We start from the raw sequence: 59,050 nt of genomic DNA, 5'->3' as shown, positions 1-59,050 counted from the left end.
CTCCGTACGTAGAGTGGATGGTTGGGGGAAGCGGTGTGGGTCAGCCTGGAGGGTCTCATCCTCAACGGAGGCAGGATCATCTCAGCCACCGTCTGGTGGGAAGCAGCCATCTTCCCTTACAGACTGTGTGACATTCTGCACTAGGTTGTTAGGATGCTATGTTTTCGGACAGCATAGCCTGCCTACAATTTACCAAAGGACAAAACAGACTTGCAGAAGTCACGTGTTTGGACCACGAATGTAGACTGTGTAACTGACACACACATAAACGAAGGGGTCTCTGGGTATCCTCCAAGGCAGAGGCCCCTGCGTTAAACATTTACACACGACTGGGTGCTCTGAAGTGTGCCGAACGTTGTAGGTTTTCTTTATCACACAACTCTGTGAGAGCATTTTTAATCCAGTCCAGCACCTGCCTTGGACTCCCTTTGCATAAAGGATGGAGTAAATGTTGGGGGAAGGAACAGCTGGAGCCAGAAATGGACCCACCTCCACCCTTGGAGGGAAGATGTGGTCCCAACATCGATGGTGAAAACGACATCCCGGGCTCTGGACCTGCAAGAGGTACGGTCCCCTGACGGAGCAAACCGTGCCGCTGGGCTGTCACCTCGTGATGGGTTTGGCCCCTGACCAGGTCTTTCTGGGGGAAGATAAGGAGAACCCTTTGAAAAGGAGGAGAAAGCAGATAGTGGCACGAGAACAAAGCAGAAGAGCTGGCAGGAAAGGGGCGAGGACGCAGACAGCGCATCGGGGTAAAGCCGGGCAGCAGGTCCCGAAGAGTGTGTATCAGCTCCTTTAATTGTGGTTTGTCTGAGGAGATGAGGGCCTGGCCCCCCGCAGGGTGTTTGCTGAGTGGCCAGCAGGACGTCCTCCCCAGGGCGGGAGCTGGGGGGGGTGGACGACAGGCTGCTGCAAGGGCAGACTCTTGCTTTTGGTCCACGGGGGCTGCAAAGAGGAGAAGCAGGCCGTAGTGTTTGTGCAGGTTTTTAGCGTCCTGCCGCCGTGCATAGCACTTCCAGAGGGCAGCTATTGTCAAGGCTCTCGACTGAAATGTGAGTGTTTCTGGAATCCAGCGTGAGGCTCCCCGTGGAGGGGGTGTTGGAATGCAGACCCCCCCCCAGCTGGCTGAATTAGACTGGAGTGGAGCTGGGAGGGTGTTCTGAACCTGACTGCTCCCTGGGAAAGTGGGACCAGGCTGGCTGCATAAAAACCAGCGCAAGAATTTCTTAAACATGCAGATTCCTGGGCTGTGGGGCCAGACGGTCTGACCCAGTGGCTTTGGGAACCCATGGCCTGTGATATGTGTTAGTTTGTCCTCACGATTTTGTGGCTGGATTCAGCACTGTCTTGACAGACGTGCCTCAGGGGAAACTTGGGATCCTGACCCCGCAACACGCACTCCACCTGAGGGCTGTCCGCCTCCTGTCTGGGTTAGAGCTGCCGTGTCCAGGGTGGAGGCACAATGGGATCAAATCCCGAATCCCAGTGTCTGGTGAGAAGGGGAGAGGCTCTGGCGTGTTGCCAGGAGGATCTCTTTGCTGTGAGTGCTGAACCCAGATGTCCGTTCCTCACGACTGTTGGGCAGAATCTAGGCCATTCCCGGGTCCTTTCAAGGCTGAAGTTCAACCAGAAGCAATTGATTCCCTTCTCAACTTAGGCCTTCCTTTATCTGAACATTGATTATTTGGATACTGAGGACCAGAAGACAGATCAGAAGACACTGCCTCAGGTTTTATTAATATGTGTTTTTTTAAAATTAATTAATTAACTTATTTTTGGCTGCGTTGGGTCTTCGTTGCTGCGCACAGGCTTTCTCTAGCTGCGGCGAGTGGGGGCTACTGTTTTTTGCGGTGTGCGGGCTTCTCATTGCGGTGCGCGGGCTTCTCATTGCGGTGGCTTCTCTTGTTGCGGAGCACAGGCTCTAGGCGTGCAGGCTTCAGTAATTGTGGTGCGTGGGCTCAGTAGTTGTGGCTCGCGGGCTCTAGAGCACAGGCTCAGTAGTCGTGGCGAACGGATTTAGTTGCTCCGCGGCATGTGGGATCTTCCCGGACCAGGGCTCGAACCAGTGTGTCCCCTTCATTGGCAGGCGGATTCTTAACCACTGTGCCACTGGGGAAGTCCCTATTACTATGTTTTGGATAGAAACCAATCTCTTAGCTAATAAGCGGTGAATAAGGGTAACACGGATACAAAGAAATGATTACTTACTTAGAGCTTAGTGCTAACTACAATTTAAAATATCACATTAGTCCCGACTCCGTAAATTTAAAAGTTATGTTAGCAAACAAGCTAGAAATAAATTATTTTAGTGTCTGTCTAATAAATCACACCCAGAAACGATTTAGGTTGACAAGAACCTTCATGTTCCTGAGGTTGATTAAGGATGGAGTCTCTGAGGTCTGCAGTATTAGTTTTAAAATGATTCTTGGCCGTGGTTTCACAGTTAATTTAGAGGAACTAAATCGTGGTGAGTTCTTCCTGCTGCGCTCTGACATCTGAATGACTTCAAGGCATTCTGTCACTTCTCCAACTTTTCCCTCTGACAATGACCTGAAAAGGCCTTGGGCAGCCATGTCTGCTGTGGCATCAGCATTCACCTAAGTGTCCCTGGTGGCTGGGAGGTTGTTCCCTGGGCCTCGGGAAGCCACCTCAGGTCCCCACGGCAGGGCACAGGGCGAGCTTCCCACTGCCCTGCCCTGGAGCTGGAGAGAGAGGGCTGGTGATCAGGACCGCAGTGAATTCCACACACACACACACACACACTGGTGCTCGCTGTGTGAAGGGACACATTTGGGGGGCAGAGTGAGCAGGCTTGGCCCTGCTCTGTCCAGGAGCCCCCCCCCCCCAGGGGAGAAGCAAGGACCTTGGAGCACAAACACCACAGTGACCCTGGGGGAGGGTGTCTTGGGAGTGAAGACTTTGAACTAGTCTAGGAGGACGGGCTGGAGGAGGGAGCTCGTGCGATGCCGGGGGGAGGGGGGCGGTCAGGGGGGTGGGGGGGATATATGTGGGGAAATCAGGGACGGGGACGGAGAGCACAGAGACGCCAGTGAGAGAGACTGGGGAATAACGCTGACGTCGCACCTGCTCTTGGTTTATAGCAAACATGAGGATGAAAGAACATGAAACGCCACCATGAATACACAATCAGCAAAGTCTAGGCTGTGAGAAACTCTGGGAGACGAATGACCCAGATTCTAAGAAAAGAAAGTTGCAAGGAAATAAAAAGAGGTGGAGGGGAACCAGCAGCTTAAAGAGGCTTGAGAGACACGTTAACCGATGGCAGCATATGGATTTCAGCGATTCCGAGCCAACTGCTCTTTGAAAAGAAGGGGATTTTCACTTCTGGGAACACAGCTGATGTCGTTTCTCCTATTCTCCTGGCCAAGTACAACTAAAACCCCTGGAAATTATATAAAAGCAAACAGCTCTGAAAGCTGGTGAGAAGGAAGCAGACCAGGCAGGGCCCTCGGGCAGACCCTTCAGTGCGGTTTCTGTCGGAAAGGTGAGGCGAGGCAGGGCCTACGGGCATAGGGTTGGCTAGCGTGAAACATTTCAGCGACTGGTCTGGGGCCTGGCTCTGGGGTGATTAGGGCAGGTGGACAGTGGTCTGGCGTGTGAGAGCCCTGTGAGAGCCTGAGAGAGGGGGTGTGGGTGTGGGTTTTGGGTTGGTCGGTGGGCATATGAAAAGTGCACGTCACAGAAGAGTTGTTTGCTGTCTCTAGGAACTAGCCAGCCCTGGGAGGGGCCATCTCCCCAGTGTTAGTGAGGCCACAGATGCCAAGGCATCAGGATAAAGAGGCTTCATACACGGGCCATTAAAAACCTCAGCACATTTAAAATAGTTGAAATAATAGAGTGTGTTCTCTGATGGAACCAGTGGAATCAAAGTGGAGATCAATAATTATTAATCGATAATAAGTGGAAAGAAAGAAAACGGAAACATCTCTGAACACTTGGAAACTAAAACACAGCTCTAAATAAACCATGGGTCAATACATTGTATTGAATGAAAATAAAAAATCCAAGGGATCAAAATTTGCAAGACACACTACAGGAGTGCTGATAGGGTGTTACAGCACTGAATGCACACACGAGTGAAGAAGAGAAGACGCAAGTCAATAGACCACGCTCCCACTTCAAGAATCTAGAAAGAGTAGTGAAAAATAAGCCCAAAGCAAGACAATAATAAAGAGAGGAAATCAATTCAATTGAAAACAGAAAATGAATAGAGCAAACTGATGAAACAAAGGGCTGGTTCTTTGCAAAGATCAATAAAACTGATGAACTTCCAGCAAGACTGACAAAGGGAGAAAAAAAGAGAGAGAGAGAAGACACAAATGACCAGTATCAGGAATCAAACAGGGCACATCACTACAGACCCTGCAGGCATCAAAAGGATAATAAGGAGTACTATAAACAATTCTATACTTACAAAGCTTGCAAGTTAGATGAAATGGATCACTCCCTCAAGAAACACAAGCTATCACAATTCACCAAATATGAAATAGATAATTTTAAGATCCTTGTAACTATTAAGGATATTGAATTTGTTAAAGAGAAACTCAAGAAATGTCCAGACCCAGATAGTTTCACTGGGAAATTCCACCAAATGTTTAAAGAAGGATTATACCTGTTCTGCATGACTTATTCCAGAAGACAGAGGAGGCAAGACCATTCCCCAGTTCATTTTGTGGTGCTGGTATTACCCTGACACAAACCAGACAAAGACAATACAAAAAAAAAAAAAGAAAACTACAGACCAACATCCCCCATGAACGTAGATGTAAGAAGGCTTAATATTAACAAATGAAATTCAGTAATATATAAAGAGAATTACACACCATGGCCAAGTGAGGTTCATTTCAAGGATGCAAGGTTGTTTCTGTATGAAGATTAGTCAAGGTAATCCATCATATTAATGGGCTGAAGAAGAAAAATCACATGATCATATCATTTAATGCAACATTTTTTTCCCACAAAATTCAACACCTATTCATAATAAAAACCAGCAGAAAAATAGGAATAGAGGGGAACTTGCTCAACTTGATAAAGAGCATCTACAAAAACCCTGCAGTTAACATTGTACTTAGTGGTGAAAGATTGAACCCTTTCCCCTTAAGATCAGGAACAAGAATTTCTGCTTTTATCATTCCTATTCAACATAGTGCTTGAAGTTCTAGCCAGTGCTACATGGCAATAAAAAGAAATATAAGACACACAGATCATAAAGGAAGAGATAAAACTATCTCTATTTGCAGATGGTATGATTGTGCACAAAATCCCGCGGAAACTACAGAAATCTAGAACTTTTAAATGAATTCAGCAAGATCACAAGATACAAGCAAATAAGCCAACAAATATAACGGTTATTTCTATATACTGGCAATGAACATACGGGCAATGAAATTAAAATACGATACTATTCACAATCACTCAAAGGAAATGAAATACTTAGAAGTAAATCTTTTTACTTTTTACATAAAATGAAACTTTTCGTATTCGTATGCTGAAAACTATGCAATGTTGATGAAAGAAATCAAAGATGGAGTAAATAAACAGAGAGATATGCTGTGTATATGGATAAAAGATTTGACATAATAAAGATGTCAATTCTCTGCAAATTGATATACAAGTTTAATGCCATTTTTATCGAACACACAGCAAGATTTTTTTGTAGACATAGACAAGATTATTCTAAAATTTACATGGGAAGGGAAAGAAACTAGAGTGGCTGAAAAAATTTGAAAAAGGAGAATAAAGAGGGAAGAATCACTCGAGCATTCAAGACATCAATGAAGCACAGGAATCAGGACTGTGGTGCTGGTGGAGGGAGAGAACAGAGAACCCAGAGATAGCCCCACACAAACATGCCCAGTTGATTTTTTTAAAAATTTATTTTATATTTGGCTGCGTTGGGTTTTCGTTGCCGCGCGCGGGCTTTCTCTAGTTGCAGCGAGCAGGGGCTACTTTTCGTTGCGGTGCACGGGCTTCTCATTGCGTTGGCTTCTCTTGTTGCGGAGCACGGGCTCTAGGCGCATGGGCTTCAGTAGTCGTGGCTCGCGGGCTCTAGAGTACAGGCTCAGTAGTTGTGGCGCACGGGTTTAGTTGCTACGTGGCATGTGGGATCTTCCCGGACCAGGGCTCGAACCCGTGTCCCCTGCACTGGCAGGCGGATTCTTAACCACTGCGCTGCCAGGGAAGCCCTCCAGTTGATTTTTAACAAAGTGCCAAAGCCATTCAATGGAGGAAAGCAAGCCTTTCATCACATGGTGCTGGGGCAGCTGGATGTTGACAGGCAACAAGTGAACCTCAAGTCTCAGACCTTTTATAAAAATTAACACAAAATGGACCACAGACTTCAATGTAAAGCATAAAACTAGACAGCTTTTAGAAAAAGCATAGGAGAAAATCTTTGGAATCTAGGGCTAGGCAAAGAGTTCTTAGATTTGACACCAAAGCCACAACCCATAAAATTAAAAAAATGAGAAATTAGACTTCATTAAAATGAAAAGCTGTTGCTTTGCAAAAGACCCTGTTAAGAAGATGAAAAGAAAAGCCACAGAGTGAAAAATATTTACAAACCACTATCTGTGTCCAAGGACTTGTGTCTACAGTACATAAAGATCTCTCAAAACTCAACAGTAGAAAAACAAACAATCCAATTAGAGAATGAGCAAAAGAACTGAAGAGGACAGAAAGATGGCAAAGAAGCACATGAAAAGCTGGTCAAGTTCATTAGCTACTTGTGAAATGCACATGCAACACACCTATCAGAATGACAAAATGACGTGGGAAGCTATATTCAATGTCTTGTAATAACCTATAATGGAAAAGAATCTGAAAAAGAATATATGTATTACTGAATCACTTTTCTGTACACCTGAAACTGACACAACATTGTAACTCAACTATACTTCAATCTAAAAACCGGTTATTGAAAATAAAAAGAATGGCTAAAACGAAAAATAACACCACCACCAAATGCTGGTGAGGCTCAGGAAAGACCGGGTGACTTAGACGTTGCTGGTGGGGGTGTGCCATGATGCCGCTGCTCTGGAAAACACCGGCTGCTTTCAAAAATGAAACGTGCAACCACCATGCAGCCCAGCAGTGGGAGCAAACCCTTGGTGCGGCGACCCAAGTGAGTCTCCAGAGAATTACACTGAGAAAAAAATCCAGTCCCAGTGGTTGTGTACTGCACGATTCCGTTTATGTAACTTTCTTGAAATGACAGAATCAGAGAAATGGTGAGCAAATTAGTGGTTGCCAGGAGTGGGTGGGATCGGAATCGGAGGGTATCGGGTATGGGTATAAAAGGGCCCCACCAGGATCCTGGTGGTGATGGAAATGTTCTGTATCTGGACTGTGTCAGTGTTGTGTCCTGCTGAGATCTTGGACTGTAGTTTTTCGAGATGTTACCATCGGGGGAAACTGCCCAAAGCACACGAGACGTCTGTTTTATTTCTTCCACCTACATGTGTCTACAGTTATCTCAAAATAACAAGTTTAATTAAAAAAAGAAAAGAACATGAGCAGGACAATTGGGAAATTATGAACATGGACTAGCTATTTTAGTGTGATGGTGGCATTGTTTTTGTTTTAAAAGCTTAGCCTATGCTCTTTTTTTCTTAATATTTATTTATTGGCTGTGTCGGGTCTTAGTTGCGGTACGTGGGATCTTTGTTGCGGCATGCAGGATCTTTCCTCGTGGCATGCGGATTTCTCTCTAGTTGTGGTGCGAGGGCTCAGTAGTTGTGGCACTCGGCCTTCTCTCTAGTTGTGGCACGCGGGCTTAGTTGCTCTGTGGCATGTGGGATCTTAGTTCCCCGACCAGGGATTGAACCCATGTCCCTTGCATTGGAAGGCAGATTCTTAACCACTGGACCAGCAGGGAGGTCCCAGTCTGTACTCTTAAAGGACCCCTATTGAAATATCTGCAGAAGAAACGATCTGTCTGGGATTTGCTTTACAGTCATCCAGGCTGGGGGATAATCGGGCGAGACCCCCCGAATGTGAACGGGCACGGCCAGATGGTTGCTGGAGCTGGATGAGGGATGATGGGCATGTTGGCACTGTGGTCCCTGAGCACCAAGCTGTGGGAGCGGCAGTGAAGCCACCGATCCTGGGGACATTCAGCCTGCTTTGAATCCTGGCCCTGCTGCTGGTTAGCTGGGTAAACTTGGTCTGAGCCTCAGTGGCCTCCTCTGTAAAACGGGGATAATATCTCACAGGAAGAGTGCCGGGAGAGGAGAGGAAAGGTCTCCACCCGAGGGAGGGGCGAGGGAGAGAAGCCAGCGCAGGAGGCCCAAGGGTAGGGGACAGTGTCTCGGAATCCAGACAGAACACGGCCTCAGGGAGAGCTTTACGAGGATGACGCTGAGAAGAGGCCATTACGCTGGTGTCAGAACGTCACTGGTGCTTCTGGCGGCCTGGGCTGGTAGCGGGGCTGGGCCCAGATTAAGGTGCTGGGAGGTGACGGGTGAGCGAGGCCGGCAGTGTGGCCACCACCTCAGACCCGGAGGGGCGGCCGAGACACAGCTCCGGGGGCAGGAGCATTGAGGGCAGTGAAGGAGCGGAGGAGAGAGGGAAAATGGAGGAAGGGGGTGGCTGGGAGCCCTGGGAGCACGGCGGGCGGGACGAGCCTCTCCCACGCAGTGCGGCTGCCACCAAAGCCTTTTCATCCCCCCCATGTCCCCCCATCCTGTTATGGGCTTTGCTTGAGACCCATTCAACAGCCGTTTATCAGGAAGGGTTGTCACGGGACCATCAGGAATTATGGAGGCGGACTGGGTCTTCCCTGTGAAAAAACCGTGGTTTTGTTCTTAAAGGTTAGATCTTGGTTTTCATGGATCGCTACTAAAATACTTACGGATGAAAGGATATGTCTGGGATTTGCTTCGGACTCTGAAGAAAATGGGACTTCCTGTTTTGCGTTTCTGGGGAGAGGGTCTGGAACCCCGACACGCAGGTCCAGCCCTGGAGAATATTCGCGGTTCACCAGGTGTCCGTCCCTATGCGTAGCACGTGTGCTGACTGCACCCTTCACAGGGGTGGCCCTGGGGTGTGGCATCTCCAGGGTGATGGGTCCCCGGCTGGTGCACCAATACCCCCACTAAAGGCATCCGTGTCCCACCTGGAAAGCCCGGGAGGAAGCCCTCCCCTGTACCACCTGTGGGTGCAGAGCTGTGGACTGAAGGGCCCTTTCCCCTTGTCCGAGGGGCTGGAAGCTGACCCAGGGGACACCTTCCATGTCCTGGAGCAGCCGACCCCTCTCCAAGCTGAGGCCTGGGGGACTGCTAAAGCGACCCTGCCAGAGGGATGGGAAGAGGGGGCAGGGGTGCGCGGACACCAGCACTCCAGCCACGCGGCCTCCCCAGCAGCCTGCCCTGAGCCGCCCATCAGGTCGCCAGCGACGCAGTGGCCCAGAAGGAACAGAAGGCTTCAGCAAAGGGCTCATCTTTATTGAGGGAGCGCATTCCTGCGTCAGCCGTTCACGAGGACTGCAAATCAGCCCCTACGAAAAGCTTCCCGCTTCCATACAGTTCCGGCCATGCCCAGACCGCAGTGAAAATACATGGTACAGTGAACCCTTTCCACCCTAAGAGCCATGACAGGTCACACATTTGTCAGCAGACAAGGAAAAACAATACCTACAACGAGACAGAGGAAGCTTAAATATTAGACACTGAAGGCATGATTCTAAAATTAACATTGTGTGTCTTCCCAGGTAAGGAAGACCAGTCATTATAAAAATACTTTACATAAATTCAAAATCAGAACTAAAACATTCAATCCTATAAAAATATCTCTTCCTAATAAAAGTATCAATTTCTAGATAAATGTTTTATTGACAACAGTTACGTCCTTAAATTTTCAGGAAATACCGCCATGTCAGACGGTCCACTTAAACCCACATGTAAAAGTCACACCGAGGCCCGGCTGTAGAGCCGGGCCACACATTTGATTACATGGCACATTCATGGCCCAATTATTCTACAGAAAGCTAACTCGGGTGTCTATGAATGGTGAAAGCCGTTTGTAAGGACAGAGTCTCAGCTGAGAGCCAGGATGCCCGGTCGGCGCTGCCTTCTGGGGAAGGCCGCAGTTCCGCGACGCTACGTCAGCTGCGCGGTGCCTGGCCCCGTTTAACTAGGAAACCCCGTGATGGCGTTCTGCCCGCTCTCGGAAATCAGCTCATTCATCTCGTTCTGTTTACTCTCTTTGAGGGCGTGGTTGGGGGGGGTTCTTTGCGTCTGTGCTCGCTTGGATCTCCTGAAGCACACTTTGAGCAGCAGGTAGCACAGCTCGGCCACGTTGAGCAGCATGCAGATCACGGACGCGGAGATCATGAAGATGGTGAACACGGTCTTCTCCGTGGGCCTGGAGATGAAGCAGTCCACGAGGTTGGGGCAGGGGTCGATGCCGCACTTCAGCACCCAGGGCAGGTGGTACCCGTTGTACAGGAAGTAGAACACGTACATGAAGGCGGCCTCGAAGATGATTCGGAAGAAGATGCTGCTGCTGTAGGTCCACCACAGGGAGCCCTCGATCCGGATCTTCTGCCGTTTGATGTCTTCCAGATCCTTGAACTCGTTCCTCTTCTCCCCGCGCCTGAACCGGCGCGCGGCCTCCTGTCTGTAGTAGGCCACGTGCATGGCCACCAGCAGGGCCGGCGTGGACACGAAGATGAGCTGCAGCGCCCAGAGCCGGATGTGGGACACGGGGAAGAAGTGGTCGTAGCACACGTTCTTGCACCCGGGCTGCAGCGTGTTGCACACGAAGTCGGCCTGCTCATCGCCCCACACCTCCTGGGCGGCCACCACCAGGATCATGACGCGGAAGATGAAGATGACGGTGATCCACACCTTCCCGATGCTGGTGGAGTGTTTGTTCACGCCCCCGATGAACGTGTGCAGCGTGCCCCAGTCCATGCTGCCGCTTTATCCTGAACAGGCGAAAATGAGCACAGGGTAGTTAGTGGAACCTTCCTGCAATTTGTAAAGCTGCTGTAATGTTACAGACAGGAGCACGTCTCTCTTGAGCTCACCCCGCGAGCTGCTCGGAGGTGGTTTTCTGGGAGGGACAGCACCCACTCTGAAAGCACTCTCGCGTCTGGCGGGGGCTGACAAGCCTCTGGGTCCAGCTGAACTCGGATTATACGTTAGGTTGCTGCCTGACACTAGCCACTAACCCAGGACCTCAGGCAAACACATTCATTTCCAAGCTCCCTTTTAATCCCTGTTTCGCTTTGCCCAAGGGATCACAGATGTTCCTCAGTAGATTTTTTTTTTTTTTTTTTTTTTTTGCGGTACGCGGGCCTCTCACTGTCGTGGCCTCTCCCACTACGGAGCACAGGCTCCGGACGCGCAGGCCCAGCGGCCATGGCTCACGGGCCCAGCTGCTCCGCAGCATGTGGGATCTTCCCGGACCGGGACACGAACCCGTGTCCCCTGCATCGGCAGGCGGACCCTCAACCACTGCGCCACCAGGGAAGCCCCCTCAGTAGATTTTATTTGTTAAAGGGCTTATCCAAGAAAAAAAATCATTCACTGGAATGACACAATCTGTTTTACCCAATGGACTATGAAGAGGAAAAAAGGAAACCAAACACTTATTAGTTCACTTTGTACAATAAGCTTGTATTTACTTCTAGCTTGGACAACATGACCTGCCATAATCATGTGCTCTTAGGAAACCTAACGCCGTAAGCTACTCAAAGAGCCTCTTCCAGAATAGAACCACAGGCTTTTACAGAAAGTGCTCACTTTTCTCCCCTTAATGGGCAGCGCTGCTCCCCTGCCAGACAGGTGCCAAGTTTACAGCAGGAGCCGCAGGTGCAGGACCAGCCCCACCTGCAGTGCAGGGTCCCCTGTGAAGGCTCTGATCCAACATCCTGAGGCGAAGGGGCCTTGACTCCTAAAGAAACTCTGCACAAAGCAAACGGACCCCTTCTGCATTGCCACGGCAGACCAGAGTCGGTCAGTATTCTGCTCAGAAGAAAAAAGAATAATGGACCCTTTGAGAATCTTCTGAAAGACCATCTCCTCAGAAAGACACGCTCACCCAAGTTCTCATAGCCTTTTCGGGGGAGGGGCCCCAAAGGCCTTCTGTCAACCCCCCTGGGGGAGACTTTCTTGCACTTGAACGTGGGCTCAGGCTTCTCCCTCTCAGGCTGGTGAGGAGAGTGGAGCCCGGGCGCCCTGGGCGGCTCTTCACGCGCATTTCCAGAACGGCCCGCACATGGGTGGGCATCCACCTGGCCGGGAACGGGGGCCAGGGCCTGGAAGGAGCCCCGGGAGCAGCGAAGGGGCTGGGGGCTGGATTCCTGTGTGGATCCAGGACTAAGCGGGACTCAAAGGCGGATGTACACACAGCCAGGCTTTTACTTTTTGAAAAGGAGAGCTGAGAAAAAAGCACAGCTCTTTAAACACACACTCCTTAAAGCTGTGTTTCCTTGTCCTTAATGCTTCTGATCAGAGGCTGTGTGAGCCTCCGATGCGGGTCTGGGGGGACACGGGGGCCTCGGTCAGGAAGACTGGTCTCAGGATCTGCGTCTAACCCCCGCCTCAGACCACTGACCCCATGACCTAAAGGATTTCCAAGTCCACGGTAATGAGTCTTTGATTTAAAAACCTTATTGGAGAGCTACGAACTGTAGAATTCACTCTCAGCTCCTGGTGGAAGTTGTTAGAATAAATCTGCCCAGTTGTAGCCCTCCTGACCTGGAAGCACCGGGACGCACCCAGTGGAAGGAAGAAACACAAATATCTTGAGGTTTGAATGTAGTTTACAGTGTCGGCTCACCTGGGAGGTCCATCCTGTCTGTTTACAAGCTGGAGATATTCTCTAGTTAACTGGTAAGCATCTCCCACTGAAGAGTGCGGAATTCAACGCCCGACCAGCAAGGTTTTGATTTCTCAAATAAAGGTCACATTTTCTCCAACCCTCCAAAGTGCAGAGAGTTGAAACTCCCCAACCGGTAAGAAGGCTGTTTCCTCTCTGAGTTGTCTATCTTCAGCTGCCTGAGTAAGGCAGCACCCTCCCCCTCCCAGGGGCCAGAGGCCACTGGCCTGAAGGAATTAGGAGAGGCTGATGTCATGGGAGAGGTCAGGAGGTCAAATCTCCCCCCACGAGGTCCCCTGCTTTCTAGAGCAGAATCCTTGACTCCTGCCCCCTGGGGCATCTCTTAAAAAACAGGGGCAATTATTGTGGCAGCATCTTTATTTCTTTTGACTTTTCTGGGTCCCCAGATTACACGCTCTATCAAAGTAGCAAAGCTGAACAGAAAATAATCTGTTTTACGATACTTATTGACTCTGACTAAAAATCAGCAATTTGCCTTTAAAGGGTGAAAAAGAAATGAGATGGCTTCCTACAGCGTCTGTTCCCATCCTTCCCTTAGGGAGAAGCCCCGTTGTCTGGATGAACGTCACTGTCGAGGCTTCGAACAGAAGCAGAGCTCACCTCACCTCCTAGAAGACTGGCCGGGGGTGTGGACCCCCCCGCCAGGCTTCCTGCCCTGAGGCCGCAGCCACTGCCCCCAGGACTCTTCCGCGGCAGGAGAGCCTCAGGGGGGCCTGCCAGAAACATTTTGGCGGCAGAAGATGTGAAGACACTTTGAAAATTACTTTCCAAAGTAACTGCCTCTGTCGGTACCCCTCACAATTAGTATTAAACAAAGCTTTAATAATAAAAATTTTGTTCAATAAAAAGCAAAATATTAACTCTTTCTTTGTGAACCAGAGCGGTTTATTTTATTTTACTTTTTTTTTTTTTTAGTTTTTGGCCACACTCCGTAGCATGTGGGATCTTTGTTCCCTGACCAGGGATCGAACCTGCACCTCCTGCCTTGGAAGGCAGAGTCTTAACCACTGGACTGCCGGGGAAGTCCCCAGACTGGTTTATTTTAACTGGCACCTTCCTGGCTGTCTTTCAGGCAAAGAATAAGTTTGCTTGGCTCCTGTGTAGAAAGGTGGTTGACAATCAAGCTCACAGAAGCAAACGCCACTGGGCTGTGCAGTGTCTCTAGTCACTGCGGACACACAGCTGTGGTCCAATTGCTTAGCTCTGAAAATAGGAAATCAGTGACCTGACTTCTGATGACACAGAGTGTTAGGAAGAGAGATGGTGCTTCCCTCTTAAATTCAAATAGTTTAAATCTATTAGCATTCTGCCTCAGTAATATAATTTCTTGTTTTAAAAATTCTTATTTAAGAATTTAAGCATAACTAGTTTGCTTAACAAAGCCGTGTCAGTTTCACTGACGACAGGACCAAAACTAAAGCCCCAGCATCCCCTCAGCATCTGCACTCCCTCCAAAGCCATCCCCGACTCCCTGTCGGACCTGAGGACAGAGCATCCCTCACCATGTCCACATTGGCTCTGGACAGCGGAGGAGTCTGTGCTGATGAGACGCAATAACGCCAAGGCAAAAGCAGCGCCTGAGGCACTCGCAGCTCTGCGGCCAGAGGAGACTCAGGGTGAGGTTCCCTCTTCTGGGACCCGGCTCCCCTGCACCATCGATCACCGACCACCGGGCCACCAGTGGCGCTCAGCACCCCCAGGAACGGGAACCCGGGTGCAGCTTCCGGAGGGCAGTGAGGGTGTGACCCGTGACAGGAAAACTAGTAGCTGTGGCCACAGCCCTTCAGCTCCTCCCCGGGGGTCCACTGCACGACCCCGGGTGGTAGTTTTCCTTCGTCCCCAGAACGGTTAAGGGGGGTGTCTGGACCTGCCAGTTTCCTGATGCCCTGTACTTCAAATACACAGTAACATCAAAATAAAATCTTTAGTGTGGATCCTTTTCCCTTTCAAAATAATAACAATAATGATAATAATGCCCAATCCCAAACCTCAGGCCCATGCCCCTGAGCATTAAAAAAAAAAAGAAGGTGGAGTTTGAGGAACTGGATATACTCCCTTACCCCACAAGTCAGCAGCCTAAAAAAAAAAAATTCTTAAACTCTCTCCGTAATCAAGAAGAATCTTTTCCTTTTGTCTCTGGAAATCTCAGGTCATCCAAGGGACAAACTGATAGCTGATTTTTAAATTTAGTGACTCAAAAATCCATCAACTGTCCCTTCAAAGTAATGACCAGTGATAAAATGGATTTAGGATTTATAGACTTCTTCAAAATTAACTCAATAAAAATGAAAAAAATCCTGTCTATGGAGTCTAAACATAAAAATGGACAATTCATAGAATTACATGGACTTCTTTTTTTTTTGTCCAAAGTAAACTTTGATGGTTCTGAGCTATCATAATCCAAGATTCAATGTAATCGTATGTCCATATGTGGGAGGTGTGTTATATCATGGGGTCTTCTGAATTAAATTCTTTGGAGAATACAATCAATATTTATTAAAGGATAAATTTAAAATTAAAATATGTTCTAATTTGAATACATATGTATATTCAAAAATGCATTTAATGTATACAGTTAAAGTCCAGAGGAAACTGCCACAATTATTTAGAATCTAAACCCACAAAATATTTTTTCAGGAAGGAGTATTTTAATACCGTACATGTAATTCTTAATCCATTGGAGAATTCAAAGAGTTAAAAAATTTTTTTCCATTTAGCAGTCTCTGTTCCCTGAAGCAAACCTGTGTCCTTTCCAAACATTTAAGTCCAGCTGGAGTTAAATGATCCCGGGAATAAAAACAGAAAAAGCCCTCTGGGGACCCCGGTCCATTCTCATGGATCAAATGAGTCAAACAGAAATCTTACCATGATAATGAAGCCACTGGCAGGATTATGCCCTCACGGACCCAGAAGCTTGGGCCAGAAATTATTTTCCCACAATTTCATTCTACCTAAAATTTTTAACTAAAATATACAAACCACTCACAGCTCCTAGAACATTCAGACTGAGCCAGGGGTGCATGGTAAGGACCCGCAAGTTAGAATTTTCCTCTCACCCTGTTGAAATTGTTCAGTCAGAACCTCTGCTGGTTCTTTTCCTTCTTAAAGCTCTTATACTTCAGAAAAGTCAAAGAAAAAGAGAATGAAGTTCCCATTTCCTGAATCAGAATTTTGTTTTAAATCAAGACACCGTGAAGCAGCTGAACTGACTGACGCCTTCTGGGTTGGATCCACGCGGTGATGGCAACGGGAACACCCCTCCCCCAGTTATATCACAGGCTCTCTCTATGGACGTTCTCTCTTCATAACCCCTTCTCCCCTGCCTGGCAGGGTTCCAACACCACCCCAGTGGCCCTGGGATTCGGAGCAGCAGACAAAGCTCTACACAGCACATCCTGAAATTCTAAGGAGTCTGGCTGGGGCAGGACGTCTTCTTCTAGAATACTGACCAGACTGCCAGAACTGGGGCAAGAAAAGACTTGTGTGGCATCAAGTCCGCCCAAGGGAAAGAGCAGGGGTGCGTGGCTGAATTCAACCGTGCGCTAAACCCACGGCCAGATTCGACCTGGGGGACATGGTGCCGGGGTCGCTGGCCCGGGTCCCTGCGTGGCTGCAGGCCCCCAGCCCCTGCAGGCGTCCACAGCTGTATCCAGGCCGCACTCACCTCAGACTCCGTCCTGCTCTGCAGGAAGGGAGGCCAAGCCGGTCAAAAGCCCACACCCTGTGCCGGGTGACACCTGGGGCCGGTCTCCTCCACAAGACAGGAAGTACCTTCCGGTGCCGCCACCTTTTACTGAGATGTGTCACCAGTGACAAGTACTGTTGTCCAGTGATTGTGCTAGTGTCACGTGCGGCTCACAGGCTCCCGGGCTTACGTCCAGCGGCCGCTCCGGCCAGTTCCACCTGGGCTTGCCGGCTAGTCCCGCTCCCCTAAACGCGAGCCGAACCTCGTCAGGGACCCATGAAAGCCAAGAAAATCCAAAAGGCAGCAGAGGAGGTGGGGGAAAGGGGCACCTGTACCCACGAGGTGACGCATCCGCAAAACCTGTTGTGCGAGTCAGGGGGGACCGCCCGGTGTAAAAGTCAAATCAGTCCCTCCTCGTTCCTGCGAGCGCGCCGGGCCGCGGGAGGATGCGGGGCGCGGGCGGCTTCGCGGACCGCTCCCCACCCGCGGGCCCTGGAGCGGGTCGCCGACGGGGGCGGGCGCGGGGGATGAGGGGGAGGGGGCCAAGGGCCGCCGACCTACCTGCTCCGGCTTCCGGAGACAAGCCCTCCGCCCGAGGGGCCGAGAGGTAGCGCCCCCCTCACCTGCTCGGCGGGGATGCGGCCGGGCGCGGGGGTCCGGGCGCGGGGTCCGGGCGCGGGGTCCGGGCGCGGGGTCCGGGCGCGGGGCGGCGCCTGCGCGGCCGCCGGACTGGCAGGAAGGGCAGGGAGCCGCAGGGAGCCGCGAGCTCGGCGGGAGTGCGACGTCTGCAGCTGCCCTCCGCCCGCTCTGGGATGGCCCGGCTCCCACCTGCAGCGCCTTTTAACCGCGCCCCACCCCGCCTCTGTCCTGACGCTCCTCGGGCGGGAGGCGAGACGAGCGCGCGGGAATCGGAGCGCACCCGCCCCGGGGCGCGGGCTGCGGGGCGCACGGGCGTGCGGGCGGGCACTCCCTCTGCGGCGCGGGGCGCGGGGCCTGCCCAGCCCGGTCCGGGCCCGGCGGGGCGGCCCTGGTGTCCCCGCAGCGCCGGGGGGTCGGGGGCAGGGCCTGCGCCCGCGCCCCCCGGGAGCAGGCCTGGCCGAGTGGGCCCGGGTGGGCCCGCAGCCAGGCTTCCGACGGGCTCGACCCGGTGGGATCGGTGCTCGGCGCAGGCTGTGTTTTTCCCGGGACTTGGCCTACTCTTTTCTGGACACTGCCGCCCTCTTAGCAGCCCGCCAGGCGCCCGTGCAAGGCCCTGTCAGAGAGCAGCCTGGAGGCACAGAGACTGTGGGTCTTTATTCATTAATGACCACGTTATTGAGTTAAAGGGGTTATTTTATTAGTCACCTCTGCTTTTTGCCCCCTCATCCCAGGAAGCGAAGGGGGCCTTCCTCAGCCAGCCCCGCGCTCCTGGCAAAGACCCGGCCCGTGCCCCCTCCCACAGGTCGGCTCTGAATGCCCAAGGCCGCCCCAGGCAGGGCACAAACGTTGGCATAGTAAAATAACTCAATTTTTAAAAATTTAATTAATTAATTTATTGTCCGCGATGGGTCTTCATTGCAGTGCACTGACTTCTCATTGCAGAGCGTGAGCTCTGGGCACGTGGGCTTCAGTAGTTGTGGCGCACGGGCTTAGTTGCTCTGCGGCATGTGGGATCTTCCCGGACCAGGGCTCGAACCCGTGTTCCCTGCATCGGCAGGCAGATTCTTAACCACTGAGCCACCAATGAAGTCCCTAAATAACTCACTTTTTAAAGTAGATTGTAAACTTCTTTGGGGATTATAAGCAGTTTAAGACGTTTTCTCATTCCCACAGCACCAGGCAGGGTCCTTACCCCACAGTAGATGCCACTCCGTGAGGGTCTGCATCTTGACTGGTGGGGCCCACCAGCACAGCAGCTGAGCCTGGAAATGGCTCTTGCTCCTGAGGCAGGACTGCCCACGTTCCCACTCCCGCGGCTGGTTCCGCACGACACCGCCTGAGCGGTCATGCTCCAGACCAGCGGCCGCTGTTCCAGGACCATCGAGGAAAGAACTTTGCAACCAAAGCAGCCACAGAGAATGTGTTGCATTTGCTAGTGTCCAAAAAAGGGACCACCTCAACACAGGGCAAAAACCATCTCTTCCGTTTGGGTGACGTGTTCCAGCCCCACAGCTGGCTTTTTATTCTGTTATTTGTTTCTAAATGTTTCAATGCTTTCCCCTAAGATCAGGAACAAGGCCCTACATTCCAATCAACATCCCACTGGACGTACCATCTAATGTAATAACACAAGAAAAGGAAATTAAAAGGCATACAGACTTCGAAGGGAGAAATAAAACTCTCTTATTTTATACATGACCAAAAAAAGGAATCAATAAAATTTCTCCTGCAACTAACAAGCAATTATAGAAAAATTACAGGACACAAGATTAAATACGCGGAAGTCAATTACTGGCCTATATATCAGCAATGAACAATTGAAATTTGAAATTAAAAACACCACACTACTTATATTAGCACCCGAAAATTAAATAGGTATAAATCTAGCAAATATGTACAAGACCTATATGAGAAAATCCACAAAACTCTGATGAAAGAAATAACAGATCTAAATAAATAGAGAGATATTTCATGTTTGAATTCGTTTTTTAGTGCTGCTGCAACAAATGTCACAAACTGAGTGAACAAAACAACAGTATTTCTTCTTTCTCTCACAGTTCTGGAGTCTAGAAGTTCAAAATTAAGTTTTGGGCCGGGCTCTGATCCCTCTGAAAGCTCTAGGGGAGAATGCGCCCTTGCTCCTTTCCAGCTTCTGGTGGTGGCTGGCATTCCTAGGCTTCCAGGTCCTCCTTCCTGTGTCTGCCTCTGTGGCCACATGGTTTTCCTCCCCGGGTGTCTCTGAGGTCGCCGTTCTCTCCTCTTTAAAAGGCCATCAGTCATATTGGACTTAGAGTCCATCCTAATCCAGTGTGGCCTCGTCTTAACTAACTACATCTGCAAAACTCTGTTTTCAAATAAGGTCACATTCACAGGTACTGGGGGTTAAGGCTTCAACATGTCGTTTTGGGGGACCCCATTCAACCCACAATGATGTTCTTGGACAGGAAGAATTAACGTTATTAAGATGCCAGCTTTTCCCAACTTGGTCTCTAGATTAAAGCTATCTCAGTCCACATCTCAGCAAGTTATGTGTGGATACAACAACAAGCAAGACGATCATCACATTTATACCAAGCAAAAGAGCAGGAAGGCAAAAGGCAAAAGACCCAGAATAGATGACAAAATATTGAAGAAGAACCAAGTTGGAGGATGGACACTATCCAACTTCAAAACTTACTATAAAGCTACAGGAATCAGGAAGGTGTGGTGCTGGTGAAAGAACAGAAACACAGATCAGTGCAACAGAACAGAGAGCCCAGAAACAGACCCACATCAATACAGTGAACTGACTTTTGATGAAGGAGCAAAACCAGTTCAACGAAGAAAGGATAGTCTTTTCAATAAATGGTGTTGGAACAACTGGACATTCACATGCAAAAAAAGACAAAGAGAAAAGAAAAAGGAAGGAAGGAAGAAAGAGAGAGAGAGAGAGAAAGAAAGAAAGAATCTAGACACAGACCTTTCACAGAAATTAACTCAAAATGGGTTATATCATGGACCTAAAACTTTAAAACTTTAAAACTTTAGAAGATAGCATAGGAGATAAAATCTAGAGGTACCCTTAGGTTTGGTGATGACTTTTTAGCTACAACACCAGGGAAACGCAAAGTAAAACAGCGATGAGATACCACTACACACCTGTTAGAATGTCTAAAATCCAAAACCATGAAAAGTCCAAATACTGCAGAGCGTGTGTGGGGCAACAGGAACCCTCACTCACTGCTGGTGGGAATTCACAATTTACAGCCACTTTGGAAGACAGTTGGCTGTTTCTTACAAGGCTAGTCTTACCATAGGGTCCAGCAGTTGTGCTCGTTGGTATTTACCCAAAGAAACTGGAAACTTATGTCCACATAAAAACCTGCACGCGAATGTTTATAGCGCTTTTATTCATAACGGTCAAAACTTGGAAGCAACCAAGATGGCCTTCAGTAGGTGATGGATAAATAAACTGTGGTGCGTCCAGACAGTGGGATATTATTTAGTGCTACAAAGAAATGCGCTGTCAAGCCACGAAGAGCCATGGAGGAAACAGGTGCATATTCCTAAGTGGAAGAAGCCAGTCTGCAAAGGCTACAGACTGTATGATTCTAACTATATGACATCTGGAAAACGCCAAACTATGGAGACAGGAAAAAGATTGGTGGCTGCCAGGAGTTGGGGGGATGGAGGGATGAAAAGATGGAGCACGGAGGATTTTCAGGGCAAACTACTCTGTATGCGACTAGAATGGTGGAGACACGTCTTATACGTTTGCCCAAACCCATAGAAAGTACACCACCAAGAGTGAACCCCAGTGTAAACTATGGACTCTGGGTGATGATGATGTGTGTCTATAGGTTCACCTATTGTAACAAGGGTACCATCTCTCGGGCATGTTGATAGTGGGGAAACTGTGTAGGAGAGAGGTGGTGTGTGGGAACTCTCTATACTTTGTGCTTGCAAACATAGCGCTGCTCTAAAAAATAAAGTCTGTTAATTAAAAAATCAGTACAGAAAAGCCCCGAGCTCTTTAGCTTAAGGTCTGGCGTTAATTCACAGAAGAGTGCTCTGTAGCTAACAGCATTTACTCACAACAAATGCTGAAATGTTGAAACAGCTTCCTCTCTTAAGAGATGTGTTCTGTATCACACGGATCCCTGCGGCGATTTCTCTCTCATTTGCTCAGCAAATAGGTGAGGACTTGTGGTGTTCCAGGCCTCACACAGCACCTGGCAGGGGCCGAGCGAGGGCGGGAGACCCGGGCTGCAGCCCTTGGCCCCCTCAGCCCCTCTGCTGTCTGTGTCTCCTCTCAGCTGCCTTATGTCGGGGGCTCCGGCCTCCACACTCAGGGTCCCTCCTTTGCAGTGTCTGCGGGGCGGCTGCTTAGAAAGGGCTATAGGGGCTTCTGGCTTTTACAGAGGACAGGCAGGGAGCACCCCACGTTGGCAGGTCTGGGTTCCCGAAGCATTATTTTCTGAGCAGCAAAGAGGGTTTGGACACACCTATCGTCTACTCCGCTGGGGTTGTTTGCAGAATGGGAGCTGACTTCAGTGCGCTGGGCTGTCCGGCCGCGGCGGGACTTTGACCCAAAGCCGCAGCTGTTTTACTCCCGAGGCTTCCTTCAGCCCACAGTGCGGGCCGTCCAGGCAGGCAGCCCTCCGTGTCGGCGGAACAGGGCCGTGCCCACCGCTGCCCTGTCTAATCTTTGATGAAAACCTCTGCGCGGCTCGGAGGACGCGCAGCCACGCTGCCTGGGAGCAGCTGGAGGCGGGCCCCCCCTCCGGGTCGCGTCCTGGCCTGTGCACGTCCAGCTGGTGCCAGGAGAGCAGCTTAGCATCAGCTGGTCCACAACTCACATCCCTGAATCAGGTGGCACCGACGGGCAGCATCTTCTGCGACAGGCCATTGCAACCTTGGAGCCATTTCCTCTTAATCGAGGTGAATGACACCCCGAGACCCGTGGCTAGTGAGAACTTTGATTTAGTTTGTCCCTTGTGTGCTAGTTTCCAACAGGGCGAGGGAACGGTCGGTGGGGAAGTAGAGACTCGAAAGTGTCTTATTACTGATCCTGCCAAATTTGATCACACAGAAAGTCATGGAGGGGAGAGGGGAGAGCCTGGTGGGGGGGACGCTGCCCCATCCAGCCCCACCCGGGATCCCAGCCTCCCACTCACCGGCGTCCTCCCCTCCCTGGGGCACCACCTTGCTTCTCTCCTCCCATTTCTCTGCTGTCTCTGTTCTCATCTTTCTGGTGACTTTATTTGGGCCGTTGTCACCTTTTCATTGGCGGGTTCTTTCATTCGCCTCGCTTGTTGAGGGTCCACGAATGGGGGCGGGGTGGCCCTGGGGACCGTGCGGGGGGCCTGGACCCTCTGTCTGGGGCCTGCCGGGGGCCAGGCAGGCAGAGGGCCGGGACGCCCCCAACCCCCTGTGCGGAGTGGCTGGAGGAGGTGAGAGGCTGCGGGCTGGCGGCCCAGGCCCTCAAGTGGGCACCTAGAGGAGAGCTTCCGGCCGCGGAGCTGCCCCTGAGGCCGCCCTGCCCCACCTGGGCGCCTGCCTCCCACGTGGACCCGCACGGCCGGCCTCGGGCACATCCGTCCTCGATGCCCTCCACGCACTTGGTGCCGGTCGTTGCGCGTCTCTGGGCGATGCCGCTCCTGGGGTCTGGATTTTGCTTCCTCCAGCTGGAAAATTCATTCCTGTTCTCAGGGCTCAGCTGACAGCTGCTTTTCTTGGTTCTCATGAATAACAGGCATTTCCCCCTGACCGTTCTGTGTGTCGTTCACACGATTACTCCGTACTGAGGTCGCTCTGTGATATGTGATACTGAGAGTTTACTTGCATGTTTTCAGGATAAAAGACCCCTGAGAACAGAAATATCATTGCCTCTTCTAGTACCCAGCCCCCAGCCCCAGTACCAGCACCCAGCACCAAGCATCAGTGCCAGCACCCAGTATCCAGCACCCGGCACTCAGTATCCAGCACCCGGCACCCAGCACCCGGCACCCGGCACCCAGCACCCAGCACAGCAGCCCGTAAAGTGCCTTGTCCACAGCAGGTGTGCAGGGAGTTTTGTTAACTGGAACGAGCACTCATCTCCTTAACCTGAGTAATGATTTTTCTTTTAACTTTGTATTTTGTATGGGAGTCTAGTTGATTAGCACTGCTGTGCTAGTGTCAGGTGTACAGCACAGTAACTCAGTCACACATATATATATACACATATGTCTATTCTTTTTCAGATTCTTCTCTCACGTAGGTTTTCTGAGTAATGATTTTAAAGACTCTTCCTTTGCTAGGAAATCAGCTCTGCAGAATTAGCTTCTGTAGGTGTGATGTTGCTGTAAACTTTTTCACGTGTCATTAAAACCCAGTGTCCTCGATAGCTGACACCCAAGTCCACGTAGTTAAGTGTGGGGCAAGGAGCGACACTGATGTGGTCCTTACCCCGCACTGGGGGACGTGGTTCAGCCCTGCGGAGCTGCCGCCGATGTCCGTAGGCAGGTGCGGTTGAAAGGTGGACACACGCACACCTCTCGGGCTCGGTGGGCACAGGTGACATCGAGGCAAAGACCTGTCTTGCTGAACCCAGGTCTGCCCTGTGGGTGTGACGACTGCTGAGCTCTGCTGGCGGCACCCCCACCCACGGGGAGCCCCCCTCCGCGTGGTTTCTCCCGGTCTTCAGCGGGGGGGGGTGTGTGTGTCCTCACACCACTCACTGTCCGTGCCCCACGGATCCTGTGGTGCTTTCCCACGCGGGAGCTCGTTGGAAAACGGTTCTCAGGTGAGGAAGGAGCGAGGGGTTCAGAGAGGGTCATTCATTTCTTCATTTCGCAAGTATTTATTGGACGAGGCAGAGCCAGACACGTAGGCAGGCACCTGCCCAGACACGTAAGAGTGTCCGAACCCAGCCTCCTGATTCCCGACCTGGGCTCTTCCCGCCACCTCATGTGCCTGGAATGAAATACCGGCAGAAATGGGGGTGGCAGGAACACCTCCGTCCTGTAAAGCAGAGCAGAGGCGTGACGCTGTGAACGGGAGGTGACAGAAGAGAACGGGGATGTTGGACGGACGTCTGTGGCCTCTGCAGGAGCCCCGGGACGGACCCCAGTTCTATGGGCTCATCCCTCCTTCCAGTTTTTCACAAAATCAGGGCCAGCTTACCAGTGACATTGTTTCATTCCTCCTGCAGCGGAGAGTCCCCTGGAAGGACAGCAAGGCCACCTACTCACCCTTCATTCCTGTCCTTTACAACGGTCCCCGGCAGAACTGCATTGAGCTGCTGGGGGTCCCCGACCCTGGTCCCTCCAGGTACTGTGTTGGTCTCTGATTTGCTCACAGATGTGATGGCCTGTGGCCAACAGTGACCCAGAAACCTCGTCTCTGTCCTTCAGCGGAGTCAACGCTTTCTTAGGGCTTGCAGACGAATGTCACCCACATATTCAGGCATTGTTTTCACATTTGTTTGTGTGCAGATAATGTGCTATCGGGTGTATCTTAACTGATTTTAAGCTTCACAACAATCCTTGAAATACAAGCGTGATCCCCATTCTACGGTCGAGGGTTAAGTGGTGTGACCAAGATGCACAGCTAGGAAATGGCAGAGGTAGGACTTGAGCTCCCATCTCCTGGCCTCGGGGCAGGGACCCCAGGCATCGTGTGGAGGAGTCTTAGTCTGGAGCCCATGCTCTGCCAGCAAAGCCACAAGGATGGGCTTCTGGTCCCTGAGCTCCACGCAATCGTCCACAAAGCTTGTGTCCAAGCTTACGTGCGTCTTTCTAGAGAAGGTGTCATAGCCTTGATTAGACTCTCAGAGAGACCCACAGCCTCAGAGGGACGGTCAGCGGGTCCTGATGCTCCGGTCTACACTGACTGCTCTTCTGTCTCTGTGCCAGCCGCGCCCTCCCGGAGAAGACCAGCTCTCTCCTGTCTAAGTTTCTGGCCTTTTTGAGGTCTTGGAAATGTAATGTCAGGTTCCATTCATCATGTGAGTAATTCAGCCCAAACAATTGACTTCTATGAGGTTGGTTATAAATGTTCGTAACGATGATCCTTTTTCTCTGTCATCTGTCATGCAGTGTGGACCCAGACACGGGTGAAGGGGGCGTAAAGTTTGAGGTTAAGGTTGTAGCCGTAAAAGGCTGTACCTCTTGGGGTCTTTTTACACTTGGAAGTAGCAGCTCCGCTGTTTGGAAAGTTGCCCCTTGATTCTGCTTCCTAAAGTGAACCATCACAGGAAGGGCACAGCCTGCCCCTGACCCCCGTCTCTTCGAGGCCCCCCTCGTCCGCGACATCCTCCAGGTGCTATTCACGGGGACCTGTCTGGGCAACGAGAGCTTGAAAAGCATCCTGATGTTCCACGTGGCACAAGGGTCATTTCCCCAGCGCTTCCTCAGTAGGCCTGTGCCACGCGGCCGATGGCTGGGAGCTGATTACCTGCGGAAACACCAGGTGGGCGGCCAGCTCAGGAAGAGTGACCGGTTCGTAGACAGTCCAGGGCTGACTGGGGCACAGGAAGGACCAGCACCCGGCGCGGATCCACTGGACGCCCGGCTGTAACACAGGGCACGGCGGCCGCCCCGGACAGAGCACCTGGGCCCAGGCAGCCACCCGCTGCCCTGGGGTGACACAGGCTCAGCTCACATCTCCAAGCCCGTTTGCCCTCCTTTTCTGTAGTACGTGGAGTGACTATTTCAGTGGGTTTTTTTTTTTTTTTTGCGGTACGCGGGCCTCTCACTGTTGTGGCCTCTCCCGTTGCGGAGCACAGGCTCCGGACGCGCAGGCTCAGCGGCCATGGCTCACGGGCCCAGCCGCTCCGCGGCATGTGGGATCTTCCCGGGCTGGGGCACGAACCCGCGTCCCCTGCATCGGCAGGCGGACCCTCAACCACTGCGCCACCAGGGAAGCCCTTCAGTGGGTTTTTTAATTTTAAAAGGAGAAACTGAAAAGAGTAAAAATCTGTGTTTTATTTGTAGCAAGCCAACTGTCTGTGGGTCTTGGGGGAGGGTTGGGGAAAGTGGCGGAGCTGCCAGGTGTGAGCAGCCCTGGTGCCCGGCAGGTACCAGCTGTGGGTCCCTCTTCCCACCTCTGTGGACAGGGAGCTTTGCTAATTAACGTAAACCCAGAGGAGGGCTTAGTCACCCGAATGACGGCTTCCTCTTCAGAGCTGCCTGTCGAAGGAACCGTTTTGTCAACGATGGAAACTTTTATTAGAGTTGTCGCTTACGTTATCGGTTCTGTGTAGCAAACGGCTCCAAAACTTAGTGGTTTAAAAAACCACTGGTGGGTTATTTCTCAGGATCCCGTGGGCTCTGCCAATCTCATGCAGCTTGTCCGCCGGGAGCTGGGCTGGGGCCGGCACACCCAGGACGGCCCCCCGCCCCGGGGCTCTCTCCTCATGGGGCTCAGCCTGAGCCGAGCTGCCTTTGGGGTGCAGGACCCCCTGGCTGGGCCCAGCGTCAGGCCCATACAGTACTCGCCTGGATTGGCCATGCCCCCGCCTCTGGCCCATCACGGGTCTCTGTCTTCGGAGCCTGTGCGAATGCAGGTCGACAGCGTGCAAAGCCTGTCTGCGCAGCGACCTGACACGATCTGCAGAGCAACTGTAGCCCTCACACCTAAGAAACCACGTCTCAGAGCAGGACGGGGACGAGCCTGACATCCCATAAGGAGCGAGAGGCGGACCCAGGGCCTGCCCTCCTGACCCTGGGCCCCACTGCTACAGAAGCTGCTCTCGGACGGAGCTTCACCCGGTGAGTGGATCTGATATTTGGAAACACCCGAAAGTTGTTCTGCATCTGGGCTGCTTACAAATAAGTGTCTGAGCTGGGGAAGCACCGCTCGGCCAAGTGAGAAATGGGGCCGTGTTATCTTCCTGTGTGTCTCAGAGCTGACTCCGAGCGGTTGTGGACACGAGCGTGGCCTGAGCGGATGTGCGAGTCCCCCGTCGCTGCCGCAGGTCCCCCCTGGTGAGCACGACAGGCCTGGGGGGTCCCTGCTGGCCCCGACGGTGGTCGCCAGCTCTGCATTGGGGAATTCTGCTGCCACTTTTTGGTTTGGGGTCATTTTGCTTCCTTTTCAAGCTCTATTCAGAAACATGCTGGGAAAAAGGGAAGCTTTGAAATTAAAACCTTTTATCTTTAAAATTTTTCTCCCTAACGAGTCTCTCCAGTTTTTCTTTCATGTCCTTCTTGTCCCGGTGGCTGTCGCACTCTGTCATTTCCTTCAATGTGATCCATTTATTCATCGTTTCCTCTTCTGTGCCTTCTCGGGCGGGCAGCGGGCAGGTCACTTCACCCTGAGCAGGGCTCATTACTTCCCTTCTTCCTTTTTCAAGCTCAGAGCCTGACAGTCACTCTCTTGATAACAATGCTTTCACGTGGCTGAGTTCAGCCTCTTCCTTTCATAAGATCAGGTATTTTAGAAACATTTTCTTGGAGCCTCAAAATATGCTATGCATTTTTCACAGCACAGAAGTTCTTGTAGGCGTAAACAGTTTGCCATTTGTTACTTACCAAGGAGAATTTGTTTTTGTGGTTTTGGGTTTTTTTTCTGTTTTGTTTTGTTTTGATTGAGGTACAATTGACATATAACATTTTATCGGTTGCAGGTGTACAATACAGTGATTCGATATTTGTATATATTGTGAAATGGTCACCATGGTAAGTCTAGCTAACATCTGTCAACATCCACAGTTACCGAATTTTGTTTTTTCCTTGTGGGGAGAGCTTTTAAGGTCTACTCGCTTAGCAACTTTGAAATAGACATGCGGTGTTGCTAACTATAGCCCTCATGCTGTGTGCTGCCGCCCTCATGCTGTGTGCTGCCGCCCTCATGCTGTGTGCTGCCGCGCTCAGGCCGTGTGCTGCCGCGCTCAGGCTGTGGTGTGCTGCCGCGCTCAGGCCGTGTGCTGCCGCGCTCATGACTTAGTTATTTCACAACTAGCAGTTCGTGCCCGTTGAGTCCCTTCACCCACCTTCCTCACCCCGCCACCACCTCTGAGAGCCATCAGTCTGTTCTCCGTATCTACGCGCCTGGTTTTTGTTGGCTGTACGAAGTAAGATCATGCGGTACCTGCCTTTCTCTGTCTGACGTATTTCACCGAGCCTAATGCCCTTGAGGTCCATCCGCATTGTCGCAAACGGCAGGGCTTCCTTCTTTAGGCTGAACAAGTAACGTTCCATTGTGTGGGGAACACATCTTTTTTTTAATCCATTCAAACACTGATGGCCATTTAGGTTGTTTCCAGACCTCGGCTATTGTAAATGCTGCTGCAGTGGACGTGGCGCGCAGATGCCTTTTCAAGTTAGCGTTGTTTTTCCTGGTAACCACCCAGAAACGGGGTTGGAGAATTTCTTATAAGTGCACTGGCCATTCATGTGTTTTCTCAAGGCAGCAGAGGCCTATCAGGCCCCTCTGTGTCCTGAGCACTGGGTTACAGTGGTGACAAGGCAGATGGAGGCCCATGGAGTTTAGTATTTAGTAGCCATTGCCTGAAATCTTGTGGTTTCTCACAGTTTCCTGACAGTTGTGCAGATGGGTTGTCAACTGCTGTCCATTTTGCTTTAAGCTGGTGTCAGGAGCCACGACTGGGAACGACACAATTTTAGACAATGAAATGCAGCAGATCGCTGGGAGCTCCAGGTAGGGGCGTGAGGAAGGGCCAGCAGTTTAGTTAAATGACAGTGTTTCTTTTTTTAAAAAAAAAAATACATTTATTTATTTATTTTTGGCTGTGTTGGGTCTTCGTTGCTGCGCGCGGGCTTTCTCTAGTTGCGGCGAGCGGGGGCTACTCTTCGTTGCGGTGCGCGGGCTTCTCATTGTGGTGGCTTCTCTTGTTGCGGAGCACGGGCTCTAGGCACACGGCCTTCAGTAGTTGTGGCACGTGGGCTCAGTAGTTGTGGCGCACGGGCTTAGTTGCTCCGCGGCATGTGGGATCTTCCCAGACCAGGGCTCGAACCCGTGTTCCCTGCATTGGCAGGCGGGTTCTTAACCACTGCGCCACCAGGCAGGTCCCAATGACAGTGTTTCAAGTGAGCAATCAGGAAATGCTTTATCACGACTCCCACTTTGAGATGGATGTTCTGTCTTCCAACAGATGGATGACAGGGTAACAGCAGGTGACTGGACAGGGAGGGGACAGTCAGAGCAGCAGGATATGCTGGGATGAGCGGCTGTGGGAGCTGCGGCCAGTCTGCTGGACCGCCTGCTTCCCGAGGTTTTCGCCTGATGGTTCCAGCAGAAAATCACCCCTCCCTTCCCCCTCCTTCCTCCTCAGGCACCTTCTCGAACTGCCTGTTCTGTAGGTTTACAGCATCCTTAGTGGGATCACGAGCTCCTCCGGGACAGGAATTCTTCCTTCCAGGCCTCTCTCCACTCTGTGCCTGTGATGACGTCCGATGCTCACTGGGGTTAATTCGGTCCAGGATTCCATCAGCCCCTGGGAAATGTACCATAGCGTCGTCTGCACAACGCAAACAGCCCATAAGTAAAGGCCTTCGGGGATATTCGTAACCACATGCTCTTGGGTGGGGCTCAAAGTCTTAAATCTCATTCACTTCTGTGAGTGGGAGCAGTATTCTAACGTGTGAAAAGAAAGATGCGCACTGCACTCATAGGGGAGTTGATTATCCCAACTTCCTAAGGGAAGAGAACTTAGGACAGAGCCCTCCTTGTTTCCCAGAGCGGCATGTTTTAGGGCCCGTGGAAGGGAGGAGGGGCAAGGCCTAATCAATTTGGACGGCTGACCTGGGTGTTTCAGGTCCTAAACGTTTCCTTGTCCTTAAGTTGTCCTAGATTCCTCTCCATCATGAAAACAACATTTATAGCTAAATGTTTCGTCTTCAGAGGTCTTGCATTTCAAATCCATTATTAAGTCTGCGGGGTCAGATGCCACTGGCAGTGACAACACTCCTCTAGGGCTGCCGAGGGCGAGGCCGCCGTCCCTTCAGCCGGGAGGTTCTGTTTCCCAGTTCTGTCTCATTTGGGACTAAATACTTGCTGAGTGTCCTGGTAAAACTATGTTCCATTATTTAAATTCGTGAAATACAGGTTTTAATTGTATTTCATGCCATTTAACTAAGTATTGACTGAAATACTAATTATTTTAAAAATTTTATCAAAATAATAAGTGTACACAGTTTAAAACTTCAAGTAGACCCAAAAGGCTTTCAGGAAACAGTTCAGCCCTCCGCCCACCCCTCTCCTTACAGCGACACTTTGCCCCAAAGGCAACCAAAGCCCTTCATTTGTTACAGCTCTTCTGAGAGTTACCCCGTGATTTCTACACAATGTGCTTATTCTGCTACTTCCTGATTGTGCGTTTTAGACCTGCTGACGTTTATGGAACCTGGAGGGTTGGCTTCCACTCACCCTCACTGCTCCCACCCAGTGCCCACCCCTTCCCTCTGTCCTCGTCACAAATCCACGTCCCGGATTCTGGTTAAATACATACTGGTTCTCTATGTTACTTTAACTGCGTACACAGTCACTTCTGGACCGAGCTTGCTGTCTGCGCCGTTCCTCCCTCGCGACCTCCCGCCCCGCAGCCGCAGGGACGGCGCTTCCTTCCGCTGGGCTCTCTGTGTGGCCATTGTTCGGTTTCCCAGCCTTTCCACGCGCCCGTCACGTGCTCGGGAGGCGCTGTTCGAGCTCCGGACGGGGCTCTGGCTTCTCCGCGCTCCATTTGTTCTCCGCTTTCCCTCCACCGTCTGGACGCCCCCCCCCGGGCCCGTCCGCCGCCCCCCTCGGGCCCCGCTGCCCCTCCTGGGACCACGTTTCTTCTTTGCGTTATTCCCTCATTTTGCCGAAGCATGTCCTCCAGCAGTTTCTTGAGAGAGGGAAGGTGTTGGGCCAAGCGCTGTGTCCTCCTGTTGCCTCGCCCTGCCTGTCCTCTCCTCTCCTGTTGGCTTCGGTCTTACCAGTTGCACCATTCTCTGGCTGTCACTGGACTGGCACTGAAGGTGGGCGTGGAGCTGAGGGCACGTCTAGGGCGCGAGGCAGGAACCCCGTCCCCCAGACCCCAGGCCCCCCAGCGCTCGTAGGGGGCGGGGGCCGCCCTGTGAGCCGGGCCCTCAGTGCCTCTGGGAGGTGATGTGACGAGACTCGTGGGGTGAAGGGACGTCCCCAAGGCCACGCACGTAATGATTGAAGATCAGGGCCTGGAAACCGAGTCTGAATCAGACCGTCCCTTGCCACCCACCAGCCGACAAGCCAGCGTCTGCAAACTCGGATCGGCACCCAGAGATGCCGGGCCGCGGGGTGACCGGGACGGGCTTCGGGGAGGAGGTGAGGACAGGAGGGGTGGCAAAGGTAACGGGGGTGTGGCTCCAGGGAGAGTGAGTCACGGCAGCGGTGCTGGTGCTGGGTGCCAGTGACGCAGAGAAGCAGTGGGTGGGAGACACAGCGACCAGCACGGCACGGGGGTCGGTCCGGCAGGTGTGGGTGGCCCCTCCCCCGCTCTCACTGACCTCAACCGACGACCTCCCCCACCGGCACCCCCCCACCCCCCCCACCCCGGGAAAGGCTGCCTTGGCGACATGGGCGGGAGCAGCCTCCTCAAAGCGCTATTTGGAGGATTAAATAATTTATCATAGGCAATCGAAGCACTTAATAAATATAATGGGTAATTCTTTTCGGTCTAGGAAACGACTGTGATTGCAAAAGACCTAGAGCGCCGGTCTGAGGAGTCCTCTTTACAGGCAAAGGAGGAACAGAAGGTCCTTCTTCCGGGGGAGTGGCAGGCGGTCCAAGGACGGAGCCGACCCCTGGCCTCTGTGGCGGGTCCCGCAGCGTCTGCCCTGGGCCCTGTCTGTTCCCAGGAGGGAGCCCAATGGAAAATTTTGAGCTGCAGTGAGAAACCGTGTACGGTCTTGGAAACTGAAGATGTTCCTTTAAAAGAAAAATCAGTGCTTTTCAAAGTCAAGTGACAGCATTGACGATTATCTGCTTTTCTCTCCTGCCAGCTCTAGAGTTTTCTTGGGATATTATCAGGGCAAGTATCAGAACAATGCCCACTTCTGTTTTGTTTTTAACCTGAATAACAAATGACCAATCAGCAGATGTGGGCCAAGCAAGGAAGCTTCTCCGAACGCCCGACTTCTGCAAACATGCAGAGGCTCGGGGTGCTTGCTGTGTCTTTCCTTTTCTTTTCCCCAGTGAAGGTCCTTTTGGTGTTTGGTTTTCCAGGGCTACTGAAGACTGTTTGTTCGGGAGCCTGACTGCTGCGGCAGAGTCCTGACATTTTTTTATTGCCAACTGTTATTTATTATCCTACAGAAATCAAACAAGTCAAAGCTGTCTCTCTGAAGCAAACCCCGAAACCAAAACAAAACACACAAACGCACCCACAGTTTTCTATAGTTGCTGCTGAGAAGCAGGGCGCTTTTTAAACTTCGTGTCAACAGTATAGCAAACACAGCATCAACGTGATTATTTGTGTTGTTGTTGATAGGTTTTTCTTCTTGAAAGAGGGAGTCAAATTAAAAATGAGCATTTTGGGGTCTCCTTTTATCCACTTTAGTTTTCAGGGGTCTGGCGGGGTGGGATCGAGGGCTGGTTCCCATGTTCACTGCGTGTAGTTCACACTCCCCCCCTTCGACCTGTCACCTGCTTCCTGGTGATTTATGACCCTCTGGCTCCCACGCCTGGGGCTGTAGGGACTGGGCCGTGTGGTCTTCAGCTTTGTGCCGAGCTCGAGGTCGAGGCCCGAGTCCATCAATGGGGCCCCAAGGCCGTCCCCCGACCCTCTGGTTCTGGGAGATGAAGATGGGCCAGCACCTGCTGGCTTGTGTTCCGGTTGGTGTGTGGGGTCCTGCTTGCTGTCCCCTCGTCACATGGCCATCTCCTGAAGGGCAGGGTGCCCGTCTTGTTAGTCTTTTGTCCCCGCCTCCAGCGTGTGCTCATGAATGGGGCCAAGTTGATGGAGGGGGGAGGGGGGAGGGGAGGGGAGGGGAGGGGGGAGGGGAGGGGGGAGGGGAGGGGAGGGGAGGGGGGAGGGGAGGGGAGGGGAGGGGGAGGGGAGGGGAGGGGAGGGGAGAGGAGGGGAGGGGAGGGGGAGGGGAGGGGAGAGGAGGGGAGGGGAGGGGGGAGGGGAGGGGAGGGGAGGGGAGGGGAGGGGAGGGGGAGAGGAGGGGAGGGGAGGGGGAGGGGAGGGGAGGGGGAGAGGAGGGGAGGGGAGGGGGAGGGGAGGGGAGGGGGAGAGGAGGGGAGGGGAGGGGGAGGGGAGGGGAGGGGGGAGAGGAGGGGAGGGGAGGGGGAGGGGAGGGGGAGAGGGAGGGAAGGAGGTGGCAGCGAGTGGGGGGCCCGGGGCCTGAGAAAGTCCCTCCCCTGACGCCGGGCCTGGCCTGGGGTTCTGATCCTTGGTCCCGGGGATGGGGGGTGGCGGGATCTGAGCTCTCAGTGGCCCCGGTGGCCACAGCACCACGTGGAGGCTCCTAGGAGGGGGGTTGCCGGTGGGGACGCGATGGGACTGGCCCGTGAGGCTCAGGGGCTCCTTCAAAGTGGAGAGTGGCCGCGCGCATTCACTTCATGCTCCTCTCCCCAGCTTTTATACCCCAAGGCCCAAAATTAGAGTGAAACAACCTCTGTCAGTGTGTTCCACTGTTTACTGAAAGGGTCATAACCGGTGCAAAAGACCAGAGGGCGCGCGCGGATGCTCTGTGACCGCTCTCGGGTCGCAGCCCTTTTGGAAGAAGGCTGCACGAGGAGCAAGAAAGCTGCTGCTTGGGCTTCCCTGGTGGCGCAGCGGTTGAGAGTCCACCTGCCGATGCAGGGGACACGGGTTCACGCCCCAGTCTGGGCCGCGGAGCGGCTGGGCCCGTGAGCCATGGCCGCTGAGCCTGCGCGTCCGGAGCCTGTGCTCCGCAACGGGAGAGGCCACAGCAGTGAGAGGCCCGCGTACCGCAAAAAAAAAAAAAAAAAAGGAAGCTGCTGCTCTAATAAAAGTTAGACTGGAATTTCCATCACCTTCCCTCTAGATTACTTGCAATACCTAATACAATGTAAATACTATGTAAACAATTGCTGGAGCACTGCAAATTCAAGTTTTGCTTTTTGGAATTTTCTGGAATTTTGGGGACCATTTTTGATTCACAGTTGGTTGAATTCACTGGTGGGGAACCCCGAGACAGAAAGCGCCGACTGTATACTAACAGTACTGAACTACACACTTAAAAATGGTGACGATGGTCAATTTTGTTACGTGGGTTTTTTTTTTTTTGCCACACACACACACACACACACACACACACACACACAGGCGGGAGGGAGGGAGCTCACAGCCTTTGGCGCTTCAGCCCCTTTATTTTAGAGCAGAAGCTACACGAGGAGCACGGCTGGACCAACCGTGTTGCAGATTCGAGCCTCCAAGCCCGCTGTCCTTCCTCAGCGGGTCTCCGCGGGCCGTGGCGATCGCGGTGTGATGTGAAGTCTACGTCACAGCTTCATCTCTGCATCATCCTTATCTCCGATTGTTTGGGGTTTTTTTTAATGTATTTTGTTGGGCTTGGTCGAGTTACTTTAACTTCTCTGCCCTTCAGTTTCTGTAAAATGGAGAGAATAGTTCCTAACTCCATGGTGGTTTCGAAGATTAAATAAATAATACTCAAAACACAGTGTCTGAACCTGAATAAGCATTTAATAAATGTCAATGACTAGTATCACTATTATTATTTAAATACATCATTTAGAGGCACTGTTGTGTTAAGACATTACAAATTGCTTTACATATGTCTTCTCAATTCTTACAACAAAAGAGTTATTCCCTTTTATAATATGAGGAAATTGAGGTTTGGACAGGTCAATGACTCACCCAGGGCACACGGCTTGCGAGCAGGTGGCACCTGTGACACAGTGCTGAGTTCTCCTTGGATTGTTTCCTTGTTGCGTCCCCTTGCCATTGTCTTCTTTTTATAAGAATCGTCACTCGTGTATTCGTTTTTTTTAGATTTATTATTTCTTTCTTTCTTTTATTTATTTTTGGCTGCATCAGGTCTTAGTTGCGGCGCGTGGACTTCTCTCTTGTTGTGGCACACGGGCTCCAGAGCGCGTGGGCTCTGTAGTTTGCAGCACATGGGCTCCCTCCTTGAGGAGTGCGAGCTCAGTAGTTGTGGCACGGGGGCTTAGCTGCCCCGCAGCATGTGGGATCTTAGTTCCCTGACCAGGGATTGAACCCAGGGAAGTCCCAACTGCCTTTTTAATTTAACATTATAATGTGAGCATATTTCAAAATATTTTTAAAATATTATTTGGAAATACAGGCATGCCTCGTTTTATTGTATTCCGCTTGACTGCACTTCGCATATATTGTACTTTTTACAAATAGAAGGCTTGTGGGAAGTCTATCAGCACCATTTTTCCAACAGCATTTACTCACTTTGAGTCTTTGTGTTACATTTTGGTACTTTTCATTTCATTTCATTTTGGTACATTTTCCTACTTTTCCATTATTATTATGTGTATTATGATCTGTAATCAGTGAGCTTTGATGTTACTACTATGACTCGCTGAAGGCTCAGATGATGGTTAGCATTTTTTAGCAATAAAGTACTTTTTAGTTAAGGTGTGTACATTTTTTTAGACACAGTGCTATTACACACTTAATAGACCACAGTATAGCGTAACCATAACTTTTACATGCACTGGGAAACCAAAAAATTCATGTGACTCACTTTATCGTGATATTTGCTTTATTGCAGTGGTCTGGAACTGAACCTGTATAATTTTTAGTGGCTGAATGGTATTCAATTTTATGACTGTAACACAATGTTTTAGCCATTCCCCCAATTTTAGGCATATTGAATAATTTCAATATCTTGCTATTAAAATAACTGCAGTGATTTTCAATACATCTCTGATTATTTCTCTAGTGTAGAAGTCTAAAAGCAGATTTCCCAGGTCACTAGAGATGACTATTATAAGACTTTTTGTTACCTGTTGAGGAATTTCTATTTCATTAATCCCTTGCCAACCCTGAGAATTATAATTTTTGAAAATCTTTGCCAATTTTAAAGGTTAAAAATGGTAACTCCAGGCTTCCATGGTGGCACAGTGGTTGAGAGTCAGCCTGCCGATGCAGGGGACACGGGTTCATGCCCCGGTCCGGGAAGATCCCACATGCCGCGGAGCGTCTGGGCCCGTGAGCCATGGCCGCTGAGCCTGCGCATCCGGAGCCTGTGCTCCGCAACGGGAGAGGCCACAGCAGTGAGAGGCCCGCGTACTGCAAAAAAAAAAAGAAAGAAAAAAGAAAAAGGAACTCCTTTTAACTTGCATTTCTTTTACTTCCATGAGTTACACTTTTTTTTTTCCCATTTGTATTCGCCACTTGCCTTGTCCTTTTGCAAATTGCTGTGGATATGCTGTGCCTACTTTTAAATCTGGAAATCTGGGTGTAAGATTCTATGAATTAATAATATCAGCATCTTGCAATACATATTATAAACATTCTAGCTGTCATTTATTTTTATTTTGTTCTGTGGTTTTCTCACCCATTTTGCTTAATGTTAGGTCTAATACAGTCATTTGTTATATTCATCTTTATAATAGCTATTCTTTTTTATCTTTTAGGTATTTTCTGTCCTGCACTTGAAACCTTGTTTTAGGTTTGGAATTAACTGGCCCAGTGCAGCAGGGCAGTGACGTATGTTTTATCTTATTTTATTATTTTTTTATAAATTTATTTATTTTTGGCTGCGTTGGGTCTTCGTTGCAGTGCGCGGGCTTCTCACCGCAGTGGCTTCTCTTGTTGCGGAGCACGGGATCTAGGCACACAGGCTTCAGTAGTTGTGGCTCGCAGGCTCTACAGCGCAGGCTCAGTAGTTGTGGCTCACGGGCTAAGTTGCTCCGTGGAATGTGGGACCTTCCCAGACCAAGGCTTGAACTCATCCGCTGCATTGGCAGGTGGATTCTTAACCACTGCGTCACCAGGGAAGTCCCGCGACATATGTTTTAGATTCTCACCCACGGCCCATGCTGGGAACATTGACATCAATATTGTATTTTAACCGACTATTTTCTTTCTTTCTTTTTTTTAAATTGGGGTATAGTTGCTTTACAATGTTGTGTTAGTTTCTGCTGTACAGTGAAGTGAATCAACTGTATGAATACATAGATCCCCTCCCTCTTGGACCTCCCTCCCCCCGTCCCACCCATCTAGGTCACCACAGAGCACCGAGCTGAGCTCCCTGTGCTGCACAGCAGGTTCCCCCTAGCTGTCCCCCTAGCTGTGTATATGTGTCAATCCCAATCTCCCAGTTCATCCCACCCTCCCCTTCCCCCTCTGTGCCCACAAGTCCGTTCTCTACGTCTGCCCCTCTATTCCAGCCCTGCAAATAGATTCATCTGTACCATTTTTCTAGATCCCACATATATGTGTTAACATAAGATATTTGTTTTTCTCTTTGTGTCATAGAAGCAACCTAAATGTCCATCAACAGATGAATGGATAAAGAAGATGTGATACATGTATACAATGGAATATTACTCAGCCATAAAAAGGAACAAAATTGGGTCATTTGTAGAGATGTGGATGGACCTAGAGACTGTCATACAGAGTGAAGCAAGTTAACCGACTGTTTTCATCTAAGGAGGGCCTGAGGCTTAGCCGTTGGGTCCCAAACACAGCTGCTCTTCCTTTTGGACAGTGGTCGTTAAGGCGTCCAGGGGGCTGTGTGCTGCCCTGTGCCTCACTCACCAGTGAGTTAACGGTCTCACTTTCTTCGTTAAACTCCCCTAAGCTATCTGCCTCGTAAGGGCATCACCGTTAACTGTCTCATTTTCTTCGTTAAACTCCCCTAAGCTATCTGCCTCGTAAGGGCATCACCGTTAACTGTCTCACTTTCTTCGTTAAACTCCCCTAAGCTATCTGCCTCGTAAGGGCATCACCGTTAACTGTCTCACTTTCTTCGTTAAACTCCCCTAAGCTATCTGCCTCGTAAGGGCATCACCGTTAACTGTCTCACTTTCTTCGTTAAACTCCCCTAGGGTATCTGCCTCGTAAGGGCATCACCGACTCCTGGATCCTCGTCGCTTTTTCCAGCTGCAGGATTTTGTGGACCCATTGTAGGGTCTCTGCCTTAAAACTGTTCTGGTGACTGCAAAGAGGAACCTGGCCTGACGGCTCACAGGGCTGCTCCCCGACGGCGAGGTCTGTTGCCCTGGTCTCTTCACAGCAGGCTCGCCTTTCCTCCCAGGGGCTGGTCAGAACCTGTCTTCGTCTCTACAGTTGAAAACATGGACAATTTAGACCCCGGGGATTCCTGGGAGATGCTCCTGAGGGGCGTCCTGTCCCCTTTAAACATCTTTGCTGTGAGCTGATGCTGGAATCAGTTAAGGCTCTTGGGACTGTTGGGATGGCAGGAAGGGGCTCTGCCGTGAGAGGGATGTGACCCTGGGAGAACCGGGGGTGGACGGCTGTGGACTGAGCCTGCCCCCGAGTTCACACTTGAAGCTCTAATGCCTGTGCCCCAGAATGTGACTGTGCCTGGGGACAGGGTCTTTAAAGAGGTGACTGAGTTACAATGAGGCCTTGGGGTGGGCCCTAATCCAACCCAACTCTGTCCTTCTAAGAAGAGAAAGTTTGGACCAAGAGAGATGCTATGGGTGTGGGAAAACAGGAAGGGCCTTGTCCATGTTAATTTGGTTGTCATTTTTCTTATTTAGCTATAGGTGTTTTTATTTTAAAATACATAATTATTAAAATTATTTTATATAAAATAAATATAAATTGTTTTATTTTCCAAGAATATATATATATATTTTTTATTTTCTCCCACTCTGTGGCTTCCTTTTTCACTCTCTTAATGGAGTCTGTTGTTGAACTGAAGTCTTAGTTTAGATCTTAAATTAAGTAACTTTCTCAAAGTAATTTAAGTATGAAGTAGATAATTGTCAAAACAGTCCAGTTTATTAATTTTTTCCTTTATAGCTAATACGTTTTGTGTTCTTTTGCCTTTCACATTTAGAGCTACAATTAAACTGCAATGATTTTGCTGATGGTGTGAAGTAACGGTCAAGGTTCATGTTTTTCCATATGGGCAGCTAATTGATCGAGACCATCTATCAAAAAAAGAAAATTCTTCCCTCACTGCTGTGTTTGCAGGGCTGCCTTGGTCATAAGTCAAGCATCGCAGCCGACTCTTCTCTTCCCGGCTATGGTCCCTCTCCGGGGGATTTCCCTGCCCTGTCCCATCACCACACCGTGTAGGGCACGTCTTCCTCGTTACTCTTCCTCAAGAGGCTCATGGTTATTCTTGACACTTTGCGTTTCCATACACACTTTAGAATCAGCTTTTCAATTCCCATTAAAAACTGTGTTGGGATTGCATTGTGTTCCTTTGGGGAGAATTGACGTTTTTACCATATTGAGTCTTCTCATCAAGGACATGGGGTATTCTTCCATTTCCTTAGATCTCTTCTTCACTTCCTCTCAGGAATGTTCTTACCGTGTCTTGAACACCTCTTATTGGATCTATTCCCAGGAACAGTCAATTGTCCTTGTTTGTGGATTCTGCAATTTGCAAGTTTGCCTAGTCGCTAAAATTTATTTCTGACTCCAAAATCAATACTTGTGGCAAAAACCATTGAGTCACCCATCACCCAATGCACACTCATAGCTGAAGTCCAGCAGGGTTGGGTACTGCTTTCTCATTTCCGCTCTCGTACTGTAGACAAGTATCCTGTCCGAAATCTATTTAATGTCACCTTTCCCACATTTCTGGTTAATTTTTTTTTAAGGGGAGAAGGAGTAATTCTGCATTTAAAATAGCCACAAAGTGTAGGGCTGAAGTGCTGTCTGGGGTCCGAAATACAAGAAGGCTGTGACGTATTTACCTTAGGGAAGAAATACGTGTGTCAGGTACGGTTTATTGAGGCTGGAGTTATAGTGCTGTTGGCTATGAGTTCAATGTTAGTGGATCAACAATATATATTAATTAGGTGTCTTTAAACAGAACACACATAAAACAAGGTTATGTACTGATCCGTTGATGAAAACGTGGCCACAGCCTCACAGGAACCTCAGCCTTTATTTCACCAGGAAAGATGATTCAGGATTTGCTAGTTCAGTGTTTGCGGTGACTTCATGGAACGCAACTACTGCATATAATGAGAACTATTTGACATTTTTCATACTACTGTAAATGCTAGCTTTTGAAATTTTCAGCGTTTAAAATATTTGTTACTGGTATTAAGAAATCCAGTTAATTTTTTCATAACTGCAGTATGGTCTATTAAAAATATTCAGCTAAGAGATTACATTTGAAAATTGCTGATAAATAACTCTGTACCAACTTTAGAAAATTTAAACTATTTGTCACTATTCCTTTAAAAATTTTACATTTTTTATATATTTTTTTTCGTTTTATATTTTATAATATTATTTTGCAAAATCATACAGGGTTTGGAAAGGTTAAAATGTATCACTCTTATTTTAAAATGGGATTCAAACTTTCTAATATGTCATTATTATGGGATCAATTAAAAAGGAATATAAATAATGAATAGTTTAGAAAACTGACAAATGAGCAAAGGAAACAAACAAACAAAAACACCACTGAAGACTTATTTTTCCCCCAATGCATTGAATGGGTGGCCTTGAGAGAGCGACTCATGATTATTGAGAGGCAGTTGTGTATTTCCGATCGCACAGTAAGTCTGGTCTGTGGAGGCTCTGCAGTTCTATGAACGTTAGCGCAGGAGTAGGTCTGTGTAACTTCCACCACAGGCAGGGTACAGAGAGCTAAGCCCTCACCTTAGCGGTCACTCATCTGTCCCCCATGACTACAGTTTTCTCTGGTTGAGAATGTCACATAAATACAAGAGGAAAAGCACAAACTTTTTCACAATCTGGACTTTGCCCATCTCTCTAGCAAATCATTTGTTTTTATTTTAATCCTGTTTCTCGTTCAATACTTGGTCAAATGTCATTTCTCTGGAAAGTGTTCCTTGACCTCTGTTCACTGTCATCAGGCTAATTTATATGTCCTTTCTCTGGGTGTCCATAATATCTATGCATCTTCTATCAGTTTTCATCTCTGTTAGATTCCAAGTTTCTTGGGGAGCACAGATTATGCCTTATTCCAATTTGTTTCCCAATTGCCTATCATAGTATACACACATATGTGTATAACTAATTACTAATTAGGTATTTGAGTAATAGATGAATAATTGAGAGAGATGCTGAAGAAGGTGACATTGACGCTCCTAACATTGGGTGTCTGGGTGCTGGAGCTGAGAAAAAATAAAAGGAACAGCACGTAGGAACTTTGCAAGAATTTGAGAAAGTTTCTTAGAAAAAAAAATCAGATTCCATTATTTATTAGATATTGTAACTCCACACGTGCGTTCAGGCAGTCTAGGACAAGTGTCTTCATAAATATTACTGTACTTGCTGGCAGTGATGCTAGGAACCAGTGGGGGTTGGATCAGGGGAGATTTCCAAACGATCGCCCATCTTCCTAGTTCTAAAGAGGGGCTTTGGAATCACCTCCAAAGTCAGTGGGACTGGGTAGTGGGGCTCCAGACCGCTGACCTCAGTTTTAATCAGAGCTCTGCTTTTGTTTCAATTTGAAGAAAGAGTTCTACTCCTTAAAAAAGTAAAACGTTGGAGCACCACGGCCTTAGACCAAATAGCAATGCAGCCCGCGTCCACGCTCGATGTACCAGCTCCCCCAGGACGTGTTTCCGCTGGGGTGTTCTTTACTTAGACCATTTTCTTTGGCATTTGATCCTATTAGCAGTTAGCATCCACTCTCGTCCTGCTTTCTTGAATTTCTGCCATGTTCCAGAAACTGCCATTCATTTGCCTGCTTCTCTGGAGGTCTGTCCCGGGAAGTGGCCTTCAGCCAAGTCCTGAAGCTCTTCACTGGGCAGCAGGCGCGTCATCTCCTCCCTCAGAGCCCCTTGCAGCGAAAATCCTCAGTGGATAATTGTGTTAGCAATCAATAGTCCTTTCGCTAAGACTGGTCATTTTTACTTATTTTATAGTGCTCATTACGTAGCACAGAATTATGACACTTGGAAATAGCAGAAACAATACCACCTGCATTCCAAAGTCAAGTTTAGAAATAGCATTCTAAGTTAACACTATGTGCAATCATGATGACCTCGTCGTGTCTTCAACCACAGGTAAAGGAGTTCCCATTCTGAGCGGGAAGGGCAGCAGGTGATTGCCTTCAAAGGAAGGTGACGGGGACAGGAGGACAGGGCGGGCTCAGGAGCGGAACTCCTGACGGGGAGGAAGAGCAGGTTCCATGGGTGTGAAGGTGTGGAGGTGTCAGGAGAGGCAGCTCCGGCAGGAAGTCTCTGGAGGTGGAGCAGGTCTGAGCGATGACAAGATCCAAGATGTGGCCCTGCTGGTGGGCGGTGACGTAACGAGGAGAAGGTCAGCTTGTCAGGCAGCTGGTCGGACGGATGGCCGATGGGGCTTCTCTGGCCAGTTAGCTTTCTCCCACCCTGGGTGAAAGCTCGGCGCTATAACCGTATCCACCAGCCCCACTTTCTTCTTGGCGATCCTCTTGCTGGAGCCTCTGTCCTCCTCTGACCTCCAGGCCAGATGCTCAGCCACCTCGCCTGCACCGTCGTCCTGGAGACTCGCTTTGCCTCTTACGTCTGTTGGGTTCCCGACTAAAGAACCCATGTCTTCCTCCTTTCTCTTTGTTGACTCCCTTGTTTTGGTGGAGAAAACACTTGAGGAAGTTCCTGAGAAAAGGCGCATGGAAAGCAAATGTTTTGAGACCCTTCACGTATAACTGTCTCTAACCTCATTCTCGACTGGTGGTTGAAGGTAGTAACCATCGTCTTCCAGATTCTAAGGTGGCTGCTGAGAAGTCTAAGGTTGGCCTGTTTACTTCCCATCAAGTCACTGAGTCTCTCCTTGGCGTGTGTTCAGTCTGCTGATTCATCCATTAAAGGAGTTCTTCAATTTGATGTCATGTTTATTCACTTCCAGTTCTTCCACTTGAGTCTTTATTCCAGTTCCCATGTCTCTGCTGAAAGTCGTCACGCATGCTGTCCACCTTGTCTGGTAGATCTTTTAACAGATTAATCACTATTTTAAAGAAGTAGTTACAACATCTGGGTCACCTCTGAGTCTCATTCTGTTGACTCTTTATCCCTTAACAATGGGTGTTTTTTTCTTGCTCTTACATATGTCTTGTAATTTTTGATTGAATACAGGACATTGCAGGCAGAAGAATAGCAGAGACCTAGGTAAACAGAATCTATACGCAGAGATGGGCATGTGTCTGCTGTCAGGACTTGGTGTGGAGGGCTTAGCAGATGTAGAGTAGATGAGCAGGGTCTGGGTTTCGTCGTTACCGTCGTTACCGTCATTGGACCGCTGGCCTCCACTGCCTCTGGCAACAGGACACAGTTGTGTCTGAGCTCAGAGAGGGGACCCAGCTGCTAGAGGGTTTTCTCAGTTTCCCTGACGCCAGTTTCTAGCTTTAGCTGTCCCTGCGTTACTGCACCATAGAGGAGGGGCCTCTCTCCAAGGCACCCCCCGACCCTCACAGTAGACCGCCGTCCACTGTTACTAAGTGTGTGGCTTGGGGCGGGGGTAGGGGGGTTTCTGCTCTCCTGTTTCAGTCTCAGTCTTGGGCAGGCCCTGCGCACCTTGGCCTCAGGGATGGATCCCCACTCCCACCCCCATTCCTGTCCCCTTGGTAACCAAACTGCCTGTATCCGACGTGAATAGGCTTTTCCTGCCCCTCCCTCATCAGCTGCAGACCACTTCTTGGCAGACACATAGGATCCTGGACCCCAAACATTTTCCTCCCCTTCCTGTGGTGCTCCAGGATTTTTGCTTCCACCTCCCTCCATGTCCTGGGAGAGGCTCTGCCTTGTCGCTCCTGAAGCAGATGGGTCTCTCTCTTACTCCTGCCCCAGAAGCAACAGGCAAGAGGGACTCTGCCCCTCCCCCCGCAGCTCTCAGTTCTCAGCAGAGAGGGATCTGAGGAAGGGGGACGGGGCGCCAGCAGCTGCCTGTCCTGCACGCCTGCACTGTCAGCGAGGGCCCTTCTGCCCTTCGGCCTTGTCCCTTCTTCTGAGCAAGAGCCTGCTGGAGGCCCAAGGACATGAACTTGCAAGTGACTGCAGACCCCCTTGCAGCAGTGAGGTCACAGCTGTTCCCCTGCTGCTGAGACGGCGCTGGCCACTCCCTCGTGGCCCTCCATTCCCACATTTTGTTGGTTCGGTCTCATCTGCTACCGTCTTTCCTCTGATTTTATCCTTGGGGAGTTAGACATTTAAATACATAATTTTGTGGTCATTTGAATGGGGCTTGGGGGAGAGAACAGATAAAACATGCATTCGATCTGCCATCTTTCCACTATTTCTTTGATAGCATTAGGATGAAGGAAAGCCGATGACACTGAGTAGGAAGTGAGATGAGATAGGAAAGGCCCAGTCACGTGGCAGCAGAGTCTGTGGCAGGGAGGGGTTGGTTAGCGCCTCCTTGTTAGAGGTTATTGATTTTTAGTTTGGAAAACAGAGTATGGGGACTCCCCTGGCGGCCCAGTGGTTGGGAGTCCACGCTTCCACTGCAGGGGGCACGGGTTCACTCCCCAGTGGGGGAACTAAGATCCCGCAAGATGTGTGGCGTGGCAAAAAGAAAGAGAAAGAAAACAGAGTATGAAGAGTGGAGACAGACAGAACCGATTTTACAGAGGAGCTACCTGAAATTAGTCAACAAGGACCCGCTAGATGGGAAATGACCTTGATTGTAATTCATTCCTTGCCTTGATGGAAACTCACTACTTATAAAAAAAAAGAAAAGAAAAGTCTCTCTTCCTTTTTATTATTATTTAATAGTTTATTTTCCATACTCTTCTTCTGATTAATATAAAAGTTATTAATTACTAAATCATTAGGATATTAGAACTAAAATCCTATGCTGCTCAGCTCAGTTTAAGGTCAATTTTGACTACTTATAAAAAGGGATCTTACACAGGCAGCCTCAGGAGGATTTATTTCACTAAGTGTTATAGAAATAAATAACTCATTTCAGCGCCTAGCACACGTCAACTATATAAAGAATGAGCCTGCCCTGAGTGTTCAGTGTGATGGCGAGATGCGCATTACTCTTCACGTGGTTGAATACGGCATTAAAATGAAGCTCGGTTCTGTTCAAGGAATGCTGATTGAACTCTTGCAGGTTCTGCATTTGCACTGATGAAACGAAGAGGAACCCATCGGTCCCTCAAGCCCTTGGGCCAACGGGGCATGTGGAGACGTGACGGCCGTGTGGGTGACATGCTCCCTGGTGGCAGCACACGGGCACACACGTCCGCCGTGGTGCTCTCCGGGGCCAGTCCTGCACATCTGTCCCCAGCGCCACGTTCAGTATTGTTGCGGGCTTGGCCTCACCTGTGGTGGGAGTGTCTGCCCGTCAGAAATAAGCAAATGGTGCAAATCAGGGCTCTCCCCGCAGAGAGCCAGCTGTCGGACATTTTCCAGTTCGCCCTGCTGCCTTGGAAGTCTCTCCACCTGAGACTGCTTCTCCCCTGGACTCGTGTCCTTCTCAGCCCCGTGCCCCCGTGGCTTGTCTCGGTGAGGGCCAGGGGCCGACTTTCCCGGCCCGTCTGCACCGTTTCTTTCTCTTTCACAGCGAACCGACCCGTCAGCAAATCCTATCAGCTCGGCCTTCAGGAAACACGGAGAAGCAGCCTCTGCTCGCAGCCTCCACGTGGTGCCGGCACCGCGATCTCACCGCCCGTGTGTCCGCCTGCGGGACCTCCAGACGCCTCCCTGCTCGGCCCTTAGAGACTTTTCTCCACGCAGCAGCCAGTGTCCTGTGTGCAGTCAGATCACGTCACTTACCTGCTCAGCATCTTCATTCTGGGGGGCGGGCTGCCACCTCGCTGGGGGTCGACGCCCGCATCGCCGCAGGTGGCCCCCAGGTTGCTGGTGCGGCCTCCTCGCCTCCCCCAGAGGCCCAGCCCACCTGCTCCGCTGCTGCCCCTCCACGACGCCAGATGCCTCCCGCCCCAGGGCCTCGGCCCCTGCGGAAACGCCTCCCCAGACAGCCCTCACCTCTGTCAGATCTCGCTCAGGCACCCCACACGGGGGCCTCCCCGGTCGCTGTGTTTAAAAGGCGCTCACAAGCCCCGGGTGGCCCGGCCGCTCGCCCACCCTGCCCTGCGGGGTCCGCACACCCTGGCCCGTGTGCTCGGCGTGGTTCTGTGCACCTGCTGGCCCTCTGACGCCCCCCGCGCGGGACGGGAACGCATAGGGCGGGGACTTTTGTTTGCTGCAGCACCCGCGGCAGCGGGCCAGGGGGAGCAGTGGGGCAGGCTAGAGGTCACCCGGGTGTCCCAGGGCTCACTGGGGACGCGAACCGAGCTGTGCGGCTGCGTTGCCGTCGCCCCCAGGACGCAGCCCCGCTGGAGCGGGTGCGGCAGGTCGGCCTCCGCCCACGTGTGGCTCACACGCACACCCAGGGCGGGCCGTGCCAGGCCACGTCCACTAACACAGTCATGACCAGCTAATGCTCTGTCAGGGATTGGCCGGCAGCAGGCGGAAGCACGGGCCGCCGAGAGGGGACAGCGACCGACTGAGGCTGACCCTTGCTGGTCTGTGTGCGTGGCCTGCGGGCACGGAGCGCGTCCCCTGCACGGTCTCCCCGTCGGGCCTCGGGGGTCTCTGCGCACAGGTCACGCCTTCTTTATGGAAGAGAGAAACGAGGCTCAGAGCGGCTAAAGGACGCCTCCACAGGCACAGAAGCGGCGGGAACACAGAGCCCTCCAGCGCGCTTTCTGGACCCCAGAGGAGCCAGCCCTGGCCTGTGCCGCTGGACACTGTCGTGTAAACTGCCTTTGGGTGCGCGGTGCGGGCTGCCCACCTCGGACCAGATCAAAGGCGCTGGGAGGGGTCACCCTCTCCCTTGGTTCACCCCTCGGGCTAATCCAACGCAGCAACATCAAAATACACGAAAAGGGCCATGGTCCCAGAGATATGGTGAAATCACAGAGGGTCGCTTGTTGGGTGCCAAGCCTGTACCAGAGGCTGTTCTAGGGACTTCCCATGCCTTCCTTCAAGTCCTCAAACTAACCACGCAGGGTTAGGCGGTGTATTCCCATTGTATGGACAGGGAGACCGAGGCTCAGAAGTGTCACGTTACCTGCATCGGTCCCCGGGGCTCAGTGAGGCCAGTCTTGGAACAGATCTGTCTGGCGCTGAAGCCCACATTTGCTCTGCTGCACCGGGCTGTCCCCTCACAGCACGTCCCAGGTTCCCTGCGAGGGTCCTTCTCCTGCGCTACCAATGCTCAAGAAACACAAAAGACGAGGGTATGTTTGGGAGACAGACTCTCTCAAGGCCTTTGCTAGGCTGCAGGGTTTCAAAGGCGGAACGTGAATGTCTCCTGCTTGTCGGGTTCGGGCGCTGTTTTGTGTTCTTACCCACATCTTCTTATTTATATTCTCTTTATATTTGATCCATCAAACGGAAATGTCCCTTCAAGAAGAATCCGGCCATTATCTGGGTGGACTGGAGGCTGGTGAGAAGAAAATTAAAAGACGCTGACGGCTGTACGAGAGAGCGGCGAGCCCAGCTGCTTTTGGAGGAGGGGCTTCACGTTGTTATAGTGCTGAGGGCAGCCCGGGAGATCCCGCCAGGGTCCGCCCTACACTGGGACTTCTGACGTTAAGTAATTTTTCTAGCCCCATTGATGGGCTTTATGGCAGAACACATTGCTGTGTGAGTTTCAGCTGTTAGTACTCACAGAATCTGGTTTGGGAAGACGGTGATTGGGAAAACACAGGAATCGCAAGAAGGGTGTGTGTGTGACTCAGTAAGTGGTGTGATGCCTCCTAAGTCCAGGCTGAACCCAGATTTTACCGGACATGCAAAACTGCAGGGCTCACTAGGGGACCCAGCCTTTCCCCAGCACCTTAGATGTGCACTTTCTTTCCTGGGCAAATACCACATGCTTCCAAATATACATAACACCATCGAGAGGATGTTTCTTATCAAATGGTTCCTTTTATCAGGTAGAACTTAAATCACCTGGATACTCTGGGAAACAGTTAATAAAAATCTAGTTAGTGTCTTAGATTCAGAACACAATGTTAGGAGCTGTAAGATGATACAAACCTTTAAAGGGCTTACCTTAGGAGACGGAAGATACAGATATACAGACACACACACACACGCATCAGAGCACGTGGGCTTTGAGACAAAATGCCCTCAATCATGGTAGTTCTTTGGCTTCTTTCTACAATTATTACAATGTCGGAAAGATCCTCTTCCTTCCTCAAATTCTCCTTGAAAAACAATCAAGGTCCATAGTGACAAGCCTGGTGGCCTCAATGCTGAGTGTCACATTCTCAGGAATTTCTGCCAGCCCTGAGCTGGTTTTCTCTGTCCTCACCCAGGCTCTATGAGAGGTGTTTGATTTCTTTATGCAGTCCCTAACGTCTGACCCATTCTGTAGCCTTCGCGATTAGGGCAACCCCTCAAGGAATCGGGATCAGCACACTTTGTCGGTGCTGGTGGGCATGGGGACCGCGGAGCCTGGGTTGGGACCCCTGCATCCCCGGAGGACTGGCCTTCGGGTTCATTCGAGGAGAACTTCCAGAGAGAGTACACGGGTTAAGAGGGAAACAACAAGGCCACGGATTGGGGTTTCTGCATTTATTTCTTGTTGTCTGATGGACACACGGCTGAATGCCTAAGTCAGTTCACCAAACCTCGAGCAGACCACATCATCCAAGCTCGTAAGCCATCGTGCTGCTCCGAGAACACCATCACGTTCCCCGCACGAGGGGAAGAGTAATCGGAGAGCAGCACGGCTGTTAGGAAGCACGTGCACTCTGATTCAGAGGAGAAGTCCTCAGACTGGAGCCCACCGATTTAGAATTACGTGCAAAAAGAGGATCACCGGTCTCACAGCCGTGTTTATATCCACAGACACAAAGGTCGGAAGATCAGAAATGCGGGAGATGGCGTTGGGTTTAAACGGGCCGACGGTGAGAACAGAGGACGGGGAAGCAGCAGCTCTGATGGGACTGGGGCTCGGTGGAGAGGTGAACAGCCTGGGGGCCTGAGGAACCCCGCGGACCCCACTCTGTTACAACACAGCCCGTCGTGGGGACCCACGGTGGTGGCCCTGGGCCATCGCAGGTGAACTATGTCGGCTGCTCTGTTTGGAAGAATCCGTGTGATTCACACAATATGTGACAAATATCTGTAACAATATGAATGTAATTACTGTAGTTAGACACAAACCAGAATTCTCTCCAAAACGCGCTTGGGCGGAGCAGCTGCTCACCGAGACAGGCCGCTTCGGCGTGGGAACAGCATCGTGCTCACCGTGCGGGGCTGGGGGAGACCCCGGGCCGGGACTGAGATGCCCAGACCTGACTTTCCAGGAAACCTCCATGGGACCGTGCAGGGGGCAGAGGGCGGAGGGCGGGAGGCAAGGCCACCGGGAGGCTTCTGTGAGGTCCCAGGAGAGCAAACGAGCTCTGGAGCTGGGGCGGAGTGTGAATGCGGAGGACGGCCGCTCATGTGGGCGCTGCTAGAACAAACCCTGGTGACTCATTCGATGGGGAATCATGGCGGTGTGGTCCAGGTGCCTGGACAAGCCTGTGGGTGGAGAGGGAGACGATGGGGCTGGTCTTGGCCCTGCTGAGTCTGGGCACTGACATGTCGGCCTGGACAGGGACAGGTTTGGGAGGTGATAGTATGCAGCTGGTGGGTGGCTTCCTGGGCGTGGACTGGAAGTTCCAAGGCAGAGCGAGTGGGAGAGGAGGCGGGGCGAGGGGAAAGGGGAGGAGCTTGTGAAGGAAGCTGGGAAGCGATCGAAGAGCCCTGTCCTCGCCTTAGAAACAGGAGTAAAACTCCCTACGGGCCTGAGGTCCCTGGAGCAATGATCTCTTCCCTCGTACCCGACCACCTCACATTTAAGTGTTAACTACCTTTCCTTATGCTTTTATTTTTTATTTTAAAATTTATTTATTTATTTTTGGCTGCGTTGGGTCTCTGTTGCTGCCCACGGGCGTTCTCCAGTTGCGGAGAGCAGAGGCTACTCTTTGTTGCGGTGCGCGGGCTTCTCATTGCGGCGGCTTCTCTTGTTGCGGAGCGTGGGATCTAGGCACGCGGGCTTCAGTAGTTGTGGCACACGGACTCAGTAGTTGTGGCTCGCGGGCTCTCGAGCGCAGGCTCAGTAGTTGTGGCGCACGGGTTTAGTTGCTCTGCAGCATGTGAAATCTTCCCGGACCAGGGCTCGAACCCGTGTCCCCTGCATTGGCAGGCGGATTCTTAACCACTGCGCCACCAGGGAAGTCGCTCCTTATGCTTTTTAATGTTAAGTTACACCAAATGCTTTCTGCAAATAGGTGACGTATAAATTATAAGTAAACAGATCATTTTCTTGATTCTGGTGGATCTTAGGCCTTTGTTCCTAAATAGTATGACTAGAAGGGCCTTGTGTGGACTTCCGGTTATGCTGCTTTTTCATTTGTAAAAGTTTAACCTCCCCTTCACTTAGTTTATGCATAATAGGTTATCAAACAAACATCCTTCTTTAAAAAGCAAAAGCAAGCAACATTACATAATGACTGCCTTTGTCTTCCACTCTTCCCATATTCCATTCCAGAGATTTTCAAATCACAGCATTCGGTAAAACTTCTTCTCTATGTGTACTTTTCATCCCAGGGTGACTCCCATGTTCCTAATGTCTGTTTAGCCAACAAAAGTACTCGCCCCTGTGTTTCCATGATTTTAGAGTTTTCTCGCTTTTCTTTATCTGCAGTTTTAGATCAGGCTGATGACTCTGCCGTTTATCTAGAATCTAGCCACTATATGCACCAGGAATTCTACTTCTTCTGGAGGAGGTATTCAGTGTTCTGGGTCCACAATGGAATAGGCCTTGATCATTCCTTACTGAATTGTTAAAATGCCAAAGACCCCAACGCAGCCAAGTGTTATGAGATGCTCTGGTGCAGAGCTCGGCCCTGTGGCAGACGCTCCAATGTATTCGGTTACCTGTGAAGGTAGCGCTGAGCAGCGTGCTGGCTGGTCATTCTGCTTGGACGGAGAAACGGCCAGATGTGTGATTACAGACTGTGCTCAGTGGTTTGGCTGGACGGTCAGGGGCTCCGAAGGAACACGATTGGAAAATTGGTGACAAAGAAGTCTGGGGAAGAAGTACGTGTGTAGACCTCTCTGAAGGGCAGAAACATGGAGGTACGTGTGTCCCGTGTGGGTGCTCACCAGAGGGTGATGATCTCAGAGAGGAGATCGGTAACCAAGCGATGGGCTGATCTGATCTGAGGACACCAGTCGGCCTCTCTCCTCAGCCACCCCGGGGCTCGTGAACAAGGGGGCTGCAGTGGCAGAGTCGGAGGTCACATGTGAGCTCAGCAACGTGGACTTCCACTCACCAGGGCTGGCCTGGCTGTGGCCGCGGCCGAGAGGCCAGCCTGCCCCCAGTATGGCAACACTGACTCCTCAGGGTGACCAACCAGCTTCCTGGTGGCAGGTTGACTACATTAGGCCACTTCCATCATGCAAGGCGCAGCGTTTTGTTCTTACTGGAATAGACACTTACTCTGGATACGGATTTGCCTTCACTTCATGCAATGCCCAAACTACGGTCCATAGACTTCCAGAAAGCCTTATCCACCGTCACGGTGTTCCAGGCAGCATTGCTTTGGACCAGGGAAATCCCTTCACAGCAAATGAAATGCAGCAGTGGCCCATGCTCATGGAATTCACTGGGCCTACCATGCTCCCACCTTCCTGAAGCAGCTGGCTTGCTGGACCGACAGGATGGCCTTTGGAAGACAGTGCCAGCCAGGAGGCAATAGCTTGCAGGGCTGGGCCAAGGGTCTCCAGGAGGCTCTGAACGAGCATCAGGTATACGGAGTGGGGCTCCCAGAGCTGGGACTGCTGAGTCCAGGGGTCAGGGGTGGGGCCACTCACTAGCACCCTGGTGCCCCACTAGCAGAATTTTTGCTCCCTACCCCCGCAACCTAATGCTCTCCGGGCCTGTGGGTCCTAGTTCCACAGGGAGAAAGTCTTCCACCCGGAGACACAAAAACGGTTCCACTGAACTGGGAGGCGGCCACCTGGCCACCTTGGCCTCCTCGTGCTTCGGAATCAACCCTCAGAGAAGGGGGTTCCTTGCTGGCTGGGGGGGCTGATCCTACTGCCAAGGGGAAATCAGATGACAGCTCCACAGTGGAGATGAGGGTGAAGATTCTGCGGCACCGGAGATCCCTAGGGCATCTCAGCACCACCAGGCCCTGGGCTTAAGGTCAGTGGAAAACTACAACGCCCCAACGAGGCAGGACTACTGATGGCCCAGACCCTTCAGGAGCGAAGGTTTGCGTCACCCGCCAGGTGAAGACCCACGACCAGCTGAGGTGCCTGCTGAGGGCCAAGGGACCACGGAATGGGCGGGCAAAGAGGACACCTCTAAACACCAGCTATGGCCAAGGGGCCACGGAATGGGCGGGCAAAGAGGACACCTCTAAACACCAGCTATGGCCAAGGGACCACGGAATGGGCGGGCAAAGAGGACACCTCTAAACACCAGCTATGGCCAAGGGACCACGGAATGGGCGGGCAAAGAGGACACCTCTAAACACCAGCTATGGCCAAGGGACCACGGAATGGGCGGGCAAAGAGGACACCTCTAAACACCAGCTATGGCCACGCGACCAGTCACAGACCTGAGGACTGTGGTTGTCTTCAGTACATCTGTCCTGTTTTGTTATGAATACGTTGCGTGTAAATATTAAGCACATACCTTTGTTTTCTTCTCTCTTCTGTTCCCTTTTCATGTAACACAAGATGTGTTGACTTTTCATCCTAGTATTTAAGTTATGATATCAAGGAGAAGACTGAACCTCATGCAAGGACGCTGTATCCTTTTCTGGAAAAGACTCAGTTTGTGGTGCACAAAGGATGGCTGTACCATGTGAGGTGGCGGCACGGCCTTGTAGTTAATCTTTATCGGAGATTACATGTGCTCCAAGGGGATGTGTGTGGGTGTCCGGTGGACAGCGGGTGTACTGGTGACGGTTAAGCTCATGTGTCAACTTGTCTGGGCCGCAGGGCCAGATATTGGGTCGAACACTCTGGATGTGTCTGGGAGGACGTTTTCGGATGAGATTAACATTTCAATTGATGGACTTTGAGCAAAGCAGGTTGCCTTCCGTAACGTGGGTGGGCCTCATCCAATCAGTTGAAGGCCTGAAGAGCACAGAAAGTCCGATCTTCTCTGAGTCAGAGGGAATTCTGTAGCAGACGCCTCCCGACTGGCATGGCAACACGGGCTCTTCTCAGAGTCTCCAGCTGCTGGTCCATCCTGAAGGTCTGGGACTCACCAGCCTCCCTAATTACATGAATCAGTTCCTTAGAATAAATCTCTTCCTCTATGTACACATCATATCCGTTCTGTTTCACTGGAGAACCCTGACTAATACATTCTCCTAAACTCTCACCTGGAGATTGCTACCTTATTGCATTTAAATTATTCTTATTTAGTTCTAGATTCTCACATGCTTCAGATGTACCCGATTGTATGTGTGTGTGTGTGTGTGTGTGTGTGTGTGTGTGTGTGTACATGATTATGAGGAATTGGTTTAGTTCTGTAACGTTAAAACGAGACTGGGGCCATTACACGATAAAATGCAAAAAGCTATCTGCACTCAGCTTGGGAGCAAACACAACTCGACCTCTGTTCGATGCTGGGACAGAGACCAACCCACCTCCTAACACCCGGGCCCAGTTTACAGAAGAGTAAGTTGAGCCGGTGTGTCCTCCGAGCGGCACCCCAGAGGCCCCCCAACTTCACAGGATCCAAAGAATCCCAAAGGTAGAGGGTGAGGTGCAGCCAGGTGGGCCCCTCGCAGCAAACAAGCCCGCCACCTTCTGCAGCCGCAATTAGCTACAGAATCACGTACACACCCATTTCCTTTAATCCCCAAATATCAAAAGCCAAACTGTTTTCCTGCACTAGAAAGATGAAGCTGGTGGTCTGTGGTCACGATGACCGTGAAGGTGCAGATCTGTGCAGTGGAGCTCGGGGGCGACCCATCCGTAGTATCGGGGCTGGGACTTGCGACCTGTGCACGGGGAGACCTGCTCCCGTGTGGGGCCTGGGCAACCACCACACACGTGTCCCTCCCGATGACACCATGCACATCCCAAGGCACTTCCATGCCCATCATTTAGAAAGTGCTTCTCCATCGCATACACACAGGGGCATATTTATATCTAAGTTTTTTTTTTTTTAGATGTTGGGGGTAGGAGTTTATTAATTAATTAATTTATTTTTGCTGTGTTGGGTCTTCGTTTCTGTGCAAGGGCTTTCTCTAGTTGAGGCGAGCGGGGGCCACTCTTCATCGCAGTGCGCGGGCCTCTCACTATCGCGGCCTCTCTTGTTGCAGAGCATAGGCTCCGGACACGCAGGCTCAGTAGTTGTGGCTCACGGGCCTAGCTGCTCCACGGCATGTGGGATCCTCCCAGACCAGGGCTCGAACCCGTGTCCCCTGCACCAGCAGGCAGATTCTCAACAAGTGCGCCACCAGGGAAGCCCTATATCTAAGTTTTTAACCCAACTTCCTACCTCTGCAGCCATATTTCCTAGTTAAGGGTGCTTTATAGAAAGCACTAGAAAACTTGGGAACCTGAGCTCTGCTCCCCCAGATGAGCCCCACCAGTGGGAGACATCTATGCTGAGCCGGCCCAGAGCCTGAAATGCCCAGGGCTGGGAGACAGTTCCTTAGCTGGGACCATTAAACACCAAAATAGTTCAGATAAATTCTTCCTAAAAAGCCAGTAAGACCCCTTCTGGGTCCTGCTTCTGCAGGTAAGAAGCTTTGAAAACGCTGCTACACACTCAGCAACAGGTAAAAAGCTGAGAAAATGGAAAACCCAACAACTCTTCTTAGATCCGTGAGCGAAGTGAGGTCAGAGGGGAAACCGCTGTCCCCAAATGGGAGAGACCAAGCAGAGAACCGCAGCTCACCCACGAGAGGAGCGTGGTGGGAACTTACGCAGAGGTAAGCGCACCCGAGCTGCGGTGGACGCATCGAACTCCAGGGAGCCACTCAGAGCGGGAATCACCGGGCTTTCCTGAGCTTTGCCACCAGGAACCTGCCAGGCCCTCACGGTGAAAACTCCCCTCGTGCTCCGAACCACCGTGAAATAAACCAGAGCGTTTGCTTCCCCTTAACAAGGCCTGAGCTCAGGGGAGACTGTGTAACCAGAGCTTCACTGACCTGGGGGAGGGAGCTCCAGTCCTCCTGTCCCAGCTGAGGGGGCAGGGACCTGATGCACGTGTGAAGGTGGTGATGCAGAGGCTCGGGCTCCCCAGAGACACAGGCTCACCCTGGGCCTGCGGGGGCCCCCTCCCCACTCACCACAGCAAAGGCTCCTTGACAGCAGGTCCTCTTACCCAGGACATCGTGCCCAGCTACCGGGAGAAAACCACAAGCCATACGAAAGGCAGAACACACAGTCTGAGGAGACAGAGCAATCGTCAAAACCAGACTCAGCCATGGCAGGGATGTTGGAGTTATCAGACTGGGAATTTAAGACAAATGTGGAAAATACGCTAAGGAAGTGCTCCAGTGGATCAACAGACAGCAGACAGGGGCAGGTGGGCAGTGTAAGCAGAGACACGGAAATCTAAGAACGCACCAAAAGAAATGCTACAGAGAAAAACAGCGACAAGGGCTTCCCCGGTGGCGCAGTGGTTGAGCGTCCGCCTGCCGATGCAGGGGACACGGGTTCGTGCCCCGGTCCAGGAAGGTCCCACATGCCGTGGAGCGGCTGGGCCCGTGAGCCATGGCCGCTGAGCCTGCGCGTCCGGAGCCTGTGCTCCGCAACGGGAGAGGCCACAACAGTGAGAGGCCCGCATACTGCAAAAAAAAAAAAAAAAAAAAGTGTAGGAGGGGGCTTCCCTGGTGGTGCAGTGGTTAAGAATCCACCTGCCAATGAAGGGGATACAGGCTCGAGCCCTGGTCTGGGAAGATCCCACATGTCGCAGAGCAACTAAGCCTGTGCGCCACAACTACTGAGCCTGTGCTCTAGAGCCTGCGAGCCACAACTACTGAGGCCACAAGCCACAACTACTGAGCCCGCGTGCTGCATCTACTGAAGCCCACGTGCCTAGAGCCCGTGCTCTGCAATAAAGAGAAGCCACTGCAATGAGAAGCCTGTGCACTGCAACGAAGAGTAGCCCCCGCTCGCCACAACTAGAGAAAGCCTGCACGCAGCAACGAAGACCCAACGCAGCCAAAAGTAAATAAAATAAAAATAAATAAACTTATTTTTTTTAAAAAAAGACCTAAAGTAGCCCACACGTTGTTGAAGGAGAAGGACAACACCGAGACTTCCTATAAAGCTACAATAATCAAGACAGAGTACTGCTGGCAAAACAGAAGACACACAGATCAACGGAATGGAATAGAGAGCCCAGAACTAGACCCACGAAACTTAGTCAACATCTCTGACAAAGGACCAAAGGTAATACACAGAGGAAAGCTATCCTTTTCAACAAATGGTGCTGGAGCAACTGGGCATCCACGTGCAAAAAAAGGAATCGACACACAGACCTTACAGCCTCCACACAAATTAACTCAAAATGGATCACAGGCCTAAATGGAAAACACAAAACTATAAAACTCCTAGAAGACAACACAGGAGAAAATCTGACGACCTCGGGTTTGATGATGACATTACAGGTACATCACGAAAGGCAAAACCCATTAAAGAATCATAGATAAGCTGGACTTCATTAAAATTCTATAATTCAGCTCCTTGAAAGACATTGTCAAGAGAATAAAAAGAGAAGCCACAGACTTGGAGAAAATATTTGCAAAATGTATATCCGATAAAAGACTGCTATACAAATTATACAAAGAACGCTTAAAGCTCAACAATAAGACAATAATCAACCTGATGTACAGTTGGGTCAAAGAACTTAAAAGACACTTCATCAAAAAAGAGATGCAGATGGCAAGTGTGAATATGAAAAGATGTTCCACATCACATGTCATCAGAAAACTGCAAATTGAAACATCAACGAGATGCCACTATTACTATTAGAATGGCCAGAATCTGGAACACCGACAACACCAATGCTGGCGAGGCTGTGGAGCAGCAGGAGCGCTCATCACTGCTGGCGGGAACGCAGGAAACAGGAGCGCTCATCACTGCTGGCGGGAACGCAGGAAACAGGAGCGCTCATCACTGCTGGCGGGAATGCAGGGTGCTGCAGCCCCTTTGGAAGACGGTTTGGTAGTTTCTCAAAAACTAAACCTACACGTACCATAAGATCCTGCAGCCACACTTCCTGGTATTGATATTTATCCAAAGGAGCTGAAACTTACGTCTACACAGAGAAACTGCACACAGGTGTTTATAGCAGCTTCATTCATAACTGCCCCAAATGGGAAGCAACCCAGATGTCCTTCAGGAGGTAAATGGATAAACTGTGGTGTATCTAGACAAAGGAATATTATTCAGTGCTAAAAGGAATGAGTTATCAAGCCATGAAAAGCCGTGGAGGAAGCTTAAATGCATATTATGAAGTGAAGGAAGCCCATCTGAGAAGGCTACAGACTGTTCAATCCCAACCATATGACATTCAGGAAAAGGCAAAACTATGGAAACAGTATAAAGACCAGTGGTTGCCAGGAGTTTGCGGGGAGGGAGGGATTAATACGTGGGGAACAGGAGGTTTGTAAGGCTGTGACTTTTCCGTATGACACTATGATAATGGACACGTGTCTGAGCCCATACAATGTACACCACCAAGAGTGAACTGTGATACAAACGATGGACCCTGGGTGATGATGACGTGTCATTGTAGGTTCCTCAGTTGTAACGAACGTACCGTCTGGTGGGGGGGAAGTCTATGTACCCTCTGCCTAACTGTCTCTTTCAACCATTTGTAAGCCCCAGCATAAGAGGGCCAAGCTTCCGGGTGCAGCAGGGCCCGCCCTGTGCGGTGCCGCTGTCTCAAGGGTCCGTCTCTTCGTGAGTCTGTGCACCTGATCCTGCCCCGTTGGTCACCCAGGCTCTGAAAAGGCTTCATATCCTGAGCTAGAGAGACTGGGGAAAGTTCCTCGGACGTGTGTGAGCTGATGCTGCATTCAGATCTGCTGCCAATCAGAGACAATGAAGAAATCTAGGAGTCATACGTTTCCCAAAAAAGCCCCACATGGTGGTGAGGGTAGGGGTCTCTCATATTCACTGCCCTGATGAGGGAAGCCTCCTGATTTCCAAACCACCGCAGCCCAGCGGCAGGCTTTGAAATCAGTTTCATGGCTCACACCCAGAATTTTCTAAATAATTAAAATAAAAGAGTTAAAATATCAGAATGCACGGCATTTTGCATGGTATTGCTTTGTATAAATTTTGTTTTAGATACTTGCGTGTGTGCTTGCGTGTGTACTTGCGTGTGTGCTTGTGTGTGTGTGTGTGTGTGTGTGTGTGTGGTGGGTCACAATATAAAACCTATTTCTTACTGTGGGTCGTAGTCAAAAAGGTTGAGAAACAGTGGAGTTTCAGAAGTTACCGCTGACACGAGGCGACGGGAAATGACCAGGCTCAGAGCGTCAGGTTTTGCCTCTTGTCCTGACGCCCGTTTTATGAAGTCAGATCTTCCTTCCGCCCTGCTTTTGTCTTTCAGGGTCTCTGCCCAGATCTGCCCCAGGAGTCAGGAAGGAGCGGGTTATGAAGCCCCTTAGACGAGGGGAGAGAAGGAGGGGAGCTGAAAGGCAGGCGGTGGGCAGTGCTGCGGACCAGCTCCCGGGCTGTCAGAGCACCAGCCTCGTACCTCGCAGGAGCTCCTCTCCCCCCACGCTGTCCCCCGGCTGCAGACTTCGGGATGCAGTCAGTTTTGATGCTGGCTGAGAT

General features: G+C 50.8%; 1 protein-coding gene and 1 long non-coding RNA gene across 5 annotated transcripts; both read right to left on the bottom strand.

The window, feature by feature from the left end:
* Positions 1–9,443: 9,443 nt before the first annotated feature.
* GJB6 (gap junction protein beta 6) lies at positions 9,444–17,355 on the bottom strand. Of its 4 annotated transcripts, XM_033409436.2 has the most exons (3): positions 17,114–17,355; positions 16,532–16,797; positions 9,444–10,948 (listed from the first exon to the last, which is right to left on the bottom strand). In XM_033409436.2, exon 3 carries the CDS (start codon positions 10,932–10,934, stop codon positions 10,149–10,151), a length of 786 nt encoding a protein of 261 aa, XP_033265327.1. In that variant the 5' UTR covers positions 10,935–10,948; positions 16,532–16,797; positions 17,114–17,355; the 3' UTR covers positions 9,444–10,148. The 4 variants fall into 4 exon arrangements, with proteins under 4 accessions (XP_033265327.1, XP_033265328.1, XP_004281847.1 ...); XM_033409437.2 differs by lacking the exon at positions 16,532–16,797 and having other exon boundaries at positions 17,176–17,355; XM_004281799.3 differs by lacking the exon at positions 16,532–16,797 and having other exon boundaries at positions 17,114–17,354.
* Positions 17,356–40,963: 23,608 nt separating this feature from the next.
* On the bottom strand, positions 40,964–49,952 carry LOC117197453 (uncharacterized). The gene is made up of 3 exons (XR_004478090.2): positions 49,440–49,952; positions 47,289–49,355; positions 40,964–45,960 (listed from the first exon to the last, which is right to left on the bottom strand). It is a non-coding gene; the product is annotated as an uncharacterized LOC117197453 (long non-coding RNA).
* Between the last annotated feature and the right edge of the window lie 9,098 nt (positions 49,953–59,050).

This window comes from Orcinus orca, chromosome 18, assembly GCF_937001465.1.
Source record: "Orcinus orca chromosome 18, mOrcOrc1.1, whole genome shotgun sequence".
NCBI classification, from domain to species: domain Eukaryota; kingdom Metazoa; phylum Chordata; class Mammalia; order Artiodactyla; family Delphinidae; genus Orcinus; species Orcinus orca.
Note: the sequence above shows the minus strand (reverse complement) of the source record. Positions and strands in the feature narration are given on the sequence as shown.

Bases quoted from the DNA above. Each gene is read 5' to 3' on its own strand.
- GJB6 (XM_033409436.2), bottom strand. From the start codon at position 10,934: ATGGACTGGGGCACGCTGCACACGTTCATCGGGGGCGTGAACAAACAC.